Below are 71,654 nucleotides of genomic sequence, written 5' to 3'. Positions count from 1 at the left end.
CACCTTCCCCAACCCTCACCCACGCTCTCCCCTTCCCCAACACTCACCTGCGCTCTCCCGTTCCCCAACCCTCACTCGCGCTCTCCCCTTCCCCAACCCTCACACGCGCTTTCCGCTTCCCCAACCCTTACGCGCGCTCTCCCCTTCCCCAACCCTCACCCACGCTTTCCGCTTCCCCAACCCTCACCCCCGCTCTCCCCTTCCCCAACACTCCCCCGCGCTCTCCCCTTCCCCAACCCTCACCCGCGCTCTCCCCTTCCCCAACCCTCACTCGCGCTCTCCCCTTCCCCAACCCTCACCCGCGCTTTCCCCTTCCCCAACCCTCACCCGCGCACTCCCCTTCCCCAACCCTCACCCGCGCTCTCCCCTTCCCCAACCCTCACCCGCGCTCTCCCCTTCCCCAACCCTCACCCGCGCTCTCCCCTTCCCCAACCCTCACCCGCGCTCTCCCCTTCCCCAACCCTCACCCGCGCTCTCCACTTCCCCAAGCCTCACCCGCGCTCTCCCCTTCCTGAACCCATACACGCGCTGTCCCCTTCGCCAACCCTCATCCGCGCCCCCTTCCCTAACCTCAACCCATGCACTCCCCTTCCCCAACCCTCACTCACGCTCTCGCATTCCTGAACCCTCACCCGCGCTCTCCCCTTCCCCAACCCTCAGCCCGCACTCCCCTTCCCCAACCCTCACCTGCGCTCTCCCCTTCCCCAACCCTCACCCGCGCTCTCCCCTTCCCCAACCCTCACCCGCGCTCTCCCCTTCCCCAACCCTCACCCACGCTCGCCCCTTCCCCAAACCTCACCCGCGCTCTCCCCTTCCCCAACCCTCACCCACGCTCTCCCCTTCCCCAACCCTCAGCCGCGCTCTCCCCTTCCCCAAACCTCACCCGCGCTCTCCCCTTCCCCAACCCTCACCCGCGATCTCCCCTTCCCCAACCCTCACCCGCGCTCTCCCCATCCCCAACCCTCACCTGCGCTCTCCCCTTCGCCAACCCTCACCCACTCTCTCCCCTTCCCCAACCCTCAACCACGCTCTCCCCTTTCCCAAACCTCCCCCGCGCTCTCCCCTTCCCCAACCCTCCCCCACGCTCTCCCCTCCCCCAAACCTCACCCACGCCCTCCACTTCCCCAAACCTCACCCGCGCCCCCTTCCCTAACCCTCACCCGCGCTCTCCCCTTCCCGAACCCTCACACACGCTCTCCCCTTTCCCAACCCTCACCCACGCCCTCCACTTCCCCAACCCTCACCCACGCCCCCTTCCCTAACCCTCACCCGTGCTCTCCCCTTCCCCAACCCTCCCCCATGCTCTCCCCTTCCCCAACCCTCTCCCGCGCTCTCCCCTTCCCCAACCCTCACCCTCGCTCTCCCCTTCCCCAACCCTCATCTGCGCTCTCCCCTTCCCCAACCCTCACCCGCGCTCTCCCCTTCCCCAAACCTCACCCGCGCTCTCCCCTTTCCCAACCCTCCCCCGCGCTCTCCCCTTCCCCAACCCTGACCCGCGCTCTCCCCCCTCCCCAATCCTCACCCTCGCTCTCCCCTTCCCCAATCCTCACTCGCGCTCACCCCTTCCCCAACCCTCACCCGCGCTCTCCCCTTCCCCAACCATCCCCCGCGCTCTCCCCTTCCCCAACCCTCCCCCACGCTCTCCCCTTCCCCAACCCTCACCGGCGCTCTCCCCTTCCCCAACCCTCATCTGCGCTCTCCCCTTCCCCAAACCTCACCCGTGCTCTCCCCTTCCCCAACCCTCCCCCACGCTCTCCCCTTCCCCAACCCTCACCGGCGCTCTCCCCTTCCCCAACCCTCATCTGCGCTCTCCCCTTCCCCCAACCCTCACTCGCGCTCTCCCCTTCCCCAACCCTCACCCACGCTCTCCGCTTCCCCAACCCTCACTCGCGTTCTCCCCTTCCCCAACCCTCACTAGCGCACTCCCCTTCCCCAACCCTCACCCGCGCTCTCCCCTTCCCCAACCCTCACTCGCGCTCTCCCCTTCCCCAACCCTCACCCGCGCTCTCCCCCTTCCCCAACCCTCACCCGCGCTCTCCCTTCCCCAACCCTCACCCTCGCTCTCCCCCTTCCCCAACCCTCACTCGCGCTCTCCCCTTCCCCAACCCTCACACGCGCTCTCCCGTTCCCCAAACCTCCCCCGCGGTCTCCCCTTCCCCAACTCTCCCCCGGGCTCTCCCCTTCCCCAACCTCACCCGCGCTCTCCCCTTCCCCAACCCTCCACCGCTCTCTCCCCTTCCCCAACCCTCACGCACGCTCTCCCCTTCCCCAACCCTCACCCGCGCTCTCCCCTTCCCCAACCCTCAGCCGTGATCTCCCCTTCCCCAACCCTCACCCGCGCTCTCCCCTTCCCCAACCCTCACTCGCACTCTCCCCTTCCCCAACAATCTCCCTGCGCTCTCCCCTTCCCCAACCCTCCCCCGCGCTCTCCCCTTCCCCAACCCTCCCCCGCGCTCTCCCCTTCCCCAACCCTCCACCGCGCTCTCCCCTTCCCCAACCCTCACCCACGCTCTCCCCTTCCCCAACCATCCCCCGCGCTCTCCCCCTTCCCCAATCCTCACGCACGCTCTCCCCTTCCCCAACCCTCACCCGCGCTCTCCCCTTCCCCAACCCTCAGCCGTGCTCTCCCCTTCCCCAACCCTCACCCGCGCTCTCCCCTTCCCCAACCCTCACTCGCACTCTCCCCTTCCCCAACAATCTCCCCGCGCTCTCCCCTTCCCCAACCCTCCCCCGCGCTCTCCCCTTCCCCAACCCTCCCCCGCGCTCTCCCCTTCCCCAACCCTCCCCCGCGCTCTCCCCTTCCCCAACCCTCACCCGCGCTCTCCCCTTCCCCAACCATCCCCCGCGCTCTCCCCTTCCCCAATCCTCACGCACGCTCTCCCCTTCCCCAACCCTCACCCGCGCTCTCCCCTTCCCCAACCCTCACCCGCGCTCTCCCCTTCCCCAACCCTCACCCGCGCTCTCCCCTTCCCCAACCCTCACCCGCGCTCTCCCCTTCCCCAACCCTCACCCGTGCTCTCCCCTTCCCCAACCCTCCCCCGCGCTCTCCCCTTCCCCAACCCTCCCCCGCGCTCTCCCCTTCCCCAACCCTCACCCACGCTCTCCCCTTCCCCAAGCCTCACCCATGCTCTCCCCTTCCCCAACACTCACCCGCGCTCTCCCGTTCCCCAACCCTCACTCGCGCTCTCCCCTTCCCCAACCCTCACCCGCGCTTTCCGCTTCCCCAACCCTCACTCGCGCTCTCCCCTTCCCCAACCCTCACCCACGCTTTCCGCTTCCCCAACCCTCACTCGCGCTCTCCCCTTCCCCAACCCTCACCCGCGCTCTCCCCTTCCCCAACCCTCACCCACGCTCTCCCCTTCCCCAACCCTCACCCCCGCTCTCCCCTTCCCCACGGTGGCATAGTGGTTAGCACTGTTGCCTCACAGCGCCAGGGACCCGGGTTCGAATCCGACCTCGGGTGACTGTCTGTGTGGAGTTTGCACATTCTCCCCGTGTTTGCGTGAGTTTCCTCCGGGTGCTCCGGTTTCCTCCCACAGTCCAAAGATGTGCAGGTTAGGATGATTGGCTATGATAAATTGACCCTTCGTGTGGGGGATTAAATACGTGGGGTTAGGGTGGGATATGTGTTGGTGTAGGGGTTACGGGGATCGGGTGGGATATGTGTCGGTGCAGGCTCGATGGGCCGAAATGGCTTCTATCTGCACTGTGGGGTTTCTGTGATTTCTGTGAACACTCCCCCGCGCTCTCCCCTTCCCCAACCCTCACCCGCGCTCTCCCCTTCCCCAACCCTCACTCGCGCTCTCCCCTTCCCCAACCCTCACCCACGCTTTCCCCTTCCCCAACCCTCACCCGCGCTCTCCCCTTCCCCAACCCTCACCCACGCTTTCCCCTTCCCCAACCCTCACCCACGCTCTCCCCTTCCCTAACCCTCGCCCCGTGCTCTCCTTTCCCAACCCTCATCTGCGCTCTCCCCTTCCCCAAACCTCACCCGCACTCACCCCTTCCCCAACCCTCATCTGCGCTCTCCACTTCCCCAACACTCCCCGTGACCCCCTTTCCCCAACACTCTCCCGCGCTCTCCCCTTCCCCAACCCTCACCCACGCTCACCCCTTCCCCAACCCTCACCCGCGCTCTCCTCTTCCAGAACCCTCACCCGCACTCTCCCCTTCCCCAACCCTCCCCCGCGCTCTCCCCTTCCCCAACCCTCACCCGCGCTCTCCCCTTCCCCAACCCTCACCCACGCTTTCCCCTTCCCCAACCCTCACCCGTGCTCTCCCCTTCCCCAACCCTCCCCCGCGCTCTCCCCTTCCCCAACCCTCACCCGTGCTCTCCCCTTCCCCAACCCTCACCCGCGCTCTCCCCTTCCCCAACCCTCACCCGCGCTCTCCCCTTCCCCAACCCTCACCCGCGCTCTCCCCTTCCCCAACCCTCACCCACGCTTTCCCCTTCCCCAACCCTCACCCTCGCTCTCCCCTTCCCCAACCCTCACCCCCGCTCTCCCCTTCCCCAACAATCTCCCCGCGCTCTCCCCTTCCCCAACCCTCACTCGCGCTCTCCCCTTCCCCAACCCTCACCCGCGCTCTCCCCTTCCCCAACCCTCACCCGCGCTTTCCCCTTCCCCAACCCTCACCCGCTCTCTCCCCTCCCCCAACCCTCACCCGCGCTCTCCCCTTCCCCAACCCTCACCCGCGCTTTCCCCTTCCCCAACCCTCACCCGCGCTTTCCCCTTCCCCAACCCTCACCCGCGCTCTCCCCTTCCCCAACCCTCACCCACGCTTTCCCCTTCCCCAACCCTCACCCACGCTCTCCCCTTCCCCAACCCTCATCTGCGCTCTCCCCTTCCCCAAACCTCACCCGCACTCACCCCTTCCCCAACCCTCATCTGAGCTCTCCACTTCCTCAACACTCCCCGTGACCCCCTTTCCCCAACACTCTCCCGCGCTCTCCCCTTCCCCAACCCTCACCTGCGCTCTCCCCTTCCCCAAACCTCACCCGCGCTCTCCCCTTCCCCAACCCTCACCCGCGCTCTCCACTTCCCCAACACTCACCCGCGCTCTCCCCTTCCCCAGCACCTCACCACATTGTTCCCCAAACCTCACCTGCGTTCTCCCCTACCTCACCTGCGTTCTCCCCTACCCCAACCCTCACACGCGCTCTCCCCTTCTCCAAATCTCACCCGCGCTCTCCCCTTCCCCAACCCTCACCCGCGCTTTCACCTTCCCCAACATTCACCCGCGCTCTCCACATCCCCAACCCTCACCCGCGCTCTCCACTTCCCCAACGCTCACCCGCGCTCTCCCCTTCCCCAACCCTCACCCGCGCTCTCCCCTTCCCCAACCCTCACCCGCACTCCCCCCTTCCCCAACTCTCACTCGCGCGCTCCCCTACCCCGACCCTCACCCGCGCTCTCCCCTTTCCCAACCCTCACCCGCGCTTTCCCCTTCCCCAACCCTCACCCGCGCACTCCCCTTCCCCAAATCTCACCCGCGTTCTCCCCTTCCCCAAACCTCACCCGCGCTCTCCCTTTCCCTAACCCTCACCCGCGCTCTCCCATTCGCCAACCCTCACCCGTACACTCCCCTTCCCCAACCCTCACCCGCGGCCCCTTCCCCAAAACCTCACCCAGCCTCTCCCCTTCCCCAACCCTCACCCACGCTCTCCACTTCCCAAACACTCACCCGTTCTCTCCCCTTCCTGAACCGCCACCCGCCCTCACCCCTGCCACAACCCTCACCCGCGCTCTAACCTCCACCAACCCTCACCCGTGCTCTCCCCTTCCCCAAACCTCACCCACACCCTCTCCTTCCCCAACCCTCACCCATGTTCTCCCCATCCCCAAACCTCACCCGCGCTCTCCCCTTCCCCAACCCTCACCCACGCTCTCCCCTTCCCTAACCCTCACCCGCGCTCTCCCCTTCCCCAACCCTCACCCGCGCTCTCCCCTTCCCCAACTCTCACCCGCGCTCTCCCCTTCCCCAACCCTCACCCGCGCTCTCCCCTTCCCCAACCCTCACCCGCGCTCTCCCCTTCCCCAACCCTCACCCGCGCTCTCCCCTTCCCCTACCCTCACCCGCGCTCTCCCCCTTCCCCAAGCCTCACCCGCGCTCTCCCCTTCCCCAACTCTCACCCCAGCTCTCCCCTTCCCCAACCCTCACTTGCGCTCTCCCCTTCCCCAACCCTCACACACGCTCTCCCCTTCCTGAACCCTCACTCACGCGTACCCCTTCCCCAACGCTCACCCATGCTCTCCCCTTCCCCAACCCTCACCCGCGCTCTCCCCTTCCCCAACCCTCACCGGCGCTCTCCCCTTCCCGAACCCTCAGCCGCGCTCTCCCCTTCCCCAACCCTCACCCGCGCTCTCCCCTTCCGCAACCCTCAACCGCGCTCTCCCCTTCCCCAAACCTCACCCGCGCTCTCCCCTTCCCCAACCCTCAACTGCGCTCTCCCCTTCCCCAACCCTCACCCGCGCTCTCCCCATCCCCAACCCTCACCTGCGCTCTCCCCTTCGCCAACCCTCACCCACTCTCTCCCCTTCCCCAACCCTCACCCACGCTCTCCCCTTTCCCAAACCTCGCCCGCGCTCTCCCCTTCCCCAACCCTCACCCACGCTCTCCCCTTCCCCAACCCTCACCCACGCTCTCCCCTTCCCTAACCCTCACCCGCGCTCTCCCCTTCCCCAACCCTCACCCACGCTCTCCCCTTCCCCAACCTCCCCCCATGCTCTCCACTTCCCCAACCCTCACCCGCGCTCCCCCTTCCCCAACCCTCACCCGCGCTCTCCCCTTCCCCAACCCTCACCCGCGCTCTCCCCTTCCCCAACCCTCACCCATGCTCTCCCCTTTCCCAACCCTCACCCGCGCTCTCCCCTTCCCCAAACCTCACCCACGCTCTCCCCTTCCCCAACCCTCACCCACGCTCTCCCCTTCCCCAACCCTCACTCGCGCTCTCCCCTTCCCCAACCCTCCCCCACGCTCTCCCCTTCCCCAACCCTCTCCCGCGCTCTCCCCTTCCCGAACCCTGATCTGCGCTCTCCCCTTCCCCAACCCTCCCCCACGCTCTCCCCTTCCCCAACCCTCTCCCGCGCTCTCCCCTTCCCCAACCCTCATCTGCGCTCTCCCCTTCCCCAACCCTCACCCGCGCTCTCCCCTTTCCCAACCCTCCCCCGCGCTCTCCCCCTTCCCCAACCCTGACCCGCGCTCTCCCCCTCACCAATCCTCACCCTCGCTCTCCCCTTCCCCAATCCTCACTCGCGCTCTGCCCTTCCCCAACCCTCACCCGCGCTCTCCCCTTCCCGAACCCTCACCCACGCTCTCCCCTTCCCCAACCCTCCCCCGCGCTCTCTCCCCTTCCCCAACCCTCCCCCGCGCTCTCCCCTTCCCCAACCCTCCCCCACGCTCTCCCCTTCCCAAACCCTCATCTGCGCTCTCCCCTTCCCCAACCCTCACCCGTGCTCTTCCCTTCCCCAACCCTCACCCACGCTCTCCCCTTCCCCAACAATCTCCCCGCGCTCTCCCCTTCCCCAACCCTCCCCCGCGCTCTCCCCTTCCCCAAACCTCCCCCGCGCTCTCCCCTTCCCCAACCCTCCCCCGCGCTCTCCACTTCCCCAACCCTCACCCGCGCTCTCCCCTTCCTCAACCCTCCCCCGCGCTCTCCCCTTCCCCAACCCTCACGCACGCCCTCCCCTTCCCCAACCCTCACCCGCGCTCTCCCCTTCCCCAACCCTCACCCGTGCTCTCCCCTTCCCCAACCCTCACCCGCGCTCTCCCCTTCCCCAACAATCTCCCCGCGCTTTCCCCTTCCCCAACCCTCACTCGCGCTCTCCCCTTCCCCAACCCTCACCCGCGCTCTCCCCTTCCCCAACCCTCACCCGCGCTCTCCCCTTCCCCAACCCTCACCTGCGCTTTCCCCTTCCCCAACCCTCACCCAAGCTCTCCCCTTCCCTAACCCTCTCCCCGTGCTCTCCTTCCCCAACCCTCATCTGCGCTCTCCCCTTCCCCAAACCTCACCCGCACTCACCCCTTCCCCAACCCTCATCTGCACTCTCCCCTTCCCCAACCCTCACCCACGCTTTCCGCTTCCCCAACCCTCACCCGCGCTCTCCCCTTCCCCGACAATCTCCCCGCGCTCTCCCCTTCCCGAACCCTCACTCGCGCTCTCCCCTTCCCCAACCCTCACCCGCGCTCTCCCCTTCCCCAACCCTCACCCGCGCTCTCCCCTTCCCCAACCCTCACCCACGCTTTCCCCTTCCCCAACCCTCACCCACGCTCTCCCCTTCCCTAACCCTCTCCCCGTGCTCTCCTTTCCCAACCCTCATCTGCGCTCTCCCCTTCCCCAAACCTCACCCGCACTCACCCCTTCCCCAACCCTCATCTGCGCTCTCCACTTCCCCAACACTCCCCGTGACCCCCTTTCCCCAACACTCTCCCGCGCTCTCCCCTTCCCCAACCCTCACCCGCGCTCTCCGCTTCCCCAACCCTCACCCACGCTTTCCCCTTCCCCAACCCTCACCCACGCTCTCCCCTTCCCTAACCCTCTCCCCGTGCTCTCCTTCCCCAACCCTCATCTGCGCTCTCCCCTTCCCCAAACCTCACCCACACTCACCCCTTCCCCAACCCTCATCTGCACTCTCCACTTCCCCAACACTCCCCGTGACCCCCTTTCCCCAACACTCTCCCGCGCTCTCCCCTTCCCCAACCCTCACCTGCGCTCTCCCCTTCCCCAACCCTCACCCGCGCTCTCCCCTTCCCCAACCCTCACCCGCGCTCTCCCCTTCCCCAACCCTCACCCGCGTTCTCCCCTTCCCCAACCCTCACCCGCGCTCTCCCCTTCCCCAACCCTCACCCGCGCTCTCCCCTTCCCCAACCCTCACCCGCGCTCTCCCCTTCCCCAACCCTCACCCGCGCTCTCCCCTTCCCCAACCCTCACCCGCGCTTTCCCCTTCCCCAACCCTCACCCGCGCTCTCCCCTTCCCCAACCCTCACCCACGCTTTCCCCTTCCCCAACCCTCACCCACGCTCTCCCCTTCCCTAACCCTCTCCCCGTGCTCTCCTTCCCCAACCCTCATCTGCGCTCTCCCCTTCCCCAAACCTCACCCGCACTCACCCCTTCCCCAACCCTCATCTGCGCTCTCCACTTCCCCAACACTCCCCGTGACCCCCTTTCCCCAACACTCTCCCGCGCTCTCCCCTTCCCCAACCCTCACCCACGCTCACCCCTTCCCCAACCCTCACCCACACTCACCCCTTCCCCAACCCTCACCCACGCTCTCTCCTTCCTCAACCCTCACCCGCCCTCACCCCTTCCCCAACCCTCACCCGCACTTTCCCCTTCCCTAACCCTCACCTGCGCTCTCCACTTCCCCAACACTTGCCCTCCCCTTTCCCCATCCCGCCCCGCCTTCCCCAACTGTCCCCTTCTCCATCCTTCCCCGCCCCCCTTCCCCAACTGTCCCCCACCCCACCTTACCCAACCGTCCATACACCCCTCTTACCCAACCGTCCCCAACCCTCCTTGCCAACCGTCCCCGCCTTCCCCAGCCCTGTTGCTGTGCTAAGGAAGAGACGGCGGGGCTCGATTGTTGTGATATGGGACAGGGTGCGGGGCTAATTTACTGCGATACGGGAGAGGGGGCAGGGCCCAAGTTGTTGTGATACGGGAGAGGGAGCGGGACTCGGTTGCTGTGATACGGGAAAGGAGGCGGGGCTCGGTTGTTGTGATATGGGAGAGAGGGCGGGGCCCAGTTGTTGTGATACGGGAGAGGGGCGGGGCCATGTCGCTTTGATACTGGATAGGGGGCGGGGCTCGGTTGCTGTGATACGGGAGAGAAGGCGGGGCCCGGTTGTTGTGATACAGAAGAGGGGGGCGGGGCTCGGTTGTTGTGATACGGTAGAGGGGGCGGGGCCAGGTCGCTTTGATATGGGAGAGGGGGCGGGGCTCAGTTGTTGTGATGCGGGAGGGGGCGGGGCTCGGTTGTTGTGATGCGGGAGAGGGGGCGGGGCTTGGTTGTTGTAATGCGGGCGAGGGGGCGGGGCTTGGTTGTTGTGATACGGGAGAGGGGCGGGGCTCATTTGCTGTGATGCGGGAGGGGGGCGCGGCTCGGATGCTATGATATATAAAAAATAGGAGCAGGAGCAGGCCATTCAGCCCCTCGGGCCTTCTCCGCCATTTAATGAGATGATGGCTGATCCGATTTTGGCCTCAACTCCACTTTCCTGCCCGCTCCCCATAACCCTTGACTCCCCTGTTGCTCAAAAACCTGTCTATCTCAGCCTTGAATATATTCAATGACTCAGCTTCCACAGCTCTCAGGGGTAAAGAATTCCAAAGATTCACGACCCTCTGAGAGAAGAAATACCTCCTCATCTCCGTATTAAATGGGCGACCCCTTATTCTGAGACTATGAACCCTTGTTCTGGATTCCCCCATGAGGGGAAACATCCTCTCAGCATCCACCCTGTCAAGCCCCCACAGAATCTTATATGTCTCAATAAGATCACCTTTCATTCTTCTAAACTCCAGTGAGTATAGGCCCAACCTGCTCAACCTTTCCACATAAGACAACCCTTCCATCCCAGGAATCAACCTAGTGAACCTTCTCTGAACTGCCTCCAATGCAAATATATCCCTCCTTAAATAAGGTGACCAAAACTGTACACAGTGCTCCAGGTGTGGTCTCACCAGCGCCCTGTACAGTTGTAGCAAGATTTCCCTACTTTTATACTCCATCCCCCTTGCAATAAGGGCCAACATTCCATTTGCCTTCCTAATTACTTGCTGTACCTGCATGTTAACTTTTTGTGTTTCACGTATGAGGACACCAAGATCCCTCTGTACTGCAGCATTCTGTAGTCTCTCCATTTAAATAATATTATTCTTTTCCATTCTTCCTACCAAAGTGGATAACTTCACATTTTCCCACATTATACTCCATCTGCCAAATTCATGCCCACTCACTTAACCTATCTACATCCCTTTGCAGACTCTTTATGTCCTCCTCACAACTTGTTTTCCCACCTATCTTTGTATCATCCACTAATTTGGCTACAATACTCTCACTTCCTTCATCCAAGTCATTAAGACAGATTGTAAACTGCTGAGGCCCCAGCACTGATCCCTGTGGCACCCCACAAGTTACAGTTTGCCATCCTGAAAATGACCCATTTATCCCGACTCTCTGTTTTCTGTTATTTAGCCAATCCTCTATCCAATCTAATATATTTAACCCCAACACCATGAGCTCATATCTTATGTGGTAACCTTTTATGTGGCACCTTGTCGAATGCCTTTTGGAAATCCAAATACACATCTACTGGTTCCCCTATATCCACCCTGCTCATTGCCTCCTCAAAGAACTCTAATAGATTTGTCAAACACGATTTCCCTTTCATAAAACCATGTTGACTACGAGAGAGGGGGCAGGACCCGGCCGCTCTGATACGGGAGAGGGGCGGGGCCCAGTCTCTGCGATACTGGAGAGGTGCAGGGTCCAGTCGCTGTGATATGGGAGGGGCGGGACCCGGTTGCTGTGATACGGGAGAGGGGGGTGGGGCCCATCATTGAGATACAGGAGAGGGGGCGGGCCCGGTCGCTGTGATGCAGGAGAGGGGGCGGGGCCCAGTCGCTGCGATGCAGGAGAGGGGGCGGGGCCCGGTCGCTGCGATGCGGGAGATGGGGCGGGGCCCGGTCGCTGCGATGCGGGAGAGGGGGCGGGGCCCGGTCGCTGCGATGTGGGATAGGGGGCGGGGCCCGGTTGCTGCGATGCGGAAGAGGGGGCGGGGCCCGGTCGCTGTGATGCGAGAGGGGGCGGGGCCTGGTCACTGCGATGCGTGAGAGGGGGCGGGGCCCGGTCGCTGTGATGGGGAGAGGGGGCGGGGCCCAGTTGCTGCGATGCGGGAGAGGGGGCGGGGCCCGGTCGCTGAGATGCGGGAGAGGGGGCGGGGCCCGGTCGCTGTGATGGGGAGAGGGGGCGGGGCCCAGTTGCTGCGATGCGGGAGAGGGGGCGGGGCCCGGTCGCTGAGATGCGGGAGAGGGGGCGGGGCCCGGTCGCTGTGATGGGGAGAGGGGGCGGGGCCCAGCCGCTGCGACGTGGGAGAGGGGGCGGGGCCCGGTCTTGGCGATGCGGGAGAGGGGGCGGGGCCCGGTCGCTGTGATGGGGAGAGGGGGCGGGTTCCGGTCGCTGCGATGCGGCAGAGGGGGCGGGGCCCGGTCTTTGCGACGCTGCAGAGGGGGCGGGGCCCGGTCTTTGCGATGCTGGAAAGGGGGGCGGGGCCCGGTGCTGCGATGCTGGAGAGGGGGCGGGGCTCGGTCGCTGCGATGCGGGAGAGGGGGCGGGGCCCGGTCGCTGCGATGCGGGAGAGGGGGCGGGGCCCGGTCGCTGCGAGGCGGGAGAGGGGGCAGGGCCCGGTCGCTGCGATGCTGGAGGGGGCGGGGCCTGGTTCTGCGATGCTGGAGGGGGCGGGGCCTGGTTCTGCGATGCTGGAGGGGGCGGGGCCTGGTTCTGCGATGCGGAGAAGGGGGTGGCGGCGGCGGTTTGGACAGTGATCGAAAGCAACGGGGAAACGGTGGACGCGGCGGGTAAGAGTCGGCCCGGTGCCTGACCTAGGAGTCAGGAATGGTTGTGGATTTGTTGCATGGCCGTTGGCCGGGCCCGGCGGGTAAGGCTTGTGGTTGTATCTGCATAGTGTGAAACTCTGTTCGGATGAAATGGCTCCCCTCTCCCTCCCCTCCCCCTCTCTTCCCCCCCCCCCTCTCCCCTCTCTCTCCCCCCACCCCCCCCCCCCCCCTCTCAATTCAATTCAATTCAAATCGCTTTATTGGCATGATGACAAGTTACATCTTATGTTGCCAAAGCATCGAACAACATTCATGTTTGTACACAAAAATACAGATCTATCCATACAGTGTATAAATAGATATATCCCTGAGTGTATAAATATACTTTCATATAATTTATATATACTCTTATATTTAGTGGTTGTCCCTCTGTTTATGGCAAGCTGTAACATAGTGTGCCGCTAGTGTTACACAATTTCTCTCTTCCCCTAATAGGTATGGGAGTTTTTGGTTGTCATTCAAATTTCTGAATTCCGGGCATATTTTTGTGAATTTTGGGTAGAAATTCTCCCTTATGCCCTGATATTTTCTACAAGCTGTGAGGAAGTGCATCTCTGTCTCCACCACTCCCTGACTGCAGTGAGAGCATATCCTGTCCTCTCTTGGTAGCCGGGTCTGCCTGTGTCTACCTTTTTCGATCGCCAGGCTATGTTCACTAAGTCTGTACATTGTCAAGGTTTTTCTCAGTTTGCTATCCTTTACCATGGTCAGGTAATCAGCCATGTTGTATGGTCTGTTTAGGGCCAAGTAGCAATTGAGTTTGCTTTGGGTTTTTGTTGTTTCTGCCCAATATGACAGATATTTTTCCTTTTGCTTAGCGACGATTGTGTTGGGTCGAATTCTTTGTGTTACGCTGTCACTGTCCTGGGGCTGGTTATTGTTAGTAGTGTTAGTAGTTACTTCACTGAATCCCAGGACTAGTTGACTGAGGGTATTCTTCTTTATGGTCCTCTCTTGGCATTTCAGGGCTTCGTAATGATAGCATTGGGGGTTGCTCATTTCTAGGTGTTTCCAGAATTTGGTGGCTCTTTTTTGGATAGTGATTATTAATGGATATTGGCCTAGTTCTGCCCTGCATGCATTGTTTACGGTTTTCCTTTGAGTCCAGAGGATACTTTTACAGAATTCTGTATGTAGGATCTCAATTGGGTGTTTGTCCCATTTTGCAAATTCTTGTTGTGTTAGCGGTCCCCACACCTCACTGCCATAGAGTGCAATTGGTTCAATTACTGATTTTAAAATTTTGAGCCAAATGCTAATTGGGATTTCTATTTGGATTGATTTTTTAATGGCATAGAAAGCCCTTCTTGCTTTCTCTTTCAGTTCATTCACAGCCAGTTTGAAATTTCCCGTAGAACTGATTTTTAAGCCCAAGTATGTGTAGTTAGTGGTTTGTTCAATTTTGGTTGTTCCTAGTGTGAAATTTATTTTGGGTCCCTGATGTCTGGATCTTTGCTGGAACACAAGGACTTTGGTTTTTTGGGGATTTATTGTCAGGGCCCAAGTCTGGCAGTACGACTCCAGCACATCCAGGTTCTGCTGTAGACCCTCCTTAGTTGGTGACAGCAGAACCAGGTCATCTGCATAGAGGAGGAATTTAACCGTGGATTTGTATAGGGTGAGGCCGGGTGCTGTAGATTGTTCAAGTAGTTTTGCCAATCCATTTATGTAAATATTAAAGAGTGTCGGTGAGATTGGCGACCCCTGCGTCACCCCCCGCCCCTGTGGGAAGTATTTTGTTTGTTTGTCTCCAATTTTAACTGCACATTTGTTGTTTGTATACATTGATTTAATTACATCATATGTTTTTCCCCCTACCCCGCTTTCGATAAGTTTCAGGAATAAACCGTCGTGCCAGATGGAATCGAAAGCCTTCTGGAAATCTTATAAAGCATGCGTAGATTTTGCTTTTGTTTTGATGAACGTGTTTGTCGATTAGGGTCTGTAGGGTGAAGATATGATCTGATGTTCTATAGTTTGGCAGGAATCCAATTTGGCTTTTACTCAAGACATTGTGCTCCTCAAGGAAGTTTATAAGTCTTTTGTTTATGATACTACAGAATACCTTCCCCAGGTTACTGTTTACACAGATGCCTCGATAGTTATTTGGGTCGACTTTGTCCCCACTTTTGTATATGGGCGTTATGAGTCCTTTGTTCCAGATATCGGGGAAGTAACCGACACTCAGAACCAAGTTGAAGAGCTTTAGGATAGCCAGTTTCATTTTATCGTCTGTGTGTTTAATCATCTCGCTTAGTATGCCGTCTGCCCCGCAAGCTTTTCCTGGTCGCAGGTCCTTGAGTTTTTCAAAAAGTTCTTTTTCTGTTATTATGGAGTCTAGCGGGTTTTGGTTATCTTTTATGGCCATTTCGAGCTTTTCCAGTTTTTTGCATATTTGGTGTTGCTCTGGCCTTAGTGTGTTTTTCTGGTATAATTTTTCAAAGTGGTTTTCCCATGTGTCTCCATTTTGAATGGCCAATTCGTCGTGTTGTTTTTTGTGTAATGTATTCCAGTTGTCCCAGAAACAGTTGGAATCAATGGCTTCCTCAATGGAGCTGAGTGTATTCTTTAATATATAGCTCTTTTTTGGTTCTGAGTGTGTTTCTGTATTGTGTTAGTGTCTGACAATAAGTAAGGCATAATTCCTCGTTTTCTGGATGTCTGTGTTTTTGGTTTGATATTTTTCTAAGTTTTTTCCTCATGTTATGGCAATCTGGGTCAAACCATTTTTCATAGTTTTTTGTTTTGGGTTTGTTCTTGCGAGCTTTCAAGTTTGACCTTGTTGCCACATTATCAAAAATATTGTTTAGGTTATTCACTGCCTGGTTTACGCCTTCTTTATTGTGAGTGTATATGTTATCCAGAAAGGTGTCCAAGAGAGCTTGAGTTGATTCATTGCTAATTGCTTTCAGGTATTTTTCCGTGTTGTTTTTGGCCCATCTGTACGATTTTTTGGTGTTGTACAGTTTACTGTGTTGTGTTTCTGTGTTGTTTGTTTCTGTCTTTTTAAGATACATAGTAATTTGACTGTGATCTGACAGTGTTTTGTGGTTTGACTGTGAATGCTCTGAAAGAGGATGGGTCCAAATCCGTAATCATATAGTCTACGGTGCTGCAGCCAAGAGGTGAGCAATAGGTCGATCTTCCTAGGAGGTCTCCCATGAACCTACCATTGACAATGTACAGACCCAGGCTTCGACAGAGTTGCAGGAGCTGTTTTCCGTTGGTATTTGTCTGCTTGTCGCAGTTATGCCTGTATGGAAGGGAAGGGATATCGAAGTGGTTATTCCCGAATATGTAATTGTTTCCCTGATTATTGGTGAAGTCTGGTTTTTCGCCAGTTCTTGAATTGAGGTCACCACAGATCAACACGTTCCCCTGGGCCTGGAATTGGATAATTTCCCCCTCAATGTTGGAGAAGGTGTCCTCTTTAAAGTACGGGGATTCCATTGTGGGGATATAGAGTGCGCAAATGAAAACATCTTGGGTGTTAGAGATAATCCTCCTCTCAATTTTGAGCCACATGTGGTTTTCGCCCTTTTTTATAAATTTGATGCAATGCTTAAGCTCTGTTTTAAACCAAATCAGTATGCCTCCAGAGTCTTTGCCTTGGGTTACTCCTGGTAATTTATTGGAGGGGACCACCAGCTCTGTGTACCCTTGGGGACGGCCAGTGTGTCCTTCTCCTTTATACCAAGTTTCCTGTAAAATGATAATATCTAGATCTTTAGTTTCATCTATGAACTCTGGGGTCCTACTCTTCACGTCGAGCACCGAAGAGCGTAGACCTTGGATATTCCAGGTCAAAATATATAAGGATTTCATGTTAATTTTGATCTTTTACTATGATATGTATGTGTTTGTCGTGTCCAAATGTGGGAAAAAAAGATCATCTCCGTTGTCTATAAATGCTAATACTACTTGGTTACAATTCTTTCTATTAATTAGTCCTTGATTTTTTTCATTTTCTGATCCATAAGGCGGAAGTAGATGCTGCACGTCTGCTTATTGTCTCTTAATGGATTGTCTCTGTCTGAGGTATTGCGTACGCCCTGTGCATCTCTCCCTCTGTCTGGCTGGGAGCGGTCCTGTTCCCCTGTAGGACAGGAGTGGTGCAGGTCTGATATTGTTGTTGTGCATGGGGATCCTCTCTGGTCCCGGTTGGTGTGGTGGTGGTGGTCTCTGTAGTAGTCCTGGTATGTACCCCGCTGATCTCTGGTGGTCGGGGGGGGGGTCCTCCTGGAGTCTGGGTATGGACCCGGTTAAAAGCGACATCCTTCAGGGCTTTAGCAAAGATCGATATTCGTTTCCTGTGGATGTGGACGCGGTCGTAAAGACATTCCACATCGAGGGTGGGGTGTTGGGCCAGGTGCACGTTGTGTTTTGATTCACAGTCTCTTGCTATGCTGGCATTTATCTCATGAATTGTGTTGTTGTTAAAGTCTGTTCTCGGCAATATTGTGGAAACAGTGATTCTAGTGTTTGGAAATGTATTGCTTGCCTTCTTAATCACTGCTCTGAGCGATGTTGCTACCCCTTTCTGCTGGGCCTTTAGGTCATTTGTGCCCGTGTGTATTATGTGTTGAGGGGAGCCTAATCGGGTTTTGGTCAGCCATTCCAGGGCTCTGTCTGTTGTTGGGCACCAGATCTTTTCTACTTTACTTCTAGGGAAGAGCTTTTTCTCCCATAGAAATTTCCCATTTGAGTCTATGAGTATTACGATGTCAGCCTTGTTTGTGTTTACTGTCTGGTGGCTTTTGCCTGGACTCATAGCGTGTGTGTTGGGCTGGGGTGGTCGTGTCTGGTGTGTGCGCTCCTCTTGTGAGCGGCTCGCTTGTGGTTCCACAGTGGTGGGGGAAGACTGAGCTTCAGTATGCTGGTCGGTCTGTGTGGCACCCCTTGTATTGTGTGTCTGCTGCTGTTGTTCAGTGTGGGAGTGCAGCTGTTCAGTCGGGCTCTGTATTGTCTTATCTCTAGCCTCTGACTGCTGGTCTAATGGTGTTATCTCTCCTCTATGGCTCTCTTTGTTTTCCTGCAGCTCTTTCACCTGATTCTCAAGTCGATTCAGCTCTCTCCAGTATCTCTCCCTCTCTTGCTTTTGTTCGTGTTTCAGTTTAAGGACCTCCTCTCTAAGTTTAACCATCTCTGTCTCTAACTGATTAAATTTATTCTTTAGTTGTATCTGGCTGTGTGATCCCGGGGTATGTGTCTGGTCGGCCCTGGAGGGCTCACTCACTTCCTGGCTAGGCTGCTCTTCTCTTGGTGAGCTGGAATTGGTAGGGGGACTATGTGTGGCTTCCTCCCTGGTAATTACGCTGGGGTTAGTCAGCTGTACCATGTGGCTGTGGGGCCCCGGGGTGAGTGTCTGGTTAGAACTGTGTGGCTCATTCACCTGACCAGGCTGATTTACTCCTGGTGAGTTGTCAATGGTGGGGGGAGTGCGGGTCGCTTTTCCCCTGTTAGCCACTCTGGGGCTGTTCCTTCCCCTCTGTTATTTCTTTCAGTGTCTTGAAGGCCGTTTCAAAGTTGTCGAGGTTGCCTTGCACTAATATTGTTCTGTTATCGTACATGTTGACAGTCGTGGTTGCGCTGTCCCCCTGGTTTCTTAATTTTCAGTTTGGACCCATTAGCGGTTCTTTCCTGCTTAACCCTGGTATAGTGTGATTTTATTGCTGTGATCCAAGCCGCTGGCTGATCTGAGTAAAAAATGAGATTACATTTTTTCCCAGTGTTGTACCGGTCAGCAAAAGAGTTTCTGGTATTTCTCTCAGCTGTTTCTGCTTGATCGATTTTATAGCATTTTTTCTGGTGCTGGGGGGAATCTGGAAGAGTTTGCTCTCAGTGTGCCTCGGGAGCTGCTGTGGCTCCTCTGATTCGCTCATTATTGGTAGTGTAGAGGTAGAAATTATTGTTGATCTTAGAATAAGCTTTTCTGGGGCCCCGGGTTTGGTGTTTCCCTCTCCCTGCTCGCTGACCTTTCCCAGTCCCCGGACTCGCTCGCTCTCCAGGCCCTCCCCAGGCCTCGTACTCACTGTCCTGGTCTGTGTCTGGGATTTGCTGATTCCCGGTGTCTCCCGGCTGCTCCCCTCCCTCTCAGAGGTCTCTGGGCCTCTGTTTTGGCCCGGCTCCTCGGGCCTTTCCCTGGCTTCAGGCTCCCTCCCCAGGACCCGTACTCACTGTCTGCGCCTGGGAGCCGCTGCCTCACGGTGCCCTCGGGCTGCTCCCCTCTCCCTCAGAGGTCTCCAGGCCTCTGTCTCGGTCCGGCTCCTCCGGCCCCTCCCCGGTCCACGGTCCTGTGTTCCGGCCGCCGCTCTGGAGTCGCGCTACGACCCCCTGCCGCTGTGGCCCCGTGCGGCCGTTGTTGAGTCGCCGCTCTCCTGCTGCTGCGGCCTCCGCCGAGTCACCGCGCTCCGGCTGCCGGTGCGGCCTCTGCCGAGTCACCGCGCTCGGTTGCTGATGCGGCCCCCGTGCGGCCTCCCCGAGTCACCTCGCCTCGGTTGCCGATGCGGCCCCCGTGCGGCCTCCCCGAATCACCTCGCCTCGGCTGCTGCTGTGGCCCCGTGCGGCCTCCCCGAGTCACCTTGCCTCGGCTGCTGCTGTGGCCCCGTGCGGCTTCCCCGAGTCACCTCGCCTCGGCTGCTGCTGTGGCCCCGTGCGGCCCTCCCCGAGTCACCTCGCCTCGGCTGCTGCTGTGGCCCCGTGCGGCCTCCCCGAGTCACCTCGCCTCGGCTGCTGCTGTGGCCCCGTGCGGCCTCCCCGAGTCACCTCGCCTCGGCTGCTGCTGTGGGCCCGTGCGGCCGCTGTTCGGATTCTTCTTGGTTTGTATATGTGGTAAACCACTTTTATCGTTACACTATGGTTATCACTGTTTACACTGTTGTATCACTACACAAGGTCACCTCTTGTCACGCTGTTATACCTGGGCTGACCACAGCTGACTCCGCCCCATGGCTCCGCCTGCTTGCCCAGGTATAAAGGTGGTCGACTGGCTGGTATTCCTCCTTGTTGGATCCGATCACCCACGAGGGTGGGCTCTGTTATTTAGCCAATAAAAACCTATAGTTACTAACTTAACTCGTCGTTTTTCATGAACTGAATTGATAGGTATATCAGTATATTCCTCCTTTTTGCTTTCGCTTTTCTTTGTTTTCTACTTTCCTCTGGTTTTTTTTTCCTTTCTTTTTTTGGGTCCGTCTTTGGCGCTCTTTTTTTCCGGGTTTTTTCTTCTTTTCTTTCTGTGTTTAACTAACCTTAAACTTAAACTAAATTAAACTGAACTAACTTAGCAAAAATTAATACTTCTTAAAACTTGAAATGTAACCTTTTTCCCCACTTTAGACACTAAAAAACATTTAAACTCAGCAGCTCATCTTTTGTGCAACCCCCTCTCTCTCTCCCCCCCACCCCCTCTCTCCCCCCCCACCCCCTCTCTCTCCCCCCCACCCCCTCTCTCTCCCCCCCACCCCCTCTCTCTCCCCCCCACCCCCTCTCTCTCCCCCCCACCCCCTCTCTCTCCCCCCCCCCTCTCTCTCCCCCACCCCCTCTCTCTCCCCCCCACCCCTCTCTCTCCCCCCCACCCCCTCTCTCTCCCCCCACCCCCTCTCTCTCCCCCCACCCCCTCTCTCTCCCCCCCACCCCCTCTCTCTCCCCCCCACCCCCTCTCTCTCCCCCCACCCCCTCTCTCTCCCCCCCACCCCTCTCTCTCCCCCCACCCCCTCTCTCTCCCCCCACCACCCCTCTCTCTCCCCCCCCCACCCCCCCCCTCTCTCTCCCCCCCCCACCCCCTCTCTCTCCCCCCCACCCCCTCTCTCTCTCCCCCCCACCCCCTCTCTCTCCCCCCCACCCCCTCTCTCTCCCCCCCCACCCCCTCTCTCTCCCCCCCCACCCCCTCTCTCTCCCCCCCACCCCCCTCTCTCTCCCCCCCACCCCCTCTCTCTCTCTCTCTCCCCCCACCCCCTCTCTCTCCCCCCACCCCCCCTCTCTCCCCCCACCCCCTCTCTCTCCCCCCACCCCCTCTCTCTCCCCCCACCCCCTCTCTCTCCCCCCACCCCCTCTCTCTCCCCCCACCCCCTCTCTCTCCCCCCACCCCCTCTCTCTCCCCACCCCCTCTCTCTCCCCACCCCCTCTCTCTCCCCACCCCCTCTCTCTCCCCACCCCCTCTCTCTCCCCACCCCCTCTCTCTCCCCCCACCCCCTCTCTCTCCCCCCACCCCCTCTCTCTCCCCCCCACCCCCTCTCTCTCCCCCCACCCCCTCTCTCTCCCCCCCCACCCCCCTCTCTCTCCCCCCCACCCCCTCTCTCTCCCCCCCCACCCCCTCTCCCCCCCCACCCCCTCTCTCTCCCCCCACCCCCTCTCTCTCCCCCCCACCCCCTCTCTCTCCCCCCCCACCCCCTCTCTCTCCCCCCCACCCCCTCTCTCTCTCTCTCTCTCCCCCCACCCCCTCTCTCTCCCCCCACCCCTCTCTCTCCCCCCACCCCCTCTCTCTCCCCACCCCCTCTCTCTCCCCACCCCCTCTCTCTCCCCACCCCCTCTCTCTCCCCACCCCCTCTCTCTCCCCACCCCCTCTCTCTCCCCACCCCCTCTCTCTCCCCCCACCCCCCTCTCTCTCCCCCCACCCCCTCTCCCCCCACCCCCTCTCTCTCCCCCCACCCCCTCTCTCTCCCCCACCCCCTCTCTCTCCCCCCACCCCCTCTCTCTCCCCCCACCCCCCTCTCTCTCCCCCCACCCCCTCTCTCTCCCCCCACCCCCCCCTCTCTCTCCCCCCACCCCTCTCTCTCCCCCCACCCCCTCTCTCTCCCCCCACCCCCTCTCTCTCCCCCCACCCCCTCTCTCTCCCCCCACCCCCTCTCTCTCCCCCCACCCCCTCTCTCTCCCCCCACCCCCTCTCTCTCCCCCCCACCCCCTCTCTCTCCCCCCCACCCCCTCTCTCTCCCCCCACCCCCTCTCTCTCCCCCCACCCCCCTCTCTCCCCCCCACCCCCCCTCTCTCCCCCCCACCCCCTTTCTCTCCCCCCACCCCCTCTCTCTCCCCCCCCACACCCCCTCTCTCCCCCCCACCCCCTCTCTCTCCCCCCCACCCCCTCTCTCTCCCCCCCACCCCCTCTCTCTCCCCCCCACACCCCCTCTCTCTCCCCCCCCACCCCCTTTCTCTCCCCCCCCCACCCCCTCCCTCTCTCGGCCCCCCACCCCCTCCCTCTCTCGGCCCCCCACCCCCTCCCTCTCTCGGCCCCCCTCCCTCTCCCGGCCCCCCACCCCCTCCCTCTCCCGGCCCCCCACCCCCTCCCTCTCTCCAATAAAACCCCAGTGGTTTATATTATGTTCGCATGACATTAATTTGCATCCAATTTTTACATGAGTTATGATTTTAGTTGCACCATGTGATGTTTGGAAGTTCAGAAAGGTATTCAACGTCCAAGATAGCAGTAGTGGGGTGGTCTGATTCAATTACTTAAGAACAGGAGTCGGCTCTTTAGCGCCTCAAACCTGTTCCGCCATTCAGTGACATCATGGCTGATCTGTAACCTAACTCCATGTTCCTGCCTTTAACCATATCCCTTAATACCTTTGGTAAACAAAAATCTGTCAATCTCAGATTTAAAATTAACAATTGATCTAGCAGCAGTTGCTATTTGCAGAAGAGAGTTGTAGATAAAAGTGGTGTTTGCAACTGTTATCGTCTGTAAAGATTTTAATTTTTTTCCAGTTATTGGAAGACAGGACAAACAACGACCAATGCCTCGAATCAATAAGACCATCGTATTGACCCTCCTGACTGTGACAAGTTCCATTTTTCTTTTGTTTCAGCTGTATTATTATAAACAATACTTTTCATCAAAGGCAAGTATGGCACTGTGTATTTTTAGTCATTTATGACACCAAAAACTTACTTAAATTTTAGGAAAAATATATGCACCGAATTTTCAGGCAGTGGGAGACCAATTCTTATACTCCAGAAATAGGTACAATTCCCCCATTTTGGTACAGTATCTACATGTGTTGTGAATAAAATTTTCTTATATTGCAAATAAAACCAATCAAAATGTGGTTATGCTAGCAAATTAATAGCTCCCAAAAATAATTTGAGATTTTATTGACAATTTTCAGTCTGTCTGCCTGAGACGTGTTATTAATAAAATTGAGGTGTTTAAATTTAATCATTCTCTGGACGTGGGAGTTGCTGACCAGGCTGGCATTTATTGTCCATCCCTAGTTGCCCTTGAGAAGGTGAGCCGCCGCCTTGAACCACTGCAGTCCGTTTGGTGAAGGAACTTGGAGGTGGTGGTGGTCCCATGTGGCTGCTGTCCTTATTCTTTTTAGGTGACGAGGCCGCGGGTTTGAGATGCACAGTCGAAGTAAAATACATTAAAAGGCAGGAGCCCCAGACCAAGTGCAACATTGCTTTCCTAGAATGTGTATTGAATTCAGTTTTTAAAAATTAATTATTAAAAGATAGCTACATGATCATTGATGAGTACAATTTTTTTTAACTTTGCAGCTTTGAGTCACTAAATCCTGATTTAAAAAGCAGAGCTGAGTCAGATCTCACCCAACCTCTACCTGTACACCGTTAGCAGAGCTGCTGTTTAGCAGCCAGCAACTGGCTAATTTAAAAAAAAAAAAAAAAAATCTTTCCTAGAACACAAGACCAATCGTACCACAGCATAGCTGCCCCGGCTGAGTTCAGCTGTCTAGGCACAGATCGGGGGTCGAACCAGGGCTATTTCTGGTCTGAATAGCTCAAGACGTATCACGCAGTGCCTTTACCAATTTGAGCTGTGCTTTGCTGTTTTTCAAAAAAAGGAAAGCTTTACTTTTTTTTAAACTGAAATTCTATTTATTTTCATCCTGAGGATATTTTTCAAAATTTATATTTTGAATTGACTAATGCAGTGACAGATACAATTCTGAGTCTATTATGCACACCCCTATAATATCCGTTGTTTGAGAAATAGGTAGAAACCACAGGTGGGATGACCAAAGCCATGGGTTCCCTCAGGTTGGCACGTAGAATATGGTAACGGGGCAGTCCTCTGCTTTTTATCATTTAAAAAAAAAAATCAAATATAGGTTATTTTAAAACAGCAAGGTTTTAGCAGAAATATCACATTTCTAACAGTTTCAGTACTGGAGTGTCATGTTAAGGCGTACTGCTTCTTTAAATACCTACATCATGAAATTTTTTAAAAATCCTTTGCGTTTGATAGCACAGTACGTTGACTTCAATGTATTTCCATCACTGAGTGTTTTTTGTGCCGGTCATTCTCCGAGTTACTAATCTCGGCTGTTTTAATGTGGGGTTCCACTGAACGGGCATCATGTTTCCCCTACGGGAAGTAGAAACATAAGGAAGGTCAATGTGAGCCAGTCTCGCACACTTGCCATCTGATTCTCACAGGATGGAACCTACAAAGAACTGAGATGGTCATCTGCCCCCTTTTGGGTTGCATGTTACTTGGGGAGACAATTAAAGAACGGTAGGGGTGAAAACTTGTGTTTTGAGATTCATATTCTGTTCATTGAATAGGTGTGAAAAATGATTGACTTTCATTTTTACAGCTAATTTTTACAAGATACCCTGCACTTTCTTTTAAGTTCTGATTGTATAGCAGGTTCTTTTTTATCATGGTAGACTGCCCTTTATTACAGTCCTGTACAGTTCTGAAAGAAATTGAAAATTGAACCTGACCTACAAGACTGGAAGCAAAAACAATGCTCCTGTGTAAAGTTTGTAAAGAAAATTGTGTATAATGAGGTGCTGTAGCTCTTTCTGCCACTAGAGGCCGCTATAGCATTTGTGTGGCTTACTGAGGAGAGTCAAATATTGTAAAAGGGCATGTTATCCCAGAACCCAACTGTTCTGCTACAGAGCCCTAGACAAGTAAGGCTACCAAAAACATTCTGAATCCTTACCAGGACCTGTTTACGGGTTGTAATGCAGCGTCATTTACATAGACTCATTTGCATAGCCTCTTTTAAAAGTTATTTTGTTGTCGGTTTATTTTAGAATGGAGCAGACATTTCTGATTTCAAAGGAAGTTATTCCATGGAAGACAGCATGCACTGGGTATGTATATCATTTGGACTCGGTTGCTATTCAGTTTTGTGGCTCTGTAAAGGCCTTGGCAAAGTAAAGAAAGTAAGAACTTACATTTATATCCGCGCTTATCACATCACTTCTCTGAGACAGTCCAACACATTTTATATACAATGAATTGCTTTGAAGTATAGTCACTCCTGCTATGTAAGCATAGCAGCCATTTTGTGCCAGCACAATCTTACAAACCGCAATGAGAGATGAATGACCAGTTAGTCTGTTTTTGTTCAGTAAGTTAAGAATGTTGGCTAGGTCACTGGGAGAACCATCTGATCTTCACACAGTGCCATAACATTTTTAACATCCACTTGGTTTAACAACTCGCCTGAGGGACAGCACCCTTGATGATGCAGTATTGCCTCAGTGCTGCACTGAAGTATCCGCTTAGATATTTGTGATCCAGTGCCAGATAATCAGTTTGAGAAGGAAGTGAGACTGAGGAGGAGAAGGTGGATGGCAGTAATGGAGGAAGTGGAACCTGCTGGTTGGAGTGTCGGCTTGCATCTTCCGCAGTGACATCGCCTAGGAATTCAGACCTCATGAGCACAGCTTATGAAATGTGGTTAATATATCTGAGCATGATCACCATGGGAATTGTTGAATAGGGTCTGTAATTTTTGTTTACTGAGAATCAGTGCTGGGATGCCTTTTACCCATCTACAGCTCAAGGGATGCTGAAGGCAGTCATGGCCTTGCTGCTGGCACAGCCAACAGCAGCTAACTCAGTTGAGCTAGGACTTTTCCTGCTCTGTGTGGCTTAGTAGTACACTGTGCAGTGTTTCTCTTAGTGGCATCGGGAATTCACTCTCCAAGGCCATAACCTTCACTTGCCATCCATGTTCCGAGAGTCACTTCCTAACCCCTGGGATGCGAGGGCTGTCATATGAGGAGAGATTGAATAGAATGGGCCTATATTCTCTAGAGTTTAGAAGAATCAGAAGGGCTTCACAGGGTAGATGCTGAGAGGCTGTTTCCCCTGGCTGGAGAGTCTAGAATTACGGGTCGCTGTTTCAGGATAAGGGGTCAGCCATTTAGGACTGAGATGAAGAGAAATTTCTTCACTCAGTGTTGTGAATCTTTGGAATTCTCCACCCCAATGGGCTGTGGATGCTCAGTCCTTGACTGTGATCGATTTTTTGGCTACTAAAGGAATCGAGGGCTATGTGGATCGGGCAGGAAAGTGGCGTTACGGTATAAGATCAGCCATGATCTTACTGAATGGCGGAGAAGGCTCGAAGGGCCGTATGGCCTACTCCTAATTCTTATGTTCTTCTAAAGAAATAGCTGACTGTTCTGTTAGTAAGTTTCTCAACATGAAGAGCACATACCTTTTGGGCCTGCTTCCCTGTCCCAATGACGTTTCCCATTCCTCTCCCCAATACCCATCTCTCCCTTGTCCCCTCTCCTCCCTACCACCCCACAAACAAACAAACGCACGCACACACTTCTCTGACAAGACTGCTACCTAGTGTGAATTCTGACTCTGCTGAAACATGCAAAACAACATGGTCAGACTTCTGACTCCGCATGGAGTGGTGGTCCAGCATGGTCCTGGAATTGGAGTTGGATGGCAGTTTGAATTGAATAGGCTGCATGATCTTGTTTCCATGTTCTTGCAGATCTCTGTGTGACCTAAGAGAGTGAGCTGGATTGGGTTGTGCCACCCTTGTTCTATGTAGTTAAATATTGTGAATCTGTGCAACCTAATACAATTGATTTATTGTCCCACTAAGTGAACAAAGGTGAGAAAAATTGCTAACAATGAATAAATTCATATTAAAATTAATAAATCTCAATTTTAAATTTGCTGTTTCACTCTGGGCTCCACTACTGCAGTCTGTTCACCTGAGCTCTGTGCCCATTAGGCTCCTACTCTACCTCCTTAACGCCAAGCCTGCGCCATCATGTACTGTCCTCTATAGCTCCCTTTTGCTCTTTGATTCAACACAAATGTCCACAGCTTCCCACCATCCCACACCCAGTGGACTGTGAGCAACACCCCAGGTGATCACTCCTTTGACTAAAAGAGCCGCATTAGATTTGCTGCAGGACTGTACAAAGTATCGTGTGCTTTTGTTACCGTGGTTAGTGCGTCGTTGTGTATCGGAGAGTGCTAGTAACCAAGGGCCCTTGAGTATATCGTTTAATTGTAGTGTAATTAGTGATACTGATTTGATTTAAATTAATTACAGGGCAAGTCATGGCAGGACAGCTCGGCCCCATGGCATGCTCCTCCTGTGCTATGTGGGAAATCAGGGACACTTCTTGTGTCCCTGACGACCATGTGTGTGGGAAGTGTATCCAGCTGCAGCTACTGACAGACCGCATTGCGGCACTGGAGCTGCGAATGGATACATACTGGAGCATTCACGATGCTGAGGACGTGGATATCACGTTTAATCAGTTGGTCACACCGCAGGTAAAGGCTGCACAGGCAGGAAGGGAATGGGTGACCGCCAGGCAGAGTAGTAGGCGCAGGCAGGTAGTGCAGGGGTCCCCTGTGGCCACCCCCCTCTCACAGATATACCAATTTGGATATTGTTGAGGGAGATGGCTTATCAGGGGAAGGCAGCAGCAGCCAACTTCCTGGCACCGTGGGTGGTTCTGCTGCACAGGACGGGAGGAAAAAGAGCAGGAGAGCTATAGTGATGGGGGATTCTATTGTAAGGGGAATAGATAGGCGTTTCTGCGGCTGCAAACGAGACTCCAGGATGGTATGTGGCCTCCCTGGTGCAAGGGTCAAGGATGTCTCGGAGCGGCTGCAGGGCATTCTGGAGGGGGATGGTGAACAGCCAGTTGTCGTGGTGCAGGTAGGTACCAACGATATAGGTAAAAACCGGGATGAGGTCCTAAAAGCTGAATATAGGGAGTTAGGAGGTAAATTTAAAAAAAATAGGACCTCGAAGGTAGTAACCTCAGGATTGCTACCAGTGCCATGTGTTAGTCATCAGAGTAGATATAGAAGGATATTTCAGATGAATACGTGGCTAGAGAAATGGCGCAAGAGGGAGGGATTCAAATTCCTGGGACATTAGAACTGGTTCTGGGGGAGGTGGGACCAGTACAAGCTGGTTGGTTTGCACCTGGGCAGGACTGGGACCGATGTCCTAGGGGGAGTGTTTGCTAGTGCTGTTGGGGAGGGTTTAAACTAAAATGGCAGGGGGTTGGGAACCTGTGCCGGGAGAAAGAGGAAAGGGAAGCAAGGATAGAAGCAAAAGACAGGAAGGAGAAAAGCAAAAGTGGCAGTCAGAGAAATCAAGGGTTTAAATCAAACATGGCCACAGCAAATAATAATTCTAAAAGGTCTGAGTGTTCAAAAAAACAAGCCTGAAGGCTTTGTGTCTTAATGCAAGGAGCATTCGTAATAAGGTGGATGAATTAGCTGTGCAAATAGATGTAAACGGATATGATATCATTGGGATTATGGAGACATGGCTCCAGGGTGACCAAGACTGGGAATGCAACATCCTTGTGCACCAGCCGCTGAAGGTAAGCATGCAGATGCAGCAGGCGGTTAAGAAGGCAAATGGTATGTTGGCCTTCATAGCGAGAGGATTCGAGTACAGGAACAAGGATGTCTTGCTGCAGTTGTACAGGGCCTTGGTGAGACCACACCTTGAGTATTGTGTGCAGTTTTGGTCGCCTTATCTGAGGAAGGATGTTCTTGCCATGGAGGGAGTGCAGCGAAGATTCACCAGACTGATACCTGGGATGGCAGGAATGACGTAAGAGGAGAGATTGGGTCGATTGGGCTTATATTCGCTGGAGTTTAGAAGAATGAGAGGGGATCTCATTGAAACTTATAAAATTCTAACAGGACTAGACAGACTAGATGCAGGAAGGATGTTCCTGATGGCGGGGGAGTCCAGAACCAGGGGCCACAGTCTAAGGATAAGGGGTAAGCCATTTAGGACAGAGATGAGGAGGAATTTCTTCACCCAGAGTGGTGAACCTGTGGAATTCTCTACCACAGAAGGCAGTTGAGGCCAATTCATTAAATATATTCAAGAAGGAGTTGGATATATTTCTTAAGGCTAAAGGGATATGGGGAGAAAGCAGGGACAGGGTACTGAATTTGGATGATCAGCCATGATCTCATTAAATGGCGAATCAGGCTCGAGGGGCCGAATGGCCTACTCCTGCTCCTATCTTTTATGTTTCTATATTCCTATGTGGTAATTTTATTAATGCAGTCTGTGTATTCTTTCCTAGAAAGTGGTCAAAAAGTTTCTTAGCTTGGTATCGGTCCAAAACATTCCTTTATACCTCATTGATCCTTTGGTTTTGGGATGGATGAACGAGGATAGTCACCACGAGGAAAGTACAGGCAGTGGGCTGAACTGCAAATACCTGTGTGCTCCCAGGGAGTTTACTACATTTGCACTATTGGACAAATTTTGGAAAAATGAAGTAAGTGTGGATATAGTTTTATAGATATTATAGTTGATGCATGAAGTGCTGTGTGGAAGAATCAGCTTGAAGGAACTAAATGGCCTTTTCTTATTCCCTGCTTTATGTTCTTATGATATATAAGTGACAGACACTTTCATGTTTTATATTCTAAAAATAGGACATTATATTTGTAAATAAAATTTTTACATGGCCGGCACCTTAGTTATTCCCCACGGGAAACTTCTTTCTGTAGTGTGGAATATGAAGGTGGGACATCAAGTTTGAAGCTCAACTAATTCTTTGAACTAAAGTTAATCAAATCAGAAATTCCTTTATTGAAGAATAGATGCATTATTCTTTCATGCCTATCAAGTGTCATAAGGTTCAACATCCATTTAGGCCTCAGGCTCCACTTGCCTAGAAGGGATGATTGATTAAAAACTTGTTGAAATTCTTACTGAGGATTTTGAACATTCTTAAAATAAACTGAACAAGGGAAATACTCGCTTGTTGTGAAGTGAGGTAGCTGCCTGGACTATGTATATCTGTGTGTGAGGCAGGCTAAAACCTTCAGCTCACAAGGAACCCCCATGTTTGACCACTGCAGCGAGAAGGGACACCATTTGGCTTCAAACCATTTTTTGCTTCATTTTAATTTTTGTTGAAATGATTTGACAGGTCGATTTCAGAAAAAGTTTGTACTGGTGAAAGGTATTTGTTGTAATCTGATTTATATCTTTTTATTTGCTTCTGTATATCTTTGTTTATCACAAGTTAGATTTAAATCACCTTTAAAGCCATTTTGTTAATGTTAAACCCAATGCAAGATGCCCAGTTGTTTCAGTAGATGGAGAGGGACCTTGTGCACCAGTTTTAACCATATCCAATCAAACGGTGTTTGAAAGTACTGACTGACCATCAGATTTTGTATGCTAACACTTTTCAAAAGTATGTTTTCAATTCACTGTCATAAGGTGTTCCTGAAGAAAGAAGCTGAGGAGGAGGGTTTTCAGTGGATGGAGTTGAGTGGCAAAGACCCACGACTGGCTGGAATGGATGGTCTTTCTGGCACAGAAATTCCTTTGCACTACATCTTTAAGCTACAGAATCACGCCATCCACCTGGTGGTATTTTACGAAAGGAGTGGTAACTTCCTCTGGCACGGGCAGCTGCGGCTCAAGCAAAATGCAGACAAAAAATTTGTGCATTTCCGAAAGCTGCATTTTGGGCGTTACCCTGGAGCCTACAACAAGTAAGTGGCAACTAAGTGATCTGAGACTTCTAAGAGATGTGCTACTAGTCGAAGTCTCGATCTGTTGATAAAACTCAGCGTAACCTCTAGTTACTCAGTTTATTTTTTTTTTGCAATTGAAAGAAAGAAAGGACTTGCATCTCTAGTGCCTTTCACAACATCAGGACGTCCCAAAGCGCTTTACAGCCAATGAAGCACTTTTTGAAGTGTGGTCACAGAGAGGCCTACCTGAAGGCTAAAGGACATGAGTGAAGGTCACCGTTAAAATTTGAAAAGCCCAAGAATTAGTGATTAGGTTACTGACACAGAAGAGTGGGTAAGGAAGGGAGGGGTAAGGAAGGAATGGCAATCACCTCAGGACATCATTTTGGGACTTGGTAGCTACTATGAAATTGCTTGGAGTAGTATTTCTAAGATGGTTTATTTGAACTATATTTAAATAAATGCATATTTTGCGTTGACTATAATCCGGTGGTGTTATTTTTAGTCCTGTGATGATATTTGACCTAATAAGCAGCTGAGAAACAGAATGCAGATAAACATATCAGATTATAAATGGATTTTTCCACTCAGTCAATGTGGCTTTTTTATTCGAAACTGTCAAGTGTCATCTACAGCAGGACCATTGATTTATGGTAACTGAATAAATCAAATTTTATATTTATTAGGTGGGATTCTGGGGTTTTTAAACTGGCTTTGTGGGGATTTCATCCATTCTTCCATGAAAACTGCTAACCAGTATCCTTAATTGGAAGTTTTCAGATGTACAGTATTCAGAGCACTCCTAACTTTAGCCTAGGTTTTCTAATTAGCATAATTTTAACACCAATGACAACACATGTGTTCGGTAATGCCAATCAGAAACTCTAGAATTTAGACCCATTCTCTGGAATAAATTAACTATTGGGATCAACAAATGTGCAGCAACTCAAACTTTTATCAGTCCGCAGCAGAGTATCACGTTGTTTACTTTGAGCAATATCTATTAAAACTGTTCCACTGGCATGTTCTGTACAAGGTAAATTAAACAGTTCTGCAAACCCTTGGGGACTCGATGTTAAACCAATAACCAATACAGAACTGGAACTCTGATTAACATTTTCCACCTATAATCTTTAGTATTTCATTTTCATTTTAAGTCATGATTTAAAACCAATAATTTATTTATTATGGAGAAGGGTTTTTTTTGGGGGGGGGGGGTGGGGGGCAGTGGGAATTCTTGTCATAATTCTGTACTAAGTATTAAAAGTGGTTTCCCTGGCTTGGAGAGTCCATAGATAAACTGCAGTTCATCTCAAAAATAATTCCTTTGAAAAAAAAATATTTACAGGAGTCCTATGTTTTAATGAATTACATTTTATAGTGCAACGCACGATTAGTGATACAGAGCAGCATCAACCAAATGAGATCCCGTTACCAAGCATGTTCACTCTTTATCATTGGTGATAGAGGACGTAATTGTAATGTACTGCATAGGGACAAACTTCAGTGTGCCCTCAATTGACAAAGTAACAGTTGCAGTTCCTTATAATTCCTCCCTTACTTAACTACACAGCGCAAACTCTTAACGGAGAGAGAAGGATCCATTTATTTGTTGATTTTGCTAACATTGTATTGATTCTTATAGACTTGAGCTGCGTCTAGCTTCAGTTGATGGACTAGAATTCCACGTTCCTAAGGAAATAACCCATTTTCTAGAAGAGGTTTCTCATTCCAGATTTGTTGAATGCAGATACAAGGAAGCGAGGATGTTTTACCAGGTTAGTTAGTCTGTGTGCCAAGTCTTGTTGCAGTAAAAAGCTATAACACAATTATGGGATTCAAAACCTTTGGGTTCAATGTCTAGCAACTAACTTTTTGGTGTAGGTCAAAATATTCCACAGTTTTGATGAAATGGATGCACAATTTGAGGTTCAGGTGAAGAGGGATGGGGGCTGGAGAAGAGAATGGATTTGATTTTAATACATCTTACCAATTTTTGGACAGAGTTGATCACTATTGAGCTAAAGAAATAGTGAAATAAAAGGGAAAAGTGGAAAAATAGTTTGAAAATACTGAAATGGAAAAAAGTATTCTATACATTAAATCACATAAATTGAAGAAAAATTATTACTTTTTTGGTAGTTTGTGTTTGGACCACAGAGTTTAAAATCAAGACCAGCAAGCCTTTTTTAATACATTCAGGTCTCGGAGCAGTAAATCAAAGTAATTTTTGTCATATGTTTGAATTAGGCTTTTTATGATGTTTATTGTGGACTTTTGGAGGAAAGTAGTGATTGAGAGTGTTTTGAGATTATACAATTTTGGAGCCTGCAAGCTGTTCTTAACTTGGACATGGGGGTCAAATAGTCAATACTATCAAGCAACACTACAATCTATCCAGATTAATTCAAAAAACCTGTAGAGGTGCCATAATGGACATTCTGTCCAGCAGTTCACACAAACCAAAACTTTTATATTCATTTCCTAATTGCTTTGCATATTTGTGCACAATTATGTGAGCTGTATACTGATCCTGTTTCTCTGAGCAGTATATCTTTGTCCAAATATAATAGCTTCATATTTATTCCTCATTCACTGGATTTTTTGTGGTTTAATTACAAGTATAATTGTATAGTTTTGACAGTTCACGGATATGTGTCGGTGCAGGCTCGATGGGCCGAAATGGCCTCTATCTGCACTGGGGTTTCTGTGATTCTGTGATCACAATGTTGCTATACTTTATTTTGGGTGGGAAGGGTTACAATTAATGTTTAACATGTCAAATTACTTATAATGGGTCTGGCTACATTCAAGAGGGTATATCTATTTTTAGAAGAGGGAGGTTCACTTTTTTATACTTGCATCCCATATACAATTGTTTCATGATAGATGTACCCTGAGGACACATCCCAAGATGCCATGGAGTTTAAGAAAAAGGCTAAGGATTTGCTTCATCTGGCTGCAAAGACATTGAATAGACAGGAGGTGCCATTCTGGCTCAGCAGTGGAACATGTCTAGGTAAAGTACTGTGTGCATATTTTGGAATAGCTTTCTGACAATGTACTGAAGTTAAACATACAGGAACAGTTAATTTCATTAAACAAGGCAGAGAGGTTAGAGAGTATATGGGAGTCTTCAGACTCCCTGCAATCCATAAAATTAAGCGACCTTAATTGAGGTGTATAAAATTGAGGGGCCTAGATAGAGTGGATAGGAAGGACCTATTGCCCTTGGAGAGGTCAATAACTAGGGGGCATAGATTTAAAATAATTGGTAGAAGGATTGGAGGGGAGTTGAGAACTTTTTTCACTAGAGGGTTTGGGGGTCTGGAATTCACTACCTGAAACAGTGGTAGAAGCAGAAACCCTCATCGCATTTAAAAAGTATTTGGATATGAAGTGCCGTAACCTACCGGGCTACGGACCAAGAGCTGGAAAGTGGGATTAGGCTGGATCGCTCTTTTTCGGCCGGCACAGACACATGGACTGAATGGCTGCCTTCTGTGCTGTAAATTTCTATGATTCTATGAACCTTGTGGCTTTAGGAATGGAAGGACTAGAACAGTGTATGGTAATAAAATAAATTTAACAATTTTGGGTGGAAGTCGCTACCACAAGGGGATGAATGAATGGATGCCAAATTAAAGGAGCAGAAAGAGATCTTTAAATGAAATTAACCTGGAATCCGTGGAATGGAGTCGTCTCAGGAATGACCATTAAACCATGAACTGGATGGAAATGTGTGCAGTTAGAAAATTGTGCACATCTGATAATATGGAATAATTAATAATTGTTTGGATTTCTGGAAGAATGGAGGGAGAGAGATTAAAATGTTGCAAGACATAGATTATGTAAATGTAAGTAGGCCATGATGTGCTATCAATAACTCAAAAGACTGAGATTAAGCGAGTAATTAACAGGCTTTTATTAACAAGAGAATGAAGGTGTGCCTCGAGTGGTCGACCGGTCCAGAATACAGAGGGACTGTGGCGCAGTCATCTTTATACCTGGACTCGTGGGAGGAGTCAGCCGAGACATGTACAGGCATGTACACAGTGGAATACAAACAGTGGTTTACCACATTCACCCCTTGTTTAAAAATGAGTCCGGCGGGGTGAAGTGTATTAAAAGTTAGTGTATTGGAGTCTCTCCGGAGGTCTTGTCTGCCGCTGTGATCGACGTGGCGACGGCAGGGGTAGTGAAGCTTCCGGCGTCGAGTCCCGTGTAGGCTGGGGCACTGGTGTGTAGTCCTCGTAGGCGTCAAGCGGGTCGCAGGGCCCAGGCCCACCGTCTGCTGGGGCTGGATATCGGGTCGTGGGGGGGGGGGGTGGTAGTGGGTTACTGCGGCCCCCGAGGGTGCGAGGTCTCATATGGAGACTGTGTCCTCCCGCCCGTCCGGGTACGCAATGTAAGCATACTGGGGGTTGGCGTGGAGGAGGTCGACCCTTTCGACCAGGGGGTCCGTTTTATGGGTCCTCGCGTGTCTTCTCAGTAGGACCGGCCCTGGGGACGTCAGCCATGGCGGTAGCGATGTCCCCAATGTGGACTTCCTTGGGAAGACAAACATTTTCTCATGAGGGGTGGCGTTAGTGGCAGTGCAGAGCGGTGACCGAATAGAGTGGAGCGCATCGGGGAGCACATCCTGCCAGCGGGAGGTCGGAAGGCCCCTAGACTTTAAGGCTAGCAGGGCGGCCTTCCAAACTGTCGCATTCTCTCTTTCCACCTGTCCGTTCCCCCGGGGGTTGTAACTGGTGGTCCTGCTTGTGGCAATACCCCTAGCGAGCAGGCACTGATGGAGTTCGTCGCTCATAAACGATGAGCCCCGGTCGCTATGGATATAGCTGGGGAAACCGAACAGGGTGAAGAGGTCGTTCAGACATTTAATGACCGTGGCACTGGTCATGTCCGGGCAGGGGATGGCAGACGGGAAATGGGAGTACTCATCAATAATGTTGAGGAAGTACACATTGTGGTCGGAGGAGGGGAGAGGCCCTTTAAAATCAACGCTCAGGCGCTCGAAGGGGCGAGTGGCTTTTATCAGGTGAGCCCTGTCTGGTCTATAAAAGTGCGGTTTGCACTCAGCGCAGACTTGGCAGTTCCTGGTCATGGTCCTGACCTCCTCAATGGAGTAAGGCAGGTTGCGGGCCTTGATGAAGTGGAAGAACCTGGTGACGCCCGGGTGGCAGAGGTCATTGTGGAGGGCCTGCAGTCTATCGATCTGCGCGCTGGCGCAGGTGCCACGCGATAGAGCATCCGGGGGTTCAATGAGCTTCCCGGGCCGGTACAAGATCTCGTAATTGTAGGTGGAAAGTTCGATTCTCCACCTCAAGATCTTGTCGTTTTTGATTTTGCCCCTCTGCTTGTTGTTAAACATAAACGCAACTGAACGCTGGTCAGTGAGCAGGGTAAATCGTTTTCCGGCCAGGTAGTGCCTCCAATGACGCACAGCCTCCACAATAGCCTGGGCCTCCTCCTCAACAGCGGAGTGTCTGGTCTCCGGGCCCTGGAGGGTTCGTGAAAAGAAGGCCACGGGTCTCCCCGCCTGATTAAGGGTAGCGGCCAGGGCAAAGTCGGACGCGTCGCTTTCCACCTGGAAGGGGATGGATTCGTCCACTGCGTGCATGGTGGCTTTGGCAATGTCTTCCTTGATACGGTGGAAGGCTAAGCGGGCCTCTGCCGTCACGGGAAAAGAGGTGGACTTGATCAGCGGACGGGCCTTGTCCGCATAGTAGGGGACCCACTGGGCGTAATAGGAGGAAAAACCCTAGGCACCTCTTCAGGGCCTTGAGGCAGTGGGGCAGTGGGAGTTCCATAAGGGGACGCATCCGGTCGGGGTCGGGACCGATGACTCCGTGTTCCACAACACAGCCAAGGATGGTGAGGCGGGTTGTGCGGAATATGCACTTCTCCTTGTTATACGTCAGGTTGAGGAGTTTGGCGGTGCAGAGGAATTTTTCGAGGTTTGCGTCATGGTCCTGCAAGTCATGGCCGCAGATGGTCACATTGTCCAGATATGGGAAAGTGGCTTGCAACACATTTTGATCGACCATCCGGTCCATCTCCCTTTGGAAGACGGAGACCCCGTTGGTGACGCCAAAGGGAACCCTAAGGAAGTGATAGAGGCGGCCGTTTGCCTCAAAGGCAGTATACTGGCGGTCCTCAGGGCGGATAGGGAGCTGGTGGTACGCTGATTTCAGGTCAATGGTCGAGAAGACGCGGTACTGCGCGATCTGGTTGACCATATCAGCTATACGGGGGAGTGGGTAAGCGTCCAGCAGGGTGTAGCGATTTATTGTCTGGCTGTAGTCGATGACCAGGTGCTGCTTCTCGCCGGTCTTAACGACCACAACCTGGGCTCGCCAGGGGCTGGTGCTGCCCTCAATAATCCCCTCCTTCAGGAGCCGCTCCACTTCGGTTTTAATGAAAACCCTGTCCCCGGCACTGTATCGCCTGCTCTTTGTGGCGATGGGCTTACAGTCGGGGGTGAGGTTAGCAAACAGTGGGGGTGACTGAGTGTGGAGAGGTTGCACCTGGTGCGCGGCGGGCAATTTGGAAGCTGCTGGCTGCGGACTGTGAGTGGGGGGGAGGGGTCCACCGTATGCCATCGTAACACTTTTAAGGTGGCACTGAAAATCTAACCCCAGTAGAACGGCAGCACAGAGGTGGGGCAGGACCAGAAGTTTAAAATTATCGTACACAGTCCCGTCTACTACGAGTGTCACCACTCAGTAGCCGCCAATGTCCGCCGACTGGGACTCGGAGGCCATAGAAATCCGCTGGTGCGCAGGCAGGACTGGGAGAGAGCAACGCCGCACCGTGTCGGGGTGGATGAAGCTCTCCGTGCTCCCAGAGTCAAAAAGGCAGATTGTTTCGTGACCATTTACCTTAATGTCCATTGTGGACGAGGCCAGCTGGTGCGGTCTCGCTTGGTCCAGCATAACGGAGGCCAGCGTAGGGGTCGGTGTGTCGCTGCGGGTAGCAGATGAGGCGGTGTTGGGGGCCTGCTGCGTCTTGGCTGTCGTCCAAGATGGCGGCGTCCATGATCCCCATGTGGCTGGAGGCGTCCAAAATGGCTGCTGTTCCGGTGGTTCGCACATGGCTGGGGAGGCCCAAGATGGCGGCCCACACGCGGCGCTGCTGGGGTTCGGGGTGGCTTTGGCCCTGCAGACGCTGGCGTAGTGTCCTTTCTTCCCGCAGCCCGAGCAGATCGCATTTTTTGCCGGGCAGCGCGCTCTGGGGTGTTTGGCCTGGCCACAGAAGTAGCATTTCTGGCCTTGGGGCACTGCTGTCTGGCCTTGGGACACTGCTGTGGTAGTTGGGCCGTGGCTGGGGTGGCACGGCGCTATGAGACGGTCCTACCGTGTCCCAGGCTGTCGTTCCCCGCGGCGTCCACGGTGCAGAGGAGTAGGCGTCCATGCCCCGGTAGGCTGCGTCCAATGATAGTGCGAGTTCAGAGGCCTTGTTGAGATCGAGGTCACTCTGCTCCAACAGTCGCTGTTGGGTGTAATCGGACCTGTGGCCCGCTACAAAAGCGTCCCGGATAAGTTCCTCTGTGTACACGGCGGCCTTTACATCCTTACAACCACAGGCCCGGCCAAGCACAGACAGTGCTTGAAGGTATTCCTCGGTCGATTCCCCAGGTTGTTGTTTACGACTCCCCAGGAGGTGCCTAGCGTACACCTCGTTCACTGGGCGCGTGTACTGGTCCTTGAGGAGCTTGATAGCATCCGCGTACGAGGTCGCGTCCTGGATGACCGAGTACACTCGGTGGTTCACTTTGGAGGTCAGGACGTCCAGCTTGTCCTCGTCCGATTTGACCGTTTCAGCGGAGGCGATCAGAAATTTTTCAAAACACCTAAGCCAGTGAGTAAACTTGGTGGATGAGTCCGCCTCCCGATGATCTAAGTCCAGGCATGCTGGTGTGAGGATCTTCTCCATTATAAAAATCTTGTTAATAAAATTGATGCGCTATCAATAACTCAAAAGACTGAGATTAAGCGAGTAATTAACAGGCTTTTATTAACAAGAGAATGAAGGTGTGCCTCGAGTGGTCGACCAGTCCAGAATACAGAGGGACTGTGGAGCAGTCACCTTTATACCTGGACTCGTGGGAGGAGTCAGCCGAGACATGTACAGGCATGTACACAGTGGAATACAAACAGTGGTTTACCACAGGCCATTTGATTAAAACTTCAAGGGCAAAACTGAAAGATACAAATTTAAAAGTAACCAGCCTCATTCACGATTAGAAAAGCACTTAGAAGAAACTCCTCCCCCCTGCTGAGTAGTGACCATGTAGAACAGACTCCCAGCAAAAATGGATAGGGCCAAGTTGACACTGACTCCTTTTTGGAAGAGCTAGGAATCTGGGTGGAAATAAGGTTGGTGGTTACAGGACACAATGTTTCCTGTTGCAGTGGAGGGCAGTAGACCAGAGTTGAATGGTGGAGATATGGGGACGGATAAATATTCGAGTTTTCCCGATCTTTGGGGATCAGGGAATATTTAAGCAAAAACTTTGCTTCTGAAGATTAAATGGTTGAAGTCAAAATACATGGCCTATGGAAAGAATGGGCTTTGATGGGGCAAATTTTGTGATTTCTTGAAAATTAAAATGTTTTAAAAGGGAGTAGAACCCTACTTCCCTGCTCTAGGGTATGTTGAGAGTAATTTTAGCTACTTGTAGAAAGTTTAGTTGGGTGGGAAGTGACTTGTGGCAGCACATTTTTGTGCAGAAGTAGTTTGGGTGCACACGAGGGCAAACTGATGCCTGTGACAAAGCTCCTTGAAGCAGTGCATGTTGTACAACTGGAGAAAGTTAGTAATAGAGGCCAGCAAGGGGGAAAACTAGGTCAAGCAGGAGAGGAAACACAAGGAAAGAAAGAAAGACTTGCATTTATATAATGTCTTTCACAACCTTAGGACATCCCAAAGTGCTTTACAGCCAATGAAGTACAGTATAGTCACTGTTGTAATGTAGGAAAGTGTAGAAATCATCATCTGGCAAGTAGAATGCCAGGTGATCCGTCCAGTTTTATTCTAAACAATAATGAGAATAAAACCGGACGGACCACCGGCATCGACCTCGGCACCGGCTTCGGACACGACAATGGCACACTCAGCCCAGTTGACCCTGCAAAGTCCTCCTCACTAACATCTGGGGACTTGTGCCAAAATTGGGAGGGCTGTCCTACAGACTAGTCAAGCAACAAACAGCCTGACGAATCCTACCTTTTCAGCCAATGCCCCAGACTCCTTCATCACCAACCCTGGGTATATCCTGTGTCCTACCGGCAGGACAGACCCAGCAGAGGTGGTGGCACAGTCGGGAGGGAGTGGCCCTGGGAGTCCTCAACATTGACTCCGGACCTCATGAAGTCTCATGGCTTCAGGTCAAGCATGCCTCCTGCTGATTACCACCTATTGGCTACACTCAGCTGGTGAATCCGTACTCCTCCATGTTGAACACCACTTGGAAGAAGCACTGAGGATAGCAAGGGCACAGAATGTACTCTGGGTGGGGGACTTCAATGTCTGTTACCAAAAGTGGCTCAATAGCACCACTACTGACTGAATTGACAGAGCCCTGAAAGACGTAGCTGCCAGATTGGGACTGCAGCAGGTGGTGAGAGAACCAACACGAGGGAAAAACCTACTTGACCTCGTCCTCACCAATCTACTTGTCACAGATGCATTTGTCCATGATAGTATTAGTAGCAGGGACCACCGCACAGTCCTTGTGGAAACAAAGTCCCGTCTTCACACTGAGGATACCCTCCATGTTGTGTGACACTACCACCGTGCTAAATGGGATAGGTTCAGAACAGATCCAGCACCTCAAAACTGGGCATCCCTGAGGCGCTGTGGCCATCAGCAGCAGAATTGTATTCCACCACAATCTGTAACCTCATGGCCCAGCATATCCCACACTCTACCATTACCATCAAGCCAGGGGACCAACCCTGGTTCAATGAGGAGTGCAGAGGAGCATGCCAGGAGCAGCACCAGGTGTACCTAAAAATGAGGTGCCAACTTGGGGAAGCTGCAATACAAGACTACATGTATGCTCAACAGTGGAAGCAGCATGCTGTAGACAGAGCTAAGCAATCCCACAATCGACGGATCAGATCAAAGCTCTGCACTCCTGCCACATCCAGTCGTGAATGGTGGTGGACAATTAAACAACTAACGGGAGGAGGAGGCTCCATGAATATCCCCAGGCTCCATGATGGCGGAGCCCAACACGTGAGTGCAAAACCCAAGGCTGAAGCGTTTGCAACCATCTTCAGCCAGAAGTGCCGAGTGGATGATCCATCTCTGCCTCCTGCAGTCCCCACCATCGCAGAAGCCAGTCTTCAGCCAATTTGATTCACTCCACGTGATATCAAAACGGCTGAGCGCACAGGATACAGCAAAGGCTATGGGCCCCGGCAACATCCTGGCTGTCGTACTGGAGACTTGTGCAGAACTAGCCGTGCCTCAAGCCAAGCTGTTCCAGGACAGCTACAACACTGGCATCTACCCAACAATGTGGAAAACTGCCCAGATATGTCCTGTCCACAAAAAGCAGGACAAATCCAATCCGGCCGATTACCGTCCCATCAGTCTACTCTGTGATTAGCAAAGTGATGGAAGGTGTCGTCGACAGTGCTATCAAGCGGCACTTCCTCACCAATAGCCTGCTCACCATTGCTCAGTTCGGGTTCCACCAGGGCCACTCTGCTCCAGACCTCATTACAGCCTTGGTCCAAACATGGACAAAAGAGCTGAATTCCAGAGGTGAGGTGAGGGTGACTGCCCTTGATATCAAGGCAGCATTTGACTGAGTGTGGCATCAAGGAGCCCCAGTAAAACTGAAGTCAATGGGAATCGGGGGGGAAGACTCTCCACTGGCTGGAGTCATACCTAGCACAAAGGAAGATGGTTGTGGTCGTTGGAGGTCAATCATCTCAGCCCCAGGACATCGCTGCAGGAGTTCCCCAGGGCAGGTGTCCTAAGCCCAACTTCAGCTGCTTAATCAATGATCTCCCTTCCATCATAAGGTCAAAAGTGGGGATGTTCGCTGATGACTGCACAGTGTTCAGTTCCATTTGCAACTCCTCCAATAGTGAAGCAGTCCATGCCTGCATGCAGCAAGACCTGGAAGACTTTCAGGCTTGGGCTGATAAGTGGCAAGTAACATTCACAACACACCAGTGCCAGGCAATGATCATCTCCAACAAGCAAGAGTCTAACCACTGGCCCTTGACATTCAACGGCATAACCATTGCTGAATCCTCCACCATCAACATCCTGGGGGGGGTCACCATTGACCAGAAACTTAATTGGACCAGCCACATAAATACTGTGGCAACAAGAGCAGGTCAGAGGCTGGGTATTCAGCAGCAAGTGTCTCACCACCTGACTCCCAAAAGCCTTTCCACCATCTACAAGGCATAAGTTAGGAATGTGATGGAATACTCTCCACTTGCCTGGATGAGTGCAGCTCCAACAACACTGAAGAATCTCTACACCAGCCACGACAAAGCAGCCCGCTTGATTGGCACCCCATCTACCACCTTAAACTTTTGCTCCCTCCATCGCCAGTGCACCGTGGCTGCAGTGTGTACCATCTACAAGATGCACTGCAGCAACTCACCACGGCTTCTTCGGCAGCACCTCCCAAACCCATGACCTTTATCACCTAAAAGGAGGAGGGTGGCAAGCGCATGGGAACACCATCACCTGCAACTTCCCCTCCAAGTCACACACCAGCCTGACTTGGAATATATCGCCGTTCCTTCATCGTGACGACTGGGTCAAAATCCTGGAACTCCCTCCCTCGCAGCACTACGGGAGTACCTTCACCACAAGGACTGCAGTGTTTCATGAAGGCGGCTCATCACCACCTTCTCAAGGGCAATTAGAGATGGGCAATAAATGCTGGCCTTGCCAGTGACGCCCATATCCCTGGAACGAATAAAAAAAAATCTTTGGGATGGGAGGAAGAAAGATAAGACTCCAAAAAGGAATATTGGCAGGCAGCAGACCAGTAGAGAAAGGGAATTCAGAAGAATGGAGACAGCTTAGAAATTTCCAGACGGCACTTCCAGTGGAATTGGGGATCAGTTATAGTTTTTTTTAACATTATTGTGGGGGTGAAATTGAGGTGGGTATTATTTTCCCCCCCTTCCATTCAGAAACAAAGTGAGGTCTTGATTATTGCAGCCAAGCAAGCTTTGCAAAGTGATGTTGGGCTCAGAAATAAGATAATCCAGCAGGTAAACCACTAATATCGAGTCCAAACACGCGGCCTTTGGCCAATCATTGATCGTTACAAATTGTTCCTGATATTTTGGACTTCACTACAGCAAGCCTCGAGCGAAGATCAATGTTGCCCTACATTTTGATTTCTGATTTTCTAGGATGGTTCAGACAATGTAATATCATTCCATACAGTAAAGATGTGGATTTGGGAATACTGATAAAGGATTATAAGATTGACATCATCACAGCGTTCCAGAGGGCAGGACTTCCACTGAAACATAAGTTTGGTAAAGTGAGTCAACGGCATGCTTTGCTGCGTTATCATGAATCTTGTTTATCTTACATAATTAAACATTTTTTGTAAATAATTAAATCCTTTGCATCTATGATGCATTAGTTTCTTTCACACTCAAGGGTTTCTATAGGGAGGGAAACCATGATTGGCTCAAGTATTATGTAAAATTGATTTATTAAAAATAGTCACAAAGCACTGTTATGTGAGCTATGCCTATTAGCTCAATTCCTCTATTCATTATACAAGTAGGAAAAAGCTGCAAAAAAGCAATTTGGTTACTAAAAAGCTAACAATCAGCAAGTGGCAACCACAAGTGTAAAACCAACCAAATCTTCAAGTGGCCATGTTGCTTCCTCATGTACACCAATAAATACAGCTTAAAAATACCATAGGTACGTTAACAGTGATAGTTTTTTTTTCCCCCCCTGAGAATTCTAACTTACCTGTTTTGAAGTGCTTCCAAGAAGTTGCTCCTGCACAGACCTGCCCCATTCTTTGAATCCTGGCACGTGAATTCTGCTCTAAACTCAGCACTTAGATTATTCCACAGGACTGTGAAGTTTTAGTTCCTGTTGGCGAACTGTATATCTGAGCGAGAACGAGAGTATGATGCATCATGGGAGTTTAAGGTTTCACCCCTCTTCTATAGAATATTTTAGTATTGATAAAATATATAATTTTTACCTGTATGCAGAATTACATTTGCCTATTAAATTTCATCTGCCATTCTGCCCACTTACATATTTTGTCCAACTCATTCTGTAATTTCTGAGATGCTGCCTCCAATTCATCTGCTTCTCCTAGTATGGTATCAAGAAATTTGACCAATTTGCATTGGGTGTCTGAGTCCACGTCATTGATATAAATTAGAAACACCAATCCCTAGGGCGCCCCACTTTGTACTTGCCTAGCACCCTAATGTAACTCCTCTAACAAGTGCCTCCTGTTTTTTGCCTACCTCCCATTAGTTAAAGCGAGCCAGAACCTTATTTTAATCCTAAACTCACCAAACCATTACGGAGTCTAAAATTAATTTAGTTCGACTTTTTTTTATTCTGCTTCGTTTCAGGCAGACGACAGCCTGGAGCTTTCCTTTCAGGCAGCAGATGTGAAGCTGGATATATTCTTTTTCTATGAAGAGGATGATTACATGTGGAATGGAGGAACCCAGGCCAAATCTGGCAAAAAATTCAAGTATGTTGCTAACAACATTTAATTGCTGCATCTTGTGGTCCTCTTCTAAGAGCAGTTTCTAAATGGTTAATACCTTGCAATAAGAGGATGTATACAATGCAAAGTCTACTAACCAATGCTCCCGACTTCATAGTTTACCAAAAATCAGGTCTGGAGATGCATACACATCGCATCTGTAATGGCAGCATGTACGTTGCACGTGGTACAGTATTGTACAAACATCACTAATGTGCTGTGCATGCACCTCTAATCCTGATTTACAGCAGGGAAAGAAATATAGGCTATGCAATTTGGATTTTTTTTAAGGGGATCAGGATCATTTTTTAAGTACTGCTGTGTGGTCAGTATTCTTTATGGTGCAGTGTAAGTGGATCTTTCATTCCGAGTTAGGTGTGGAGCAAGAACACCACTGAGGGGACTCTGGTCACACACCAAGGCATCGCTTAATAAAAGTAAGATCACAACTGTTCCCCTTGTGCATAATGTTCAACAATTTTTACTTTCCAGCCATCATAGGGGCAGGTAAGTGGTTGGAGCCACAACTATAAACATAGATTCATCAAATTTACTTTTAACTTTTTTAAAAAATCTAAGGATTAAACAAGAGTCTGATGGTGAGCCTCAAATGGTGTCCGTGAACTGCGTAAATAATTACAAGTTGTCAATTAGCTTAGCTGTACCTTTTTTCAAAATCCCTTGTATGTTTTCTTAAGTTAGTAGTGATTTTTTTACAGATTTTCTGTTTTTACACTAAAAACCTGAAAGATTTTAAATTGGCAGAAAGCGCTGACTCTAAAGATCATTAAGAATATGGGGATGACACTTTCTCTTCCCCATCATGTGTACTCCTTGCTTGTTTGTAAAAGCAGTCTCCAGATGATCGAAGTACTGTTATCTACACTATCTTAAAACTATTCCGTACAAAGATCTCTGTTGCAGACCCTGCTTTTTTGCTGCATTTTAGTAGAACACAAGCAGTTTAAAAAAACTTTTATTTTCTCCCCTCGTTGGAAGGCACTGAATCCTACTTTTTCATAAGCTGCCTTGATTTGTAACAAGACTTATCGTATTTTACTGCTTTGATGGATGTAAAAATTGCTTTCAACTTAAACCATTCATATTTTGAATCATTCCTGTGGACTCCAGACTTTTTATTGTGATTGCATTTTTTTTTTTTTATAAAAGCCAAGTATTACAGGGGGTTTGCTTCTCCCAGGTGTTCATAGCTAAAGTTGGTTGCCATTTTTCACATTTCAATAGATGGTATTCTTGCCCCATTGGTTATTTTGCTAGTCTAGCTTCATGCATCTGAAATGTTTGGTTCATTTGTGTGAAGCACAAGTGGGACTCACCCGGCCAAATGTTCAGCCCTGGCCACATCAATTTGCATAACCTCAGCATGAGCAGTACTTCTGCCCAGATTTCCTGGGGTTGAGACCAGCTCGACTGCTAGTTGATCCATTACTGACTGCCCCGGAATCCGAGAGTGCCAGATGTTCCATTAGAGGCATATACAGGAAAAACTCATTTAAACGGCACCTAAATATCCGGAATTCTCTATTAACCGGCAAAATTCTCACTCAGAAAACAACACCTCAATAACTGGCAATGTTGCCGAGTCAGTCTCCCGCGGTGGCCAAGTTAGTCAGTGGGGGTAGTTCTCCAAACTGCCACTACTCGGCTTCTTGGCGCTGTCGGAAATCGGAACACCTCAATATCCCTGTAACAGGAATCTGACTCTCCCGCGCTGCCGGTAGTCTCTTCTGATCCGCCATTTTATAGGGGTACTGTGTGTCTCCCGTGCTGCTGGTAGTCATTGCATTTCATTACCCTCAACTGGCAGTACTGTACTTAATCAAGCATCTTCCACCATCCATTTAACACAACATTCTGTAGGTGAGTACCCAATTACTGTATACCGCAGATTTCTTGATTTTTTAAATTTTTCTTTGTTAAAAATAGCCTCAGTAGATAACCCTCTCCATCATCCGGAATTTTTGATCAACCGGCAACACGCCGGTCCCGTCGGTGCCGGGTACCAAAGAGTTTCCTGTAGATTACATCAACAACAACAACAACAACATTGCATTTATATAGCACCTTTTAACGTAGTGAAACATCCCAAGGCACTTCACAGGAGTGATTATCAGACAGAATTTGACACTGAGCCACATAAGGAGATATTAGGACAGGTGACCAAAAGCTTGGTCAAAGAGGTATGTCTTAAGGAGTGTCTTAAAGGACAAGAGAGAGGTTTAGGGAGGAAATTGCAGAGCTTAGGGCCCAGGCAGCTGAAGGCACAGCTGCCAAAGGTGGGACAAAGGAAATCAGGGATGCCTGAGAGACCAGAATTGGAGGAACGCAGATATCTCGGAGGGTTGTAGGGCTGGAGGAGGTTACAGAGATATGCAAAATACTGGTGGCTGGTGTGCAGGCTCAAGTCAAAATGGTTGATTCACAGAGAACGACGACTGCTAAAGCATTGTATTGCGTTTTAAATGTGTAAGTTATCTTTCAAAAATGAATGAAAACAAATGTTGATTTTATAGTTTTGTGCAAAGTATCCTACCGCTATTACTACATTTGCTTAATCCGGTATCTTTTATTCTTACCAAATTGTTTTTGTAGATACATATTTCCTAAATTTACCCTGTGCTGGACGGAATTCCTAGAACTGAAGGTACGAGTCCCCTGTAAAACACTTGCATACGTGGAAGCAAACTATGGCGAGAACTGGGAAATTCCTGTAACCAGTTGGGATTGGAAAAGTTCACCATCTAATGTGCAAGAAAATGGCATTTGGCCTCCCCGGGACTGGGACGAAGTCATCCAGATACACTGAGTGTGGCTGAAACTAAATAGGGGGATAAAAGAGGAACATTGATGCAACGCATGAACCATAAATATATGGAAAAGGTGGCTTCAATGTATAATTATCTCTGGTGGGAGAATTATTGTTTGCTGAATATAAGGGTGTCGCAGCACTTAGAGCTGCACTGCCTGATCAGGTGAAGGCTGTCTACTGATGTTAATAGTGGTAAAGATTTCCCTTTGATTTGTAAAGTAATCCTCTTGCAACATAGAAAGCCAGTTTGGATACTGGACTTCACCAAACTGAACTGACAGAAAAAGACAAAATTTATTGAGCCTTAAATAAATTTTATGCTTAGAATAAACTGCCAGTAAAAGTTGAGACTTTGAATTATTTTGTGAATGTCGTGCTACTGAATGCTACTTCAGATTAAAATGTTAACTTATTCATATTTTTAAAAAAATGATATATTTATTTAGGAAATTAATTCTACAATTTAAATAAACTAATAGATTTTTAGAGACAACTCCCAGGTGACTCCTGGATACAGATGCTGCAGTGTTTACTATGTTAAAAGAAAGCTTGTCTTCAGAACTAATGCAGCTTTTCCTTTTTCCCTTTTCATTAATGTCATTATTTTGCACCTTCCTGATTTATGTATTGTCTCTATCACTAAGCAAACTTCTTCATGGAACAGTCATTCTAATGTGTAACGCATTTCAGTGCAAACTGCGATTTGGACTCTGAGGATAGAAAACTAAAGGTGGGGCTACTGAGAGGGTTGAGACCTGGTATAACCACCTCTCTGATCTCCTCCTTACAATTGCCTATTTTTCTTAAGTACTTTTTTATGAAGATGCTCTTAAGACCTTAAAAGTTCTTATGTTTTTAGTAAAAGATCCTCAGTATTAAGTTTTCATTCTGAAGTTTATGCAGTATGGAAAATGTAGACCAGGTTGGTAATATAATGGGTGTGAAAGTACAGTAACTTTTAAAATTGTCCATCTGCCTAGGGCTATTGTACTACCGTTTAATATATTCTAGTATATCCCAGGTGAGGCCACCCAAGACCCACCTTGCAAAATCCCTCTCTGTAGACAGAGCTCTTGGTATCTACCCAATCCAATCCAACCCAAACCCGGGGTGATTCCCTATTGAGCCCTCCCCCCCCCCCAATCGATTCCAGCATGTGCCCAGCTATAGCGACAACCTCAATGTGCCAGTGAACTTTCTGGTCAGTGTTGTGTGACAAAGCTGCACAGCAATGCTACAAGAAAATATATTTTTTTTAAATTGATAAATGCGGATAGGAATCTGTCAATTACACCGCACGTTTGGCTTTAATGCAATGTGATCGCTTTGAGGTGCATCAGCATCAAAACTACAGTACGTTAATAATTTCTCAAACATCTGAATAATGCACTGTGATCTAATTGGTTAGCCACTGAAGTATCTGAGCCCCACAGACTAGGCGCTTTGCAGATTTGATCCCTGTTCTGCTGAGTTAACTGTTCACGGATAGCAAGGAAGTGGAAAGTAGTGCAATTAGCCTCTGGGTATCCAGGCTAGACTATCGGGCTGGTCGATTTACTAGAAGCCCTTTTTCATTGAGGGGAAAGATACAGCATATTTTGTAACAGACTGTCAGAATTAAGTAATTGGGCTATTGCTTTGTTTTTCACTTAATTAAAAGGTGCGATCCCATTTTCAGGGAATGAACTAGGGTAAATATGTGGAAGTGCAAGTGATCATAAGAATTAGGAGCAGGAGTAGGCCATACGGCCCTTCGAGCCTGCCCCAAGTGACCCTACTGAATTATTATTTACATTTTGCAGCAAAGACCACAAGTCATTCTGAGCTGTTGAAAGTTCTTGTGGTGAAATCTGTGCTGTATTTACCCGCACATATTTTGCTACATTCTTTCTGAATTATTATGAAAAAAAATACTTTATGTAGTTCCTACAACCATAATGCCCTATGTTTGGATTAACTGTTGTATTGAGCACAAAATCTTGTACATTGTTGAAATGTTAAGAGAGGCAAAATAATATATCTATTGAGTAGCAAGAGATCAGAAGTGGAGTCTACTGCAGAGAGGCCTTTTCGGGAAATGTGCCATAGTGTAAGGATTCTTTTTAAAGTAAAATGTCTAACATTGAGATGGTTGAAAGTGTTCAAAAACCTCGATCATTCTGTCCATAAGCCCAAAGGACTTTACTCCATCTTGCACTTTATCGTGCCAGTAATATGTGTGTGTGTATATATTTAGTGTAGACTGCAGATTTGTCCGACTAAATTCACATGAAACTTAACCCATCACATTTTAAGTTATTCAACTGTTAAGTGGAAAGTATTATAGCATGGCATTGACTTGATGCATTTTTCCATCTTATTGCTACCTGCAAATGAATAATTGAATATTGCAGCCTGTCAGATGTTTTCAGTCTTTTTTGTACAGCATGCTGGAACCACGGGGCATTCTGGCTCTGCCTCGTTTGCGAAGCTGCATTTTGCCACCAGTGCGAAATCCTGTGCAAATCTCTGTCTGCAGCATCAATAGTGTTTGTTGTAGAGATACCTTACCTCTTAGAAAGTACATTTAGACAGCACCTTGAACTTTTAGTGGTTACGGCATTATAATACCAGATTCTGTGTTTATTACACTTTCCATGTTTTTAGTCATAAGTTCTAAACAATTACTGTATCTGAGGTCTTAACTTTATATGCATGTTTGGTACATTTGTGTAACACATTTTGCATATTTCAAAACCTATGGTTTAGGAATAAATTGTAACTTGTTCCCTTTGTCATTTATTTATTGGGCAATGAATCGTACATCTGTAAATTAAAATGACCATTGCAGGTAGTGGATTAGCATTCTCCGTTCACCTCTGGGTCCCAGGTTTAAATCTGGCTGAGGTAGGAGGAAGTCTCATTATTAGGCATGAGTTAGTTACCTTAAATGTAGTTTGCTGACAAAATTGTAAACATGGAAGCAGGTGTATAACTCTTTACCTAAAAACATGGTATAAGCTGATTCCATAAATAATTTTAAAAGGGAGTTGGACAGGTACTTGAGGAATTTACAGGGTTATGGACAAAAAGCGGGGGGGGACCTAATTGGATAGCTCTTTCAAAGAGCTAGCACAGGCACGACAGGCCGAATGGCGGCCTCCTGTGCTGTAAGTTTCTATGATTCTATGAACTTTGAAACTCTTGCAGTATTTTTTAGTCGGAGGCAAACAGCTTTTCTGTTTCTCTGCTGTCAAGAGTGTCGAGTCCTTTATATTACAGAACCTGTAGAAAGGGGAGCAGTAGAGATGTTCGCCCCTCCTCAGTTTTTGCTGGATTTAAACCAATGTTTGAGAGGAGAAAGTGCCACCTAGTCTCAGCACTGTTTTTGTTTTAAGCGGTGATGCTTTGCCCCGCTGTTTATTTTGAGACGAGGATAATCTGCTGTAAGGCGTTGCAGATATTTTTTTTAATGTTTCATCTTTGAGGATTGCAATAGTGCCTTTATCACAACCAGATAGCGTGACATCTACTGTGCATAAATACTGATCAATGCACCACGACCGTACACCTAATAAGTGAAGCATAGAGAGGGAGTTTCTAAAAGCGGTGGGTTGTTGAACTTAAACCTGTAACACCTCTTTCCTGAAAAACAACCTCAGCCTGATTTAAAAGAATATTTTCCATTTCAGTTTAAAATCTTAACGGGCATTGTTGGAGGAATAAGAGGCATTAACTTATAGATTAGTAAATCTGAAATGTTTTACAAGTCTGATCCAAATTCAGTAGAACTCGCAGAGTTAAGCCATTTGTGATCTTGTAACAACTTATTTAATTATCAAATAAAATATGCTCAATTCCTTCCTGCGATCTATTTAATTACTCTACAACTACTATCAGGCAAAGCACAGTACATTCCCGATTGACTTTCCATGCCCTCTAATTTTCTAGCAACCAATGAGAAGACACCACCTTCCTTACCAGTACCATGCAATTAATGTTTGTGTACACGTAAAATCAACTTTCTTTTATTTCAGTATTGAGCTCTGATCAATCTGTGCATCAGTCAGTGCATTCCTGACACATTTTGCCATCTCAATTCAAACATCTGTGTGTTTCTAAGGCAAATGAGGCAGGCTAAGGACGTATATCATTTTAGTGCACACAGGCCTGTTGCTAGAGAATCCATGATTTATTGGGCACTAATTTCTCCCTCAGCTTAGATAACCAGGTCCTCCACCCCTATCTCCCACCACTACGCCAAGGCACGATAGCAGAGAATTTGCAGTCATTAGAGTAAAGAGCAGACTGGAGTATTATCTGTCACTCTATGTAACAGGGAGCACTTGCTCCACTGCAAGCCAAATAGGCCCCCATCTGTATCTTAATATATAGTAATGAAATAACAGTGGGTTTCAAAAACTTCCAATTTATTAAGTTAATTGCTAGATTTTGTTCCTGTGAATAAATGTGCAATTTTATTTGCAGCATCTCCATAATGATAACTGGTTGGACGTATGCCTGGAGATTTCATCACATGACCTCCAACCACCTCACCCAGTCAAATAGCCTTTTTCTCCCACCTCCGATATGTTTCTGACTAATAAACTAAAGTGTTCAAAGAAAATAAAGGATTTTTTTAGTGCTCCTATGATTTTCCTCCCAGGATACTCATAGCAGTGTCCTGGAGATTAATTTTAATTACTGGAGGCTCCAGGGCAATCCTCAAGGCTTGGCAACCCCAACTGGCACTTGTATTGCACCTTTAATATAACAAAATGTCCCAGAGTGTTTCACGATATAAGCAGATCAGAACTGAACTCTAAGGAGAAGTGTTAAGAGGTGGCTGAAGGTACAGAGATCTACAACAAGGCAGTGGGGTTTGGCGATAGAATCAGAGTGTGGGAGCAAAATGGGTGAAGGTGCTGCAACTTACAATCGAGTGGAGGGAGGAGGAAAACATATCAGTGGGCCAACAACAACAACTTGCATTCAGAACAACGCAAGCAGAAGCGAGGTAAGAGGGCCGGTATCCAAAACAGGCTGAAGAGGGCCCCACACAAACCCTCGCTCCCAAGTATTTTCCTGGCCAACGTCGGGTCACTAGAAAAAAAAATGGATGAGATCAAACTTGATCTCTCCACACAGATAAGGACAAAGGAATGCTGCGCCATGATCTTCACAGAGACCTGGTTGAACAACGGCATCCCTGACACCACCATCCAACTAGAAGGACGCACGGTCTTCCGTGCCGACAGAACTGCAGACTCCGGTAAGAGCAAGTTTGTGCATTTACACTAACAATGCCTGGTGCACTAACACGGACATAATAGATCCTGCTCGGCTGATTTGGAATTCCTCATGGTAAGGTGCAGACCCTTCTACCTGCCTCGGGAATTCACGGCCGTTATCATCACTGCGGTCTACATCCCACCACGCGCTAATGCCAAACTAGCACTGAAGGACCTCTACAGGGCCATCAGCGAACAACAAACTGCGCACCCAGACGGAGCTTTTATCGTCGCGGGGGACTTTAATCACATAACCCTAAAAACTGTACTACTGAAATTCCACCAGAATGTTTCCTGCCCCACGAGGGGAGAACACACTGGATCAAGTCTACACGAGCATTGTAGATGCTTATAAGGCCATTCCCTGCCCCCACCTTGGGAAGTCTGACCACCTCTCCCTGTTTCTAGCCCCGGCATACAAACCGCTCATCAAAAGAGGGAGAACATCAGTGAGAGCAGTGAAAGTATGGCCAGAGGGGGCAGTATCGGAGCTTCAGAATTGCTTCGAACGCACTGATTGGGGCATGTTTGCCCATAATGACATCGAGGAATACCCATCCACAGTGCTATTCTACATTAACAGCTGTGTCGAGGTCATCACGACCCATAAAAATATCAGGACATACCCCAACCAGAAACCCTGGATGAATGGAGAGGTCCGCTCACTGTTGAAAGCACGCGACGCAGCATTTAAATCTGGCGACGCGGTGGCTTACAGTGCAGCTAGGACCAACCTAAAAAAGGGTATCCGGACTGCCAAAAGGAAACAGACACTGCGGATAGAGGATCATTTCCACAACAACTCGGACCCCCGGCGCATGTGGCAAGGCATCCAGTCCATCACTGACTACAAGGGCAAAAACACCAGCCCCCCGGTTAGCGATGCCTCCCTTCCGGGGGAGCTTAACAACTTCTACGCTCGCTTCGACAGGGACAACAGGGAGCTGGCTACCAAAGCCTTGCCACCCCCGGAAGACCAGGTGCTCACTCTGTCGACCTCCGACGTAAGGGGTGTTCTACGCGGAGTGAACACACGAAAGGCTGCTGGACCGGATAGCATCCCTGGACGGGTACTCAAGGAATGTGCTGATCAGCTGGCTGATGTCTTCACCGCCATCTTCAATCTGTCATTGGCCCAGGCAGTAGTCCCTACATGCTTCAAGACCGCTACCATTATTCCTGTGCCCAAACAAACGGCTGTGACGTGCCTGAACGACTATCGACCTGTCGCACTCACACCCATCATAATGAAGTGTTTCGAGAGACTGGTCCTGGCTCACATCAAAGCCAGTGTTCCCGCCTCTTGACCAACACCAGTTTGCCTATCGTGCAAACAGATCAACGGAGGATGCAATCACAACTGCTCTACACTCGGCACTGAATCACTTAGATGGTAAGGAGACCTACATCAGAATGCTGTTCATAGACTACAGCTCAGCATTCAACACTATCGTCCCCAACAAGCTGGCCACCAAACTCCAAACTCTTGGCCTGAACACTTCCCTCTGCAACTGGACTCTGGACTTCCTAACAAACAGACCCCAGTCTGTCAAATTAGGTAACCACACCTTCCCCCCCCCCCCCCACTGACCCTGAACACAGGGGCCCCACAAGGATGTGTGCTGAGCCCCCTCCTCTACTCCCTCTTCACCCACGACTCTGTGGCTGTTCATGGTTCCAACACCATCATCAAGTTTGCGGATGATACCACGGTAGTAGGCCAGATCACCAACAACGATGAGTCAGCCTACAGGGAGGAGGTCCAGCATCTCGTGAAGTGGTGCGCCGATAACAACCTGGCCCTTAACATCAAGAAAACCAAAGAAATCATTGTGGACTTCAGGAAGTCTAAAGGCGGAAGTCACACCCCCATCCACATCAATGGGGCTGTGGTGGAAAGGGTGGACAGCTTTAAGTTCCTCAGAGTCCACATCACGGAAGACCTCTCCTGGTCCCTCAATACCTCCTCTCTGGTGAAGAAGGCCCAGCAGCGCCTATATTTCCTAAGGAGGCTGAAGGGATGTAACCTGTCACCCCTGATCCTCTCTAACTTTTACCGCTGCACAATAGAGAGCATCCTGACAAACTGTATCACAGTATGGTATGGCAACTGTAGCTACTATGACCGGAAAGCCCTGCAGCGGGTAGTCAAAACTGCCCAACGCATTACCGGCACCCGGCTACCGACCATAGAGCACATATACCAGAAACGCTGTTCACGGAGGTCACGGTCCATCATCAAAGACCCTACCCACCCCAGCCACAGTCTGTTCGCCCTCCTGCCATCTGGGAGATGCTACAGATGCATTCGCACCCGTACGACCAGACTTAGGAACAGCTTCTTTCCCAGGGCTGTCATCCTACTGAACTCCACAAATAAACTCTAAAGGCTGTACATCTGCCAATGCACTTTATTATGGTTATGTTAATGTATTACAAGCCAAATGTATGTTGAATGTTTAAATGTCTTAATCTAAATGTACACTCTCGGGAGCCGCAAGCCTACATTTCGTTGTACTGCACTTGTGCACTAACAATGACAATAAAAGTTGATTTGATTTATAAAGCACCTTTAACGTAGTAAAATGTCCCACAGTGTTTCACAGGAGTGTTGTCAAAACAATATTTGACACAGAGCCGCATAAGGAGATAATTAGGACAGGCTTGGTCAAAGAGGTATGTTTTAAGGAGCATCTTAAAGGAGCAGAGGTTTAAGGAGGGAATTCCAGAGCTTAGGGCTTAGGCAGCTGAAGGCACGGCTGCCAATGGTGGAGCAATGGAAGTCAGGGATGCGCACGAGGCCAGAATTGGAGGGGTGCAGAGATCTTGGAGGGTTGTAGGGCTGGAGGAGGTTATAGAGATGGGGAGAGGCGAGGCCATGGCAAGGTTTGAAAATGTGGATGAGAATTTTAAAATGGAGGTGTTGCAAGTGGAAAAGAAGTCTAGGTAAAGGTGCATTTGTACAGTTTATTGTGACGATGTTGGGGGAATTGTTCAAGCAAAAGGGTGGATGGGTTAGTAGTAAAAAGGTAACCTCGGTGAGAGAATGGCAAATGGTTTTTGCAGTTGGCAAAGACAGTGCGTCAGCAACATCCTCAGTCTCCTATACATCTACATAGGATAAACGGCACAGAAACAGGCCTTTTCAGCCTTTATGCTCCACTTGAGCCTCCTCCCATCTTTTCTCATCTAACTCCATCAGCATAACCCTCTATTCCCTTCTCCCTCATATGCTTGTCTAGCCTCCCCTTAAATGCATCTGTACTATTCGCTACAACTACTCCCTGTGGCAGCGAGTTCCACATTCTCACCACTCTGGATAAAGAAGTTCCTTCTGAATTTTCTATTGAATTTCTTGGTGACTATCTTACATTGATGGCCTATAGTTTTGCTCTTTCCCCACAAGTGGAAACATTCTGTATCCACTCTATCAAAACATCTCATAATTTTAAAGACCTCTACTAGGTCACCCCTCAGCATTTTTTTCAAGAGAAAAGAGACCCAGCCTGTTCATCCTTTCCTGATATGTATTCCCTCGCATTTCTGGTATCATCCTTGTAAATCTTCTCCGCACCCTCTCTATATCCTTTTTATAATATGGCGACCAGAACTGTACGCAGTACTCGAAGTGTGGTCTAACCAAGGTTCGATACAGGCCTTCCCTACTTTTCAATTCTATACCTCTAGATATAAACCCTAGTGCTTGGTTTGCTTTTTTATGACCTTGCTAACCTGCGTCACAACTTTTAGTGATTTGTGTATTTGTACTCTGAGATCCCTTTGTTCCTCTACCCCACCTAGACTCGCACCCTCCAAGTAATAAGAGACCTCCCTATTCTTCCTACCAAAATGTAATACCTCACATTTATCTGTGTTGAACTTAATTTGCCAATTATATGCCCATTCTGCAAGTTTATTAATGTCCTCCTGTAAATTGTTGCAGTCCTCCTCAGTATTGACTATCCCCCCCCCCAATTTGGTGTCATCCGCAAATTTAGAAATTGTGTTTTTGATTCCAAAGTCTAAATCGTTAATGTAAATTGTGAACAGCAGTGGTTCCAGCACTGATCCTTGTGGAACACCACTACCCACCTTCTGCCACTGTGAATAGCTACGCTTTACCCCTATTCTCTGCTTTCTGTCTTGAAGCGAGCTTTAATCATGCTCGGTGGTCTCCTGCTCCAGCGGTCAATGCCAGTTCCTTGTGCTGCAAAGTCATGGAGCTTGCAGCAGAGTGTTGACGTGGGCCACTTTGGCTGGGCTGCAACTTGGGACGCTATCATGGTCCAGCCTCCCTGGTGAACAGGAGTCTCCATATACAGTGTTCCTCAGATAAGCCAAAACTAGAGGTCATAAAAAAGACCACTAGTTTTGGATTCCCCCACAAGTGAATTAATACAAAAGGTTGAGAATAGATGTCAGTACGCACTTCACACAAAGAGTGATCAACACTTTGAACCAAGTTTTAAATGCAAGAAGTTGTTGTTGTCTTCTGGGTATGTTAGCTGTGGCTCAGTGGGTAGCACACTCACTTTTGAGTCAGTAGGTTGTGGGTTCAAAGTCCCACTCTGGAGACTTGAGCACAAAATCTAGGTTGCCATTCCAGTGCAGTGCTGAGGGAGCGCTGCACTGTCAAAGGTGCCATCTTTCGGATGAGACGTTAAGCCGAGGCCCCGTCTGTCCTCTCGGAGGGACGTAAAAGATTCCATGGCACTATTTCGAAGAAGAGCAGGGGAGTTATCCCTGGTGTCCTGGTCAATTGTTATCCCTCAATCAACATAACAAAAAAAAATTATCTATTCAATGGCCCTGAAATTAGGATTGGGGGCTTGCCGCGCATGCAAGCCCCCCAATCTGCACTCACCCTGCGTGCCGACATCTGAAGCCCGGGCCTGCTTGCATTTCCTGTCACAGGCCCGGTTCAGCTGTCGACGCGATGTGCTTACCTGATCCAGCGGCGTAGTTAGTGCGATGTGCCGGCTGGGATCAGGTGAGCACTGTGCAGCCAATCAGGGGAGGGGAAACTCATTCATGAGTTTGACAGAGCTGTCAAACTCATGAAAAGTATGGGCCGCCAAAACACTACTTTAACTTTAAATAAAATTTTAAAAAACATCCCACTGATTAAAACATTTTTAAAAACTTATAGTTATTATAAACAATTAATCAATTTTTTGAAAAAAATAAATTTTTTAAAAATAGGGTCTAAAACTAAACTTATCATCCTGTAAATTCTTTAAAAATAACAAACCTGTGGAAAAAAAAATTCTACATTGTACTAAAAGCCCACTTACCTGAAAAACTAAATACTTACGTCTTGTTTTTCCACGCGTAAAGACCGGAGGCCTTTACACGCGCGCAACTCTGGGGGGGGGAAAAAAAAGGAATTTTACTGTGCACGCGCTGCCTGTGCAGTCGCGTGCGTTCTGCCTCTGAACCCCTTCGTTCAGAGGACAGGAAATGCCGGTTTTCCCCGCATGCGCTGTGCATGCTGAAACCCAGCATTTCCTCCGGCCAGACGCGTGAGTACCCCGACTGTACTCACGCGTTTGGAACGGAATTACTGGGCCGTTATATTGCTGTTTTGTGGGAGCTTGCTGTGTGCAAATTGGCTGCCACATTTCCTACATTACAACAGTGACTACACTTCCAAAAAAAAAGTACTTCATTGGCTGTAAGGCGCTTTGGGATGTCCTGAGGTTGTGAAAGGCACTATATAAATGCAAGTCTTTCTTTTATTTTCATTGGCGCAAGGTTTGTGCTGTTATTTAACGGACAGCAAGGTGACATGATGGGGGTCTCTCTGCAGGTTTCCAGAGAAGGGAGGCCCAGATGTGTCAACTTAACTCCCTTTTACTTACCATACTATACTTACCATAGTTATTAACTCATTTACACTTAGTTTATGCTGATTACAAACTTCAACTTAATTTGTCTTCAACAATGTGCCATTATTATCAGCTGCTGCGGTCTCTGCTCACCGCAGCTGGTCAATGAATATGAGGATATAGAATGCAAAATATGGCAACAACTCGCTTCGCATAGCCAAGGACCCTGTCAATCTAAAATGGAGGATCCTGTCAGCATAAAATGGTGGTGAAATGTCGACATCGCTGAGTCACTTGCATATTGTAAGAAATGATCATGTTAACTCAAGAAACTGTGAAGGCAGCAGGAAGTAAAATAAAAGAAGCTAAACTGATCTGTGGCTGCTAATATGGCTGGCACCCACGATGTCACACCTTGCTGGTGGAGACAGTGTAGGGCGGAGTGCAGAGGTTATGCAGACAATAGGCGATCAGAAAACACATTACCATGATTGCAAACGCATTACCATAATGATTAGGTGATCGTGAAACCATTACCAGCATATTTACTTAACTATAAACCATTCAGTGAAATGTGACTTCTTTGTTTCATACTGCCAGGCCAGGAAATCAAATTAAATGTATACGTGTACAGCTCGGGATTGGTGCAGACTGTACGATGTGTTAATGTCTTCTCAAATGCAAGTATAATAATGTGGCACACTGTATGAAAGATTGCTTGCTCTGGTTTAACCTGTCGGGACTCTTCTGGAGTCAGGACTGTGCTGTATCAGAGTAAGTCTCCCGGGATGACGGAATAAAAACTGTTGAACTCCACCAGTATTCGACTCAGTGTTTGTACTGAACCAGATTGAGGACCAAAAGAATCCGTTTCAACATTTGGTGTCAGAAGTGGGATCTCAACGGACGATCACCGAGAATTCGCGAAATTAAGAGCCGAACTAGTTTTGGACGTGAGAGGAGGAAATGGGCCCCCGGAGTGAGTATGTTTAAATTTACCACCTCGGTTTTCCTCTGATCCGTAAGTCCGATAAAAGTTTTGCCACTCGCTAATTCTTGCGTGGTGTCCCGACGAGATCTGGGTCAATCTGGCGAATACTGTGTAAACTTAGGAAATAAGTATCCAAGTCGGGTAATGCGCCGGCCTCGTATTTCACTTGGTCCGCTCAGGCTCCGATTGGACTAAAAAGTAGATAAGTAGTGATTTTAGAGAAAGAGAAAAAGAATACTTGAAAGAAAGTAAAAAGAGAGAGTCGGGGACTCTAGAGCTCGAGCAACTTGTACTCGGAGAGTGCAAGATAAGGGTCGTATAAGTTGAATAATTAGAGTTTAAGAATACCTGTACCAGACGGTGACAGAGGCTAAAATTACTATTTGATGAATATAGACGACTCACTGTGTTTTTGTTTGGTCTAAGTATTGTAGTTATTGTATTGTGGTGTTTAGTTTTGTGTGCCGGTATCCGTGAAATATACGAGACACTTTTAAAAACGTAACTCGAATCCTGAAAGGGAGCCCTTAGTGTAAGAGAACCATGGGTAATTACCTAGACACAACAAGTGACGAGAGCAGTGCCTTACAAACATTATGTGACAAATATCCGGATAAAGCCCAACAATTGAGACTACTCTCGGGGGGTTTAAATAAAAAATTAGGCAGCGAACAATGACCACTAGGGGGTCCCAAAAGTTTAGAAACGGTTAAACAAGCTCAAGAAATGATTTGGAAAAAGAACATGGGAAGCAAGACTAAAAAACTAATTGGACTCTGGCGACAGTACTGCCAAGAAATTAAAGACAGTTCCCTATTAGCCAGCTGGCAAGAGAATGCTGTTAAATTAGGAATAAAGTTAACCGAAGGAGGAAATCCTAAACCCATTGAAATACTTAAGAAAGAATGTGCACATGAGAAAAGGTCAAAATCTGAAAAGGCGCCAGATAAAAAGGATAAAAATGAACTACGTAGTTCAATGGTTGGCCTTGCGTTGACCGAGGGAGATGGAGAAGATGAGGATTTAAACAATTGGACAATTAGAACTCCTACCGCGCCACCTCCTCAGCCACCCCAATATAATAACATTTATCCCGACCAACCTCTTGCAAATCCGACTGGCTTGATCCCTATTACGTCCGTTACCAGTCCACCGACACCCTCCCTTACTGTCCCAAGTCACTCCCCAATCACGCCGACTTCTGATGTTTATGTAGACCCTGTTGCTTATCGAACCCGATCGAAAGATCCAACAAATCCCAAGAAAGACGTGAAACCGGGGAATACCCCTAGTCCGAATTGGCAGAAGAAGAAGAAACGTAGACCCAGACAATTAGTACAACATAAACCAGCAAAAGCAGATGACACTGACTCATGTAGTGACTTTACTGATTCTGAAGACAACCTTTCACCCTTAAACAGTTCCGACTCAGAACCCGAAATTAGCCTTACTAAACCAAAACGAACGCCCAGAAATCTGCCGGTAAGAACAATGCCAAACCCGAATGCAGCGGCTGTCGCAGCTAACCCCACCATAGATGTATTCTTCCCATGGAAGCCTAATGAATTAATGGCTATCCTAACCAGTATGCCAGACAGGAAAAAGGCGCCCGCTCGGTTTGTGGACTTTCTTCGAACCACGATACAGGTGTACAATGCAGACTCCCGAGATCTATGGGCTTTGATTCAACAAGTTTTAACTCCTTCCGAACACAATAGATTTTTGGAACACCTGACTCACCCCAATCATGCCGCTTTAGAGACCGCCCACGTCCTCACAGCTGATAGGGAGCGACACATGCTTGCAGCACTCAATGCTACACTCCAAAAACCTATCAATATATCTAATGTCCTAGATACTAAGCCAAAGAAGGATGAGGGACCTGAGGAATTTTTGGAGAGATTCTGTGAGGTTTATCAGGGACAGTCGGGGGACACCAATTATCAAGGAGGAGCCAATTCACCCCAATTCTGCGCCATTCTGATGAACTGTCTTCCGGCTGCTGTGGCGACAGCCATTAAAACCAATAATATGAACTGGGCAGAAAACAGCCCGACTCAAATGACTAGAGCTGCGAAATATTACTGGAAAGAAAGTAAGAGTGCAGAAAGTCAACCCCACGTTAAGGTCAAGGCGGAATATGTAATGAAGCGAGAGGACGTGCCCATACAGCCAAAAGTAGGGCCAGACCTAACAGGATATCAAACGAAACCCCGGTATTGTGTTCCAGGATGGGTAGACTCCCAAAACTATGGGTATTACAATCACCCAAATGGACCCGACGCTCCTGCTTATGGCCCACCCTATGCGCCCCCACGACAAAATTATGGGGGAAGAGGAAGGGGCAGAGGACAAGGACAAGGTCTATGCTTCAATTGTGGTCAGCCTGGCCACTGGAGTAAGGAGTAAGGAGTGTCCGGCCAGACGACAAGGAAGGGGAGGTCAGACCCGAGGAAATAGAGGCGGTTGGCAAGGAGGTCGAGGAAGGGGAACATACACTGATTTCTCCCAAACCAATCCGTTTCCACATGTTACAACATGTTACAACCAGATCGAGAACCCCTATTAATGCTTCAGATTCAAGATCAATGGTATCCCTTTTTGGTCGATACAGGGGCCGCTATGTCATCTGTTCAATCAGACCTTAAACTCCCCAAATCGAAAGAAACTCAAAGCTTATCCGGCTTTCAAGGACAAGTATCTCAGTACGCGATGACGGAAGCAGTCCGAGTAACATACAAAAAAGAAGATGGCAGTTCTTCAGTTGATGAGATGGGAAAACGAATTTCTGGTTATGCAATTGTAAATCAGGAAGGTGTCACCTTAGAATCAGCAGCCTTTGAATCCCCTTTTTCTGCCCAACAAGCCGAACTGTTTGCACTCATACGAGCTTGTACTTTGGGAGAAGGATTAAAAATCAATGTACATACAAACTCTAGATATGCCTTTGGAGTAGTTCACGAGTTTGGACAATTGTGGAAAAAGAGGTTTTCTGACCTCTTCGGGCAGCCCGATCTCTCACCGTCAGTTAGTCTCAGATCTCTTGCAAGCCCTTTTACTCCCAAACAGATAGCTGTGATTAAATGCTCTGCCCATACCACTGGCCAAAACCCGGTAGATATAGGAAACCGCCGCGCTGATGAGGCGGCCAAAAATGCTTCTAGGAGTCACCAAATGATTGTGCCCCGAATGATGAGGCAGACTAAAAATTCCAAAAAGAATCAGTCTACCTCGGAAAAACTAATGCCAACCATCCAAGAGGTGATTAAGTTGCGGGAGGACACTCCTGGTAGTGATAAGCATTTGTGGAGAGAATTGGGATGTGTATATAACCCTTTATCAAAACTCTGGACTACTCCCGCGGAACAGACTTGCATGTCTGATGAGCTAGCTTTATGGGTTATTGAATGTGTACACTTTGCAACTCATTGTGGTGCCAGGGCAGTGGGTGATTTGCTTCTAAGTACTTGGTGGCATCCAAGGCTTCAAGCAATAGCACAGAACATTAGCGATCGATGCCTGATTTGTCAACAACACAACCCTGGAAAGGGAGTGCCTTGCGAATGGGGAAAAACCCCTTTACCTGAGGGTCCCTTTGAGACCCTGCAAATGGACTACATTGAATTGGAAAGATGTCAGTGTTACAAATACGTCATTGTAGATGTATTTAGTAAATGGATCGAGGCATATCCAACCACAGACAATAAAGCCTCTACTGTTGTTAAGGTATTGCTGAGAGAGATCATACCTCGGTATGGTATTCCAACTTGGTTAAGTTCTGACAACGGTCCTCACTTCACTGCCGAAGTGAACAAGGAACTTTGTACCCAGTTGAACATTCATCAGCAATTGCATTGTGCTTATCGACCACAGGCTGCAGGACTTGTCGAAAGAACCAATTAGACTCTGAAGAACAAACTTGCTAAACTGGTAGCCGAAACCGGCTCCACTTGGTTGAAATTGCTTCCTGTGGCTCTCTTTCAGATCCGCACCACACTAGCGGGTAAAGCACGACTTACACCTGCTGAGATTATCTATGGTAGACCACTCAAGACTCCCTGGAGCCAAAATGCTCCTACAACGGTGCATTTTCACCATATGACTGAAGAAATGACGACCTATGTCTTGGCTCTTACTAAGGTTTTGCGTGGGCTGCATTCACAGGTCCGTGCTGCATATGGTGAACTTCCTGACTTATCTGGTTCTCTAAAAATTGAACCAGGTTCGTATGTGATGGTTAAGAACTGGACTCGTAAAAGTCTAGATCCAAGGTGGGAAGGTCCATATCAGGTCTTACTAACAACCCCGACTGCAGCTAAGGTCGAGGGAAGAAGCGCATGGGTGCATTTCCACCACTGTAAATTGATTGGAGAAACCAATCAAAAGGGGGGGAGATAATCAGTAGTAAATCACTACAGTATAGTAAATCAGTACAGTATATAGTAGATTTTACAAACAATCATTAATTTTATTTTGATTGATCAGCCATTGATAGGAGACTACAGAACTCGTGCTCGGCCTTGATAGAGGTGACTGCAGCTTTTACGAGGTCTGGTGTTGTGTTTGGATTGTTCTGGCCTGCTGAAATCCTACTCTTATTATACTTATTATACGATTTTAATTTTTAATTTTAAGTTTTAATTTTGATTGTGTGTAAGCATTTTGTTTTCCAGATTAATAGTTAATAAGTAGCATTGATTGATCACCAAGAATCAAGATGAGGACTTTATTACTGCTTCTGAGCGTTATCCTGCTCGCGGGCGGGGCGTTCAATCGACTGAAGAAATGTAAGAAAATCACACCTGGAAAAACAGTCCATCTGTGCCGAAGAGATATTCTCCAGTGCAAAGACAAGAATCTTAAAGCTTTCGGATCCTGGAACGTGACTAAATGGGACTTCTGTAATGGACTATTAAAAAAGGAAACCATCAGAAGAAGAAATTAAATTTGAGAAGGAATTAATGGAGGAGGAGTATAATAGACTCAATAAGATAGAGATGGACCAGTAGGATGAAGCCCAGAATCACTGGGTACCTTAGATGGTTATCATGGAATGATAAAAGGGGGGAATGAGGATATAGAATGCAAAATATGGTAACAACTCGCTTCGCATAGCCAAGGACCCTGTCAATCTAAAATGGAGGATCCTGTCAGCATAAAATGGTGGTGAAATGTCGACATCGCTGAGTCACTTGCATATTGTAAGAAATGATCATGTTAACTCAAGAAACTGTGAAGGCAGCAGGAAGTAAAATAAAAGAAGCTAAACTGATCTGTGGCTGCTAATATGGCTGGCACCCACGATGTCACACCTTGCTGGTGGAAACAGTGTAGGGCGGAGTGCAGAGGTTATACAGACAATAGGCGATCAGAAAACACATTACCATGATTGCAAACGCATTACCATAATGATTAGGTGATCGTGAAACCATTACCAGCATATTTACTTAACTATAAACCATTCAGTGAAATGTGACTTCTTTGTTTCATACTGCCAGGCCAGGAAATCAAATTAAATGTATACGTGTACAGCTCGGGATTGGTGCAGACTGTACGATGTGTTAATGTCTTCTCAAATGCAAGTATAATAATGTGGCACACTGTATGAAAGATTGCTTGCTCTGGTTTAACCTGTCGGGACTCTTCTGGAGTCAGGGCTGTGCTGTATCAGAGTAAGTCTCCCGGGATGACGGAATAAAAACTGTTGAACTCCACCAGTATTCAACTCAGTGTTTGTACTGAACCAGATTGAGGACCAAAAGAATCCGTTTCAACAAATATATAGCATTTTGCAAAGTCCTTAATTCCATGTAGATTGATATAATACCAGTACAAAGTCAATTTTTCCAAACAGATTAATGACTTTGAATGTCCAAACCTAATTCCCAGGAGAAATTCAGTTCCTATGTTCCGAGATTTGGGAGCCAACGTAGAATCATAGAATGATACAGCACAGAAGGAGGTCATTCAGCCCATTGTGCCTGTACTGGCTCTTTGATAGAGCTATCCAATTAGTCCCACTAGGAATTTGAAAAGGAAAGGAAGATTGGAAATGGGGCGGTAGTTTGCAAGGACAGAATAGTCAAGGTTATTCTTCGAAGGGATGATGGTAGTTTTGAATGGGAGGGCGACAATACCTGGCGAGAGGGAATCAATTACAATGTCAACTAGCGCAAGGGCCAGGAAGGGAAGTCGGGTGGTCAGTTTAGTAAGAATTGGATCGGGGAGCAGGAGTTGCGGTTGCATGGGCAGGACGAGATCAGAGAGGACATGTGGGGAGATAGGAACGAAACTGGGGAAAGATGTGAGTTCAGAGCTAGGAGAAAGGGGAAAAGCAGCAGAGTCCATGAGCCCTTTGCTCCTTGAGGGTTGAGGAGGCAGAGAAGAAGGGAGGAGGGGAGAGGGGTTTGAGGAGATGGTTAGTAGTGGAGTTAAGAAACAGTTATCTTTGCATTCGAGGTGGATCCTGGAGTCAAGGGAAGTTTTAGCAGAAGAGAGTGAGGACTCAATTGTGCTTGATGCGGTCCAGCCAGATCTGTTGTTGGATGGCTAAACAAGTTGTGAGCCTGATATGCTCAAGCCAGTGCCCCCTGGACTTGAGGGAGTGAAGATGGGCTCATACCAGAGGAAATGACCAGAATAGGAGAGTGCAAAGGTTTTACTGGGGATAAGGGTATCAAAGGTGGAGGTGAGGGAATTGTTGAGCAGATTGACAGCTGCAAAAGTATCATGGCGAATGGAGGGTCAAAGGCTAGGCAGTTGGGAGTTTGGAAGCGTAGATGCAAGTGACTTTTTTTCCAGAGGTGGATAGAGAATGAAGTGTGGTTAGAAGTGGGTAGGAGGATGTGCGTGGTGAGAGATAGAAAGAAGAGGTCGGAGATGTCCTTGTCTATTCTCAAGGCCAGGGGGAATGGCAAGGTTGAGGGGGTAGCTGTGAATATGGGTAGGAGAGTTTACAAAGAGGGAGAAGTTTAAGGAAGACAGGAGGTAAGTGAATTCAGAAGAGGAAAGCTCTCCACTGGCTGGAGTCATATCTAGCACAAAGGAAGGTGGTTGTTGGAGGCCAATTATCTCAGCCCCAAGACATCTCGGCAGGAGTTCCTTAGGGCAATGTCCTAGGCCCAACCATCTTAGGCTGCTTCATGAATGACCTTCCCTCCATCATAAGGTCTGAAGTGGGGATGTTCGCTGATGACTGCACACTGTTCAGTTCCATTCGCAACTCCTCAGATAATGAAGCAGTCCATGCCTGCATGCAGCATAACCTGGGTGACATTCAGACTTGGGCTGATAAATGGCAAGTAACATTCATGCCACATAAGTGCTAGGTAATGCCCATCTCCAACAAGAGAGCATCTAACCATCGGCCCTTGACATTCAACAACATTACCATTGCCGAATCTCTCATCACCAACATCCTGGGGGGGTCACCATTGACCAGAAACTTAACTGGACCGGCCACATAAATACTGTGGCTACACGAGCAGGTCAGAGGCTGGGTATTCTGCGGCGAGTGTCTCACTGCCTGACTTCCCAAAGCCTCTCCACCATCTACAAGGCACAAGACAGCAGTGTGATGGAATACTCTCCACTTGCCTGGATGAGTGCAGCTCCAACAGCACTCACGCAGCTCAACACCATCCAGGACAAAGCAGCCTGCTTGATTGGCGTACCATCCACCACCTTAAATTTTCACTCCCTCCACCACCGGCGCACCGTGTCTGCAGTGTGTACCATCTACAAGATGCACTGCAGCAACTCACCAAGGTTTCTGCGACAGCACCTCCCAAACCCGTGACTGCTACTACCTAGAAGTACAAGGGCAGCAGAGCAGGCGCATGGGAACACTGCCACCTCCAAGTTCCCCTCCAAGTCACACACCATCCTGACTTGGAAATATATCCCTGTTCCTTCACCAGCGCTGGGTCAAAATCCAGGAACTCCCTCCCTCACAGCACTATGGGAGTACCTTCACCTCAGGAACTGTAACGGTTCAAAAAGGCAGCTCACCACCTTCTCAAGGGCAATTAGGGATGGGCAATAAATGCTGGCCTTGCCAGCGATGCCCGCATCCCATGAATTAATTTTAAAAAAGGACAAGGGGAGCTGAAATGGAGATTGAGGAGTTGCTTCTTGCGGTGGCTGACGGAGGATCACTCAAACTCAGGGCTGGGCAGATGGTAGATAATGAGGATATTAAAGGTAAGAAGGGGTGGAACAAGGTATGGTACTTGAAGGGCAGAAGGTATGAGAAAAGTTGAGGGGGGAGACCAAGGTGTGACTTGGTGATAAAAGCCACACCCAGCACTAAAGTGGGTGGGGCAGGTGGTAGGATAAATAGCCAGGCAAAGGGGTTTTTGAAAGGGCAATGTGTTGGCACTAACAATACAAGTTTCAAAGTCAGGATTTCAGTGTAATCATCCACAACAAGTTGTGGGTTGCAAATTTCAGATAATTGGCAAAAGAACCAGAGGGTAGATGAGAGTTGGATAGCTAATTGGATAGCTCTTTCAAAGAGCTGGCACAGGCACGATGGGCCAAATGGCCTCCTTCTATGCTGTAAGAGTCTATGAGATGGTACTGCTGTCTCTGCAGTCACCGAGATCTATCCAAAGTGGTTGTCTCCTGGCTACCGACCTTCCTGCCAGTGGAAACAGTTTCTCCTTATTTACTGTATCAAAACCCTTCATAATTCCATGCCATCTCAATTCAAGATCAATGCAGCACGAGATTCAGAAACATTTTTTGAAGCTCTCCTTCTTTAATTCATTCAATACTGACTTCCCTGAATCATCTGATAGTCTTTAAAAGTTTCATTTTATTTCGTAAAGGAGTTTTTTAACGAATGACTAATTTCAGAGCATCGGCAACTCAACACATTCATACGGTGCAGCAACAAGATGCATCCTTTGGAGCTCACCCTATATCTGACTTTATTCAGCACATTTAAACCTGGAGACGCAAACACACACAAGAAATAGGGATAGTGGGAGCTTAGGGTCATGGGGTGACCTGGCCAAAAAGTATTCATTTCAAAAATACATCTTTAAATCCAAAAATCTGAACAGTGGACAAGGATTAGTAATCCCTCTTGTCCATGCTGTGCTGTATACATAAAAAGGGCAGGTGCTGCAGTCCCCTTTCAAAGCTACTTAAAACACAAACCAATACGGAAATGCTTTGCATAAGTTTACAAGTCATTACCATGGCCTTTTATGCTGTGTTGGGATGACAAGTTGTAAACCACAGACTGTGTTAGACCAGGATTACATTGTTTATTCAACACAGCTAACTAGGCAATTTCTTTTAGTAGTTTATTTAAAGTGACAGTTTGAAGAATCTGCTTCCAAGAAGCGAATATGGTTTTACTGCAACTTTTTAGGTGTTGAATCTTTCTTTACCAATGAGATATGTTCTGTGTGGCAAATTTATCATTTTAAATATGTGTTCTTTTATGAGGTTTAGGAGATAGATTGATCTGTTATGGGATGTCAGAATCCAAGCACGTTGATTTTGTGCTGTTGTAGTACATACAGCCTTCTTTACCCAACTGTGCTTGGATGAGCAAAGTTTATATTTGATGAACTATATGTCAAGAGTAAATAATTCAGCTTCTGGAAAACATGCTCATCTGTGAACTCTCACATTGTTCTCCACGTTTTGCCCTTGACTGTCACCAGGGTGTGACGTTGCATTAATTGGGCAAGGACTTGATTTTCATTTTTATGAGGTAGTTAATTAGACAGCTCTTTCAAAGTGCTAACTAGCACAGGCACGGTGGGCCGGATAGCCTCCTTCTGTGCTGTAAGAGTCTATAATTCTATATAACGCTCCCCGTCGAGTGGGAGACCAGAGCCCTGGCCTCTGAATACTGAGTTGATGTCGAGCAGGCTGCCTGCGTCTGATGGGAGTGGAATGGCCGACCATCCCATCGCATCGAGCTGGTCTCACTGGTCAGGCTAATGAGCCTGGCCACATAAAATGGGGTCGGCGTCACGGAGGCAACCCAGAGCACGATCTACTGGATGGAGAAAGGAGTGGAAGAAATGGGTTGGCTCATTTGTTGCTCGGTCAGGAAGAGAAGAATAAGAGAAGAATGTCCAATTGTCTAATATCTTAATCCACTGTTGGGAGAAAGTTAAGATGCAGTGTGTTGGAATAAGCAGTGTTATGTACCACGGCACATAATTACCTAAAATATCTCAACATGGACAGTCCAAACATAGCTCACCATGCATTCAATTCCTTTCCTACTATCTCCCTGAGGAAGGTAGTACAAGAAAGTAAGATGTGGAACAAGATTGCAAGATCATAATCTACCTGAGTCTCTCTGCTGACACATTACTAATGTGGAGGACAGTGGTAAGAAATAGGGTTATTTATATAAATACATGCGTAAAATTGTTAAACTTTTAAAATAATTAAAACTGAGAATTATAATTTGATATATTAAAAGTCTTACTTCCTACAATTTTGTCATGGGTGTCACATTTGACTATCACTTTGAACCGTTAAGTATATACGATTATACGTACCTCCAGAAAGAACTTGCATTTCTACAGCACCTTTCATGTCCCCAGGATGTCCCAAAGTGCTTTACAGCCAATGAAGTATTTTTGAAGTGTAGTCACTGTTGTAATGTAGGAAACACAGCAGCCACTTTGTGCACAGCAAGCTCCCACAAACAGCAATGTGATAATGACCAGATAATTATTTTAGTGATGTTGGTTGAGGTATAAATATCGGTCAGGACTTTGGAGAGAACTCCCCTTCTCTTCTTCGTATAGTGCCATGGGATCTTTTACGTCCACCTGAGACAGCAGACGGGGCATCGGTTTAACGTCTCATCTCTCAGTACTGTACTGGGAGTGTCAGCCTAGATTATGTGTTCAAGTCTCTGGAGCTGTGATAATGACCAGATAATCTGTTTTTAGTGATGTTGGTTGAGAGATAAATATTGGCCAGGACACCAGGATCCGGGATCAGAAGAGGCCATTTAAGGTAAGATTTTTTTTACTATACTGGGGAGGTCTGGAGGAACAGCAGTGAGCTCCTACAGGCCCCTCCCCGCCCCCTCGAGTCACCGCCTCTGCTCGATTGCCTCCTCCTCCCCACCCCCGAGCTTCCACCTCTGTCTGACAGCTGCCTCCCCCCTCCCTGAGCCTCCGCCTGATAGCCGCCCCCCTTTCCCCCTCCCCCCCCAAGCTTTCACCTCCGTCTGACGGCCAGCTGTTGCTTGCTGCATCTCTCAGGCAGGCAGGTGACTGGCGGCTTGTAGGTGAGGCCCAGGATTTAAAACACCTCATGATTCCTGGAGTATCATGACTTCCTACCCCCTAGCAGCCATGAAGAAGATCAGGGGAGTCTTGGCCAATATTTATCCATAACCAACATCACTAAAACAGGTTATCTGGTCATTTATTTCATTGCTGTTTGTGGGAGCTTGCCGTCAGCAAATTGGCTGCTGTGTTTCCTACATTACAACAGTAACTACACTTCAAAAAGTACTTAATTGGCTGTAAAGCGCTTTGGGACGTCCTGAGGTCGCAAAAGGTGCTATAGAAATGCAAGTTCCTTTCTTTTTTTATATAATTTGCTGGGAGAAGCAAAAAAAAGGAAAAGATACCCAGGGCCCAAAAGGGAAAGAAATCTGGAAAATTCCTCTCTGATCCCTTAAGGCGATCGAAACCAGTCCAGGAGATCACCTCCTGTTATAGCCATTAAGTTTGATATAAATATTTTCTTTTAGTTATGCCATTTACTATACGTTACATTTAAATATTTTACTCAAACATAATCAGCTCCTTGGAAGAGGTACTGACTAAGGTCTGGGCAGATGTCTCTATATGCCCTGTTTATCAAGTGATGCATCACCTGGGAACAAGAGAAGTAACTTCATTGTTTTTATGCATTTTATGGACTTGTATGCCTGAAGCCAATCTTTCACACTGAGTCATAAATTTTTACCTTTCAGGAATCATCATCTTTTTAATGATCTGTAAAATAATTGCTTTTATGAAATCATGGTCTGCATAAATCAAGTTTGTATCAGATAGTAAATGAAAAAAGATATCTTAACCTAACTCCTCCAGCTTGACAACCCTCCGAGATCTCTGCGCTCCTCCAATTCTGGCCTCTTGTGCATCCCGGATTTTCATCCATCCACCAATGGCGGCCGTGCCTTCTGCTGCCTGGGCCCTAAGCTCTAGAATTCCCTTCTTCAACCTCTCCGACTTTCTCTTCTCCTTTAAGACGCTCCTTAAAACCTACCTCTTTGACCAAACTTTTGGTCACCTGTCCTAATATCTCCTTCTGTGGCTTGGTCTTAAATTGTGTTTGATAATCGCTCCTGCGAAGCGCCTTGGGACAGTTTACTACATTAAAGGTGCTATATAAATCCAAGTTGTTGTTATAGATACACCACAGTTAATGTAACTGGAAGAAAAGTTGATCAAGCCAGATGGTAGGCCTTTCTAACAATGCAGCAGGGTGTATTAAATTATAATACAGGAAAAACAGGCGCCACCTCAGTACAAGGAACTATCTTTAACTTCAGAACAGAATAAAACGGTTCTCTCAATCGTGGAGCATAATATTGCTCAGATTGTAGACATCTTTTTGCAACTAGTATCAATCATATGTTCAAAGCT

General features: G+C 49.0%; 1 protein-coding gene across 4 annotated transcripts; it reads left to right on the top strand.

Annotated features, from left to right (window-relative positions):
- The first annotated feature begins 12,494 nt into the window (after positions 1–12,494).
- Positions 12,495–49,682, top strand: fktn (fukutin). Of its 4 annotated transcripts, none has more exons than XM_085991995.1 (10): positions 12,495–12,577; positions 22,319–22,452; positions 24,620–24,679; positions 28,922–29,119; positions 30,076–30,353; positions 31,981–32,113; positions 33,225–33,354; positions 42,740–42,873; positions 43,946–44,070; positions 46,699–49,682. In XM_085991995.1, the coding sequence occupies exons 2-10, from the start codon at positions 22,348–22,350 to the stop codon at positions 46,910–46,912; spliced, it is 1,377 nt and encodes a 458-aa protein (XP_085848121.1). In that variant the 5' UTR covers positions 12,495–12,577; positions 22,319–22,347; the 3' UTR covers positions 46,913–49,682. The 4 variants fall into 4 exon arrangements, 3 of the variants coding, with proteins under 3 accessions (XP_085848121.1, XP_085848125.1, XP_085848118.1); XR_015078879.1 differs by having other exon boundaries at positions 12,524–12,657; positions 42,740–42,868; positions 46,699–46,814; XM_085991999.1 differs by having other exon boundaries at positions 12,526–12,657; positions 32,071–32,113.
- Positions 49,683–71,654: the final 21,972 nt, after the last annotated feature.

This window comes from Somniosus microcephalus, chromosome 1 (assembly GCF_052327205.1).
Source record: "Somniosus microcephalus isolate GS21.2 chromosome 1, FLI_Smic_1.0, whole genome shotgun sequence".
Classification (NCBI taxonomy): Eukaryota; Metazoa; Chordata; class Chondrichthyes; order Squaliformes; family Somniosidae; genus Somniosus; species Somniosus microcephalus.
Note: the sequence above shows the minus strand (reverse complement) of the source record. Positions and strands in the feature narration are given on the sequence as shown.

Bases quoted from the DNA above. Each gene is read 5' to 3' on its own strand.
- fktn (XM_085991992.1), top strand. From the start codon at position 12,615: ATGGTTGTGGATTTGTTGCATGGCCGTTGGCCGGGCCCGGCGG. The intron at 22,453-24,619 runs GCAAGTATGGCA...GGTTTATTTTAG, and splicing joins AACAATACTTTTCATCAAAG to AATGGAGCAGACATTTCTGA. The intron at 33,355-42,739 runs GTAAAGTACTGT...CTGATTTTCTAG, and splicing joins CAGCAGTGGAACATGTCTAG to GATGGTTCAGACAATGTAAT.